This window comes from Pongo abelii, chromosome 23, assembly GCF_028885655.2.
Source record: "Pongo abelii isolate AG06213 chromosome 23, NHGRI_mPonAbe1-v2.0_pri, whole genome shotgun sequence".
Taxonomy (NCBI): Eukaryota; Metazoa; Chordata; class Mammalia; order Primates; family Hominidae; genus Pongo; species Pongo abelii.
This window is the reverse complement of record NC_085929.1, coordinates 27,751,401-27,820,781: the sequence shown is the minus strand read 5'-3', so window position 1 is coordinate 27,820,781 and position 69,381 is coordinate 27,751,401. Positions and strand designations below refer to the sequence as shown.

Here is a 69,381-nt window from a genome sequence, read left to right as displayed (position 1 = left end):
ACTCCAGGCCTGCCCACAGAAGCCAGCTTGAGATGAGGGGACCTTTCGTGGTGGCCCATCTTGGACTGACAGGGACACGGTTCAGCCTCCTTGGAAGGCCACTGCTTCCCAGGGCTTCGGGAGCTCATCTCCCGCCTGGAGAGATAGGCGTGCCACGGCTTTCCTTGGCATGCCTGTGCGGTACCCACGGACATTCAGGCCCTCGGTGTCTCCTGAGGAGGGATGGGGCAGCAAGGAAACTGGGTCTTTGCTCCACACATTCTGGGCCACTCCAGGCCAATGCAAGGAGACACCAAGAAGGAAGCTAGAAGGTCATGCGGCAAGCACATGCCTGCTGCCCAAGCGTGTCAATGTGACCGACCCTTCCCTGCACTCTGAGTGGGTGGCTGGGGATGTGGTCCCGGTGCCAGGGAGCTGGGGGGCGCCAGCCTACCATCTGCTCTCACCATGGAGGGCGGCTGCATGCCCAAGGCCTGAAAGGACTCTGTGCCAGGCCTGCTGAGTGAGTCATCCCATTCAGTCCTACAGTGTAGACACTACTACCACCACCCATTTTCCAGACCAGAGAAGGAGGTCTGGGGAGCTTAGGTGGACCCACATCTTGGCAGCCCCTCTCTGCTCTCTCTTTGTCCACAGCCTCTGCCTCCTCCAGGAGCCTCTCACCATCCCCCATCCCCGGGGCTGCAGAGGGTGTCCTGGCCTTCCCCCATCAGCTCTGCACCCCTGAGGACTCCCATCCCTAGGAGTCCCTCTGCCCAACTTTGGTGCATGTTAAGCCATAATCAATCTGCTTCCTCATCTCTTATTCATCAAAGCCACAGCAGCAGCAAAGGGGGCTGGCACAAGGAAGGGACCGACAACCAAACCCTGGCAGTGGCCCCAAGAATCCCACTGGGCCTGCCCATCTCTAAATGCCTCTGACCCTTCACTAGCGAGGGCCTCCTCCCACAGAATGGCGTCCTGGATTGTGCCACACTGGGCAGGCCCCCTGACGGGCCATGCGCACCTCCCACCACCTGGAGGCTGCTGGGGACCGTCAATGGGGCGTGTGCATTGCACAGTGATGGCCCTTACCTCTGCCTCCCCCAGCCCTGGACTGGATCCCTTGTGGCCCATCTCTAGGATGGGAGCCTGAAAGGAGATGAAAGGACACTCGGCCAAGTGGGACATGCCGGGCTGGCACCTGGACCCCTGGTCCGCCACTCTTCCTGGTGCCTAGAGGAAAGGGTGAGTCCCCAGGGCTCCTGGACCTTGAGATGAGCTTGGGCCACTTGTGTTTGCCAGCAGATGGGCTCAGGGTCTTCTCTCAGTGGGCACAACCGAGTTGGTGGCCTCTCTCTGGGGAGGCCGGCCGGGTGGGGCTCGGGAGTAGGAGGCTTCTGGTCCCTGAAGGCCCAAATCTGGTGCAGGGGCAGAGCTCCGGAAGGCGGGGGTCCCTGGGCTGTGCCCAAGGCATCCGCTGTGGCTTCACGCCCCTCCCCCGCCCCTGCAGGGAGTGTGGATCCTTCTAGAGCCACCCACCTGGCAGTGACAGCTAAATTGGGAGCCGCTGTTCACACCAGGAGCCCAGCGGGCAGTCAAAACCGGGTCGGGGGGGAGGGGCACCCGCTGAAAACACCCACAAGCTCCCAGTGGGGCAGAGAAGGCAGGGAAGGCATGGCGATAGCTGTCAGCAGGAGTGGACGGGAGTGGAAGGCAGAGTGGACCGTCAGACCCATCTTGGGGCCACAGTGAGATGGCCCCTGGGATGCCTCGGCTGGCCAGTGCTGAGCCTTGCTCTTGTAGGAGCTCCCTGGGCCCCTGGGTTCCCCACTCTGGGCCACCACAATCCATGCAGCATGCAGGTTTGTTCTGTTTCCCAGATAGGCTGAGGGCTTGCCACAGGGTTCCGTCAAGGACGCAAAAGGGCCAGCCTCACTCTGAGCTCAGTAGCCCCACCCTCCACAGCCTCCCTTGCTGCCTTCATCTGCTCACTTCCTCAGTCACTCAACAAACACTCTTGGGGGCAGGCTGTAACACCCTGCATACCTCTGCTGGACCCCCATTCTGCATATCCCCACTGGGTACAGGTGGGGAAACTGAGCGCCAGGGAGGTGGGCCTTGGCCTGAGTCCCCCCAGTCAGTGATTCCAGGATAAAAGGCATAGCCATGCCGTGTGGTCACTTGAAGCCCACAGGGGTGACTGGGAAGAGCCCACCTAGCACACCACATTCTGTCAGGGTGACTCAGACCAAGTCTTTGGGGCTCTGCCCCCCAGCCAGTGGCTCTGCCTCTGAGAGCCATGGGACAGGGAGCTGTGCAGGGTGGGGCCAGCAGATCCTGTGCCCCTGCCAGAGCTGGTCCTGATGGGGCCTGCCCTGACCCCTTCCCAGGCTCAAGGGTGCGGAGCAGGGCGGGGCCAGCCCTGGCCTTGCAGTGAGATGGGGGCCTCTGTGGGCAGTCCTGGAGGCCAGGCCCTGGGGCTGGGACTCGCTGGCACGGGGCCTGAGTTTCCTCCTGTGTCCGCAGGCCTTGTTGCCTGCAAAGGAGGTGGAGGGGCACATGGGCGGTGCCCAGTGTGAGGAGGGGGCTCTGAGGAGGCTGCAGCAGCCAGCGGGCCTCTGAGACTGGGGTATTTTTAGCCAGGATTCCTGCTGACGGTCCAGGCTGGCCGGGGTTTGCTGCCAGCCTTAGAGGCGCTTCTCCTAGCCTGTGTCCGGACATCTGGGGTCTGCTGGCCCCACCCACCCTCTGCTCAATGCCCCCGCCTCACTGGCCCATCCAGCCAGGCGAGGGGCTCCCAGGAGGCCAGCCACGGTGGGAGCAGAGCACCGGGCCCTGGGGGTGTGGCTGAGAACAGGCCACATGGGCTGCTGGGGACTGCCTGAGTCCTGGGTCTCCAGCTCCCAGCTGCCACTCTTAGCTGGCCTGCTTAAGGGGCAGGTTTCTGGAGGCTCCGGTTCATGCCCAGGCTCGAGTTCTGAGCTGAGCATTCTCAGTCCGCTGCCTGCTGCCTGCTGGAATGGATGGCTCAGCAGAGTGGCCACAGCTTGGCTCCCTCCTGGACACTCCTGCCTGCCCTTGCCGCTTAGGTGCTCTGGTCATCAGGCCTCTCTGGCTGGCTCTGCCAAGGTGCATGTGTGCAGGGCCTGGGCCTGCAGGGCCCTGTGGCTCAGCCAGGACCACCTCCCTTCCCACGGGCAAGTGAGGACATCCAGAAAGAGGGTCCTCTGCCTCGGCCACTCCCTTGGGACACCCCTCCACCCCAAGGCTTCACATGGAAACAGAGTCCAGCACTCAGCGTCACACCTGCACACTCCACCGGCAGGACTGGCTGAGTCCCGAGGAGCCCGGCCCCGGGGCACAGGCCAATGGGATGGAACCCAGATGAAAGCCCAGTGCTGGGACCCACGGCCCATTCTCTGGCCTGACCAAAGCCTGACTGCTTGTTCCTTGAATGAATCACGAGGCCCATCCAGAGCAATTGCGAAGTTCACATGAAAGAATGAGCATACGGAGCGAGACGGGCCATGGCGCATCTTGAAACGCCTTATATTCTAAGACCGTGATAATTAACACAGACCCTGGAAGTCACACGATGGGAAAGAGTCCAGAAAGAGGCTCAAATGCAAATATGAGAAGAGGCAGGTCAAATCCAAGAGGAGAGATGGAATATTCAACAAATAATCCCACATACACAATCAACACTTGGCCTTAAGACAACGGAATTGACATATGGAGGAAACATTTGGATTCCTACCTCACTCCTTGACGCTAAAACAAGTTCCAAGTGGAACTAAGATTTAAAAAGTAAAAATGAAACCATAAAACTCCTAGAAGAAAGCATGGAATGCAAAAAACCAATCTTGAGTCACTCTAAGAATTATACAAAATCCAGAAGCCATAAAGTAAAAGATGGGTATATTCAACCTCGTGAAAATAAAAGGCAGATGCACGGAGAGAAAAAACCGCCATAAAATGATAACCAACAAACGGTAAAAATATCGGCAACTCAGTTCACAAAGGGCCATTTTTGGTTCTCAATACAAATCAGTAAGAAAAAGAGCAAGAGCCCAAGAGAAAAATGGGCAAAGGCATGAAAGGAACCTCCCATCACCCCCTGCTGACCTTCACTCAGAATGAGAAACATGCAGATATAAGCTGCAGTGAGAAGCTGCCCCTCACCCACAGGGATGGCAGCCGCATCAGGCTGGGGGTTCCCTAGGGGGGCTGCTTAGGGGCTCCCACAGGTCTGGCTGTTGGAGGGCAGGGAGAGGCCTGCAGGTGTGGTGGGGCTGGGGTGAGGCACTCACAGATATGTCTAGTGGGGGTGAGGAGAGGGACCACCTGCAGGTACAGCTGGGGGTGTCAGGTCACTGGAGATGGGGTGGAAGGAGAGGATACCCGTTCAAAACAGGAAATATATATATTTTAAAATAAAACAGACTAAGTGTAGTGACTCACACCTGTGATCCCAGCATTTTGGAAGGCAGAGCGGGAGAATCCCTTGAGGCTAGGAGTTCGGGACTAGCCTGGGGAACATAGTGAGTCCCAGTCTCTACAAAAATTAAAAAAAAATTATCTGGCTGTTACAGTGCACGCCTGTAGTCTCAGCTACTTGGGAGCTGAGGCGGGAGGATCACGTTAGCCCAGGAGTTTGAGGCTGCAGTGAGCCATGATTGTGCCACTGCACTTCAGCCTGGGCAACACAGCAAGAGCCTCTAGAAAAATAATAAAATAAAATAAAATAATAAAGTATAAAATAAAATAAAAATCAGCTGACATCTGTCCTCTCCTTGCCACCACTGACATGGCCGTGGGCCGACTTCTCATGGCCGTCCCACTGCGAGTCCCCAAGCGATCCTGATGCCTGCTCCCGCTTCTTGTCTTTGTTAGCGCCCCGTTAGCAGAGGCCTACTTAACTTGTCTCTGGTCTTGCTTCTCAGGAGCAGTGTCACATTCAACAGTGGCAGCACAGAGGCCCTGCTCGGCCCCAGTCCCTCGCCCTAGGCCTCCACTGCCAGGTGTGGTCCTGGTGGTCCTGGGGACTCCAGCCGTCCCCTCCTGCCCAACCATCACAGGCCACCAGCAAGTCCCAGGCCTCCCATAGGCATGGCTCTGGGCAGTATCTTTACCTTCCCAGCCTCAGTTTCCCTGATGGTGAAACGGGGTGAGATCTACTTCCTAGCAGAGAATCCGCGGGAATGGAGGCCGTGGATGGTGAAACGGGGTGAGATCTACTTCCTAGCAGAGAATCCGCGGGAATGGAGGCCGTGGATGGTGAAACGGGGTGAGATCTACTTCCTAGCAGAGAATCCGCGGGAATGGAGGCCGTGGATGGTGAAACGGGGTGAGATCTACTTCCTAGCAGAGAATCCGCGGGAATGGAGGCCGTGGATGGTGAAACGGGGTGAGATCTACTTCCTAGCAGAGAATCCGTGGGAATGGAGCCCGTGGGAGGAAGAGGACTCGAGGAAAGGAGCATTCCTGAGGGGTCCCAGAGCGGGCTGGGGGCTGACAGGACTGAGTTTGCAGGGCCTGGGGACATTCCCTGGGGAGGTGCTGAGACGCCAGTCGGCTACAGCAGCGCAGAATGATCCAGGATGGCTGCCTGGAGGAGGGGCTGAATCGCTGGTCCCTAAGTGCCAAGGTGGGCTGTCCATGTCTGCAGGAACACACCCACCCTGCTGCCTCCAGGAGGGGTGCTGGACAGGCCTGAGCTCCAGGATCATAGGAGGCAAGAGCCACTCTCACCAAAGAAGAGCAAGTGTGCCTCCCCTGGCAGCAATCTGTCCGGTGCAGCCCCTGCCCAGCTATCTGAGGAAAAGGCCACCTTTTCAGTGGAGGCTGAGCTCAGGGCAGGAAGAGGTTGACAGGGGAGAAATGGAGTGACAGCTGGAAGGTGAGAGGTGTGGGTGAGAGGTAGGGGTGTGAATTGGGGGTGAGAAGTGGTAGGTGAGAGCGGTAGGTAAGAGGGGGTGAGAGGTGTGGGAGAGGTAAGGGTGTGAATTGGGGGTGAGAAGTGGTAGGTGAGAGGTGTGGGTGAGAGGTAGGGGTGAGAGGTGGGGGTGAGAGGTGTGGGTGAGAGGTAGGGGTGAGAGGTAGGGGTGTGAATTGGGGGTGAGAAGTGGTAGGTGAGAGGTAGGGGTGAGAGGTGGGGGTGAGACATAGGGGTGAGAAGTGGGGGTGAGAAGTGGAGGTGGGCAGTCATGATGATAGCTTGTGGGGTGAGAAGTGGAGGGTGAGAATTGGGGTGGGAGTTGGGGTGTCACCTCCCAAACCCTCTCACCCTCAGATTAAGAAGCCCCTCCTATGGCCCCTGGAGGAACAGGCCTTTGACCCATCCCAACCCCACTGGTGTCTTGGGCAGGGAGATCTCGAGGTGGGGGCCTCAGCTCCCCGTAGGACCGTCCAGCCCTGGACCACCTGACCACAGCTACAGTGGGACAAGGTCCCGGTTGCCTGTCTGCTGGGGGCCGAGCGTGGTGTGGAGGAGCCAGCAGCCCCGGCCTTCATCACAGAGGAGGAATCTGAGGCCCAGGAGGGTGTCTCTGGCACCCAACACGTGAGACCCTTTGAAAAGTCCCCCGAGTATGTGGGGGGCTGGGATGAACATCTGGGGGCGGCAGCAGCAGGTGGCCCACCTGGCCAAACACACTCCTGTGTCCCCTTGTTTCTGGCAATTTCAATGACCAAAGTCAGATCCTGGTATGGAGAAAAGGACATTGGTAAGGACGAAGGAAATGTGAACACTGCATGGACGATGTCAGCAACTCTAACCTACCAATGTGAGATGCTCACAACGGTGAAACTGGTGAGTGGTAGATGCGATCTCTCTGTACTGTCTTCTCAATTTTTCAGCAAAAATAAAACTGTTCTAAAGTTAAAAAGTTTGTTTTTTTTAAAAAAAAGAAAAAAGACAGGCTTATTAGCAAAAATCCAAGACAGACAGAACAAAGCACCTTAGTAGCCCACCCCCTGCTCAGGGTGCACCTGCAGCACCCCTCTCTCAGGGACATGGCCAGGCCTGGGCCACTCTGAAGAGCTCTTCCTGGTGCTGGAGGGCCTGGTGGGTTTATTCCACCTGTCAGTCTCACTGCAAAGTGTGGCAGTGGAGTCTGAGTTAGGCTGACTCTTACCCTGCCAAGGACATCCCTGCACTCAGGACCCGGCCCTGGCCCCCTTGCCCTGTGGGCTGGAGGTGACCCCGTGTGCAGACGGCAGATGGAGGGGCATGGTGCCGTTGCTCTCAGGTCAGGGGCGGCAGCCTCAGCCCTGACCAGCCCTCTCCTGCGTGGCTGTTGCTGGGTCTCCTGGTCTCTGGCCTCCTTTCCATTCCACCCTGTAGAAAACAGTGTGGTGGAGGATGCTCGGCCAGCAGATCAGAAAGGGCAGGGTCAAAGCCCCGAACTACCAGCTGAACAAGTCCTGGCCGAGTGGTGCTGATGCTCTAGGCCGATGGCCCCCTTGACAGAACAGCCATCATCTAGCTCCGCTGCAGGGCAGGGGAGGTGGCAGCATGGGCCGCAGCCCTCGGCTGAAGCAGGGGCCAAGCAGGGCTCTGCCTGGTGCAGGGGGTTTCCTCTACAGGGCAGGGGCTGCCAAATTACCCCTGGTGACATCTGGAGCTCACCTCTAGAGGCTCTGGGGGCTGAGAGAGCAGGCAGGGCCCAGTTCTATCAATCATCTGCCTTGTTCCTGGGGGATCGTGGTCAGTCCCAGCCTCCCCACAAGTCCTGGGGCAGGGCAGGCCTGCTGGAAACCCAAGATGCAGAGAAGAGCGCCAAGCACCTGAGACAGGGCTCCAAGCATGGAAGGCAAGGACGCCTCCCTCAGCTGGGGAGCCGGTGGCCCTGCATGCACTTTCTCCCATCTGGGGAGCCTGTGCCCTGACCCAGTCCCCAGGCCCATGTGTGCACAAAAGCCTCCTGCTTTCTGACCCAGGACACTGGTGATCAGCACGTAGGCGAGCCGGGGCCCAGCTGCTGCGCTCCCTTCCCTGCTGGGGCCGGGCCAGCTGCATCCTCATGCCTGGGTTTCAGGGCTTCTCAGGGGATGTGATGGCACTGCCTGAGGACGTGGGATCCTTCCACTGAAAAGGGCCACATGACTGTCCCTTCCAGAAGGGACAACCAACTCCTGGGAGGTCTTAATGTAGACATCGAGGTTCTCCGAGCTTCCTCCATGGCCTGGCCACTTCACAACCATATTTCTTTGTGTCCCAGACGCCTTGCCTGCTCCACGGCCAGGACAAGGGCCACTGTCTGTGCAACCTGTGAGGGGACAGCTGCCATGGGCTGGACTGCTGAGGCAGGACAGGGGTCCGGGCCAGGGAGGGGTGGATGGAGGCCAAAGGTGGGCCCCTTGGAGACAGCCTTGGGGTGCAGCCAGCTCTGCCACCTCTCCCTGGCTTCCTTCCCTCCAACCTGTGACTCCTGGGATGTCCCTGATGGGCCAGCCACTTGGGACCGGGAAGTAACTGTGGTGTGTGGTGGTCACCCTCACCAGAGTTCATGGGGTGGAGCAAGGGGGACAGAATCTCCCCCAAAATCAGGTGTCTTGTTCCCAGGCCCAGCACAGAGACCTGGCCCCCAGACATCTCTGGACATTTGTTAAGAGTGGACGACTGCTTCCTTTACACAGGAGAGGAAATCGAGGCTCTAAGGGGTCTCAGACTTGCCTGGCTGCTACAGTGAGCAGGCAACAAATGCCAAGTGGCTGCCACAATGGGGTAGGTGGGAGGCAGTGGCTGAACCAGAAAGTGCTGCTGTCGATTCTGCTAGTTGCGTGAGTCTTAGGAGATGATTAAAGGGCAGATTGTGGGGAGATAAAAAGTATGAGTGGGGAACAGGACTAGGGGGAGCGGAAGAGCCTCAAAGACCCTGCGACATTCTCAACGTCTCGACGGTGACTCAGAGATAGCTCCAACCCGCATGGCGTGCAGAGTGCGGAGGGGATGGCTTTGTGTCTGGATTAGTCATCCCCGTGCAACTCACCCCAAATCCCGGCTTCCAGCCCTGGGCCATCCATGCCGGGACAGAGGAAGGGCAGCCTCTCCCCAGGGCCACATCCTGGAGCCTGATGACCCTGGCCAGCACACAGCTGAAAGCAGCCCACTGTGCAAATGGTGCATGAGACAGGGAGTCGGCTCTGTGTTCCCCACGGTGGCCAAAGGACCAGCTGTGCCTCAGTTTCCCTTATTCTATCATACTTTGAAGAAGGTCCCTGTAAAAGCGCATCTATTTTCAGGGTAGGGGCCAGAGTCAGCCACCCACACCAGAGTGGGAATTGGTGGGTGCCCTAGCCCTGGCAGGATCTGGCATTTTGCTGGACGGAGAGAGGAGGCGGCACCCACTGGGGCTCGGGCAACCATCCCGGCTACCCCCGCCCCAGCCCGCCAGGAGAGGAGGGAAGCCTTGAAGTGCCAGGCCTTTGAATCGCGCATCTCCATGGCAACGCGTGGGCACAAAGGGCCGGGCCGGCAAGCAGGCGGCGGCTGCGCAAGCTGGAAGGAGGAAGGGAATCTTTTATTTATGGGGAGGGAGAGTCGGGGAGCCAGGCTGTGCCCACGCTCAGGGCCAGGCCGCAGTCTTGAGGCTGGGCCCCCTGCCCCATAGCCAGGGCCTCTGAGCAGCACCCACCCACACACCCCTGACCCTCCGGGCCCAGCTGGGTGGACGGAGCATGGGCAAATGGAGGGCAGAATGGAGTGAGCGTCCAGCATGCACTCAACCTGGAGAGCGGCCCAGAGGGTCCCTGGGAGCCTGCCATCCTCCATACCCCAGTCTCTGTGATGCGGGCACCCGGGCAGATACCATGCTGAGAGCCAGCTGGGCCTGCAATGAGGAAACACGGCCCAAAGCAGACTCTGCAGAGCTGGAACTCAGGTGGGGCTGCTGCCATAGGCTCTGAAGACAGGGCAGGAGACTGGGAGGGGCCACCATGCCAAGGCCCTGAGGCAAGCCGGAGCTGGGAGCATCTGAGGATGGGCATTAGCGCGGGGCTCCAGGGTACAGCCGGTCCACTGCAGGCAGCCTGGCCTCCCCAGAGACCCAGCCACGGCTCCTCACCTTGGACAGGGGGCCCTGGGCCTTGGGCATCAAATGACCCGCCTACCGTGGGAGAGGCTGCCACACCAGGATGCCGGCCCACGGCCTCCAGCGGCCCATCCCCACCTTCCCAAGCCCCTCCCCTCATGGCTCACACCCCGTTCCCTGAGCCCCCAAACATGGGAAATGGCACCTATTGTGCCCCAGCGGGGGAATTCTGACCCCAGACCCTGGGGGCAGTGCAGAAACCACCACTGAGTCAGATTTTATTTCATCTAAAAAATATCTGAGCCAGATTGAAAGGAGTGGGGAAAGGATCCCATGGCTGCTTCTCCCAGCCCCACCCTCCACAGGGGCCCTGGCCCCTCCCAGCCCCATTTCTTTCCTTGAGAATGTCTAAAGTAGGGCAATATTTTGTGAAATTGGAGGCACCGCGTTGGAAATTCCAAACCTGTGTGTACGATGAGCTGCACGCACATTTCGAACCTGCCCTGGTTTTGAGCTGAGGGAAGTGGAACATGCAGGAGTTGCCCACTCCAGAGGCCCTGGGTGTGTGTGAGGAGCCCTGAGGCTGGGCCGAGAGCAGCTTGTGGGAGGCACTGTGCCCCCTGCCCCCGAGATCAGGGCCTGGGTGCCCAGGACACTACAGGGCAGCCTGGGGGGAGCCTGGGGGTTGGGAAGCCTAGAGCTGGGACCCACAGGCCAGAGTCTGAGCTTTCATCCCCCAGCCCCGAAGACGCTCCCCCAGCCACTGTCTGCGCATCAGGGGAGACAGACTCCCCCCACGCCCACCTTGCCTCCAGCAGGGCTGTTCCTCCCCTCATCTGCTGGAATCAGTTTTTTCTTTAACTGAGCCCCATGGTGGGGAAGGGAGAGCTCCAGGGGACCAGGCAGCAGAGAGGGGAGGGGAGAAGCCATCAAACAGGCCGGGGGCTGGGGGGCCGTGCACTCAGCACAGAGCCCCACACAGCAGGAGGGGGCTGGGTGGCCAGCTTAGAGCCCATCCTCTCCTGGACACTGTTCTGGAATGGCCCCTGGCCCCTCCGTTCCAAAGACGGGACCCTCTGGCCCAGGACCCCGGATGATGTCCCCAAATCACCTCTCTTCCCAGACCTCCTCAATGGCAATGAATGGTGCATCCTGGCTGTGGCCGCCGCCCCTCACTGTGAGACTTCAGCCCAGACGAGCGCCCAGCCCCTCCTGGGGTCTCAGATACTCCGAATGAAAGGCTCACAGCTGCCATGCACTTCCACAGGACTTTATGGTTCCTCCTCCACCTCCAGTGACACTTTCATCTCTCCCCAGCTCCATTCCAGAGGCCAGAAAACCATGATGTTTGGGGTCAAACAGCTGGGAGAGGCAGTTGGAACTCAGGTCAGGCCTGTCTGACTGGACTGTGCTGAGACTGGGACCCTGCTCCCCTACAAGTGCTGTCAGGGCACCCTCGATGCCCCCCAGAGCTTGCTGTGCCCCGACAGTCCATTCATGGCCAAAGTGTCCCCTGGCACAGGATACCCTGGGGTGCCATGTCTGCAAGAGCTCACACCCTTCTCTCCCCAGATTCTGCTAACTGCTGCCAGGGGTGGGAGTGTGGAGGGCTCAGGGCCTCTTCACCCTTCCTGCACCAACTCAGCTCCAGAACACTCCCAGCAGTGAGAAGAGGGTGGCCACTGTGCTGCAGCCCCAAGGGATGGGCAAGGCCATGCCAGCTGGAGTCATCCATGTCCCCTCGGACATAGTGGCCTCATTCAGAGGGCAGCATGGACAAGGGTGCAATGAGGGCGGCTACCAGGGACAGTGGAGATGAGGCGGTCAGGAAGCCCAGGGACGGGCCTGGAGGGGACACATGGCCAGCCTGGGACAGGGCATGAGGCCTTTGTTCTGCGTGCTGTGGCATACGGTGTTGGCTCTGGCCCTGGCCCATCTTTTGTTAGTGGTAGGAGGGTGCTCCTTTAATCAGCCAACTCTTTTGTTTCAAATTGCCCCTGTCCTTGAAAACACTGCTTCAGGGAAGAGTGAGACGAAGCCATTTCAGTGGGATGCCTACCTGGCCAGCAGCCCTCATCCACAGGGGCTGCTCCTGGGGCACGTGCCAGAATCAGACAGCCCCACCCTCATGCGGGTGCTGGGGCCTTCAGTCAGCAGGACCAGGCAGCCCATGTCCTGGGGACCCTCGGGGAGGTGTGGGCATTTGATGAATTGTGCTCTCATTTGCTAGACAGGCGCTTAGCAAAAGGGCCCTTTTGTGCATGGATGCCCTGGGCAGGTGTCAGTCCTGAGCCCTGGAGAGGAAGGCAAGCTTTGGAATTGATGCTGGGTCCTAGGAGGGAGCTTGTGGTTTCAGCAGCTTCTCAAAAGTCACATGAGACCCTGCCAAGGGACCTGCAGACATTCAGTGAAGGCTTCTGGAGGCTGGACAGAGGGCACCAAGGGGCGATGGGCTGCGAGGACAGAGGTGTGCAGCCAGGTGGGGCCATGGCCAGGCTGGGACCTGCTGGAGCTCTTGTGTGTGAGCCTGGAGGAGCTGCCAGGCTGGGGGAGATCCGGGCTGGGGGCGGGGCTGGGCATCAGCAGGGTCTGCAGCTCCCATCTTCCCAGCGTATAGACCTGAATATCCAGGTTGAGAATAAACCATTCTCCTGGGGCACCATAGCCTCCAGGAAGCACCTCCTCCTCCCACCATCTGCCTTTCAGGAGGGGCCTCCCTGGGGGGCTGTCACTGAGACTGCAGGGGCTGCTTGGTGTATCTGGGGCTCTGACATGAGTGAGATTGTTCTGGGGCTTGCGCTGCCCGGCCTGTTCCCCAATAGCTTCCTCTGGAGGCAAGGGGCCTGGCAGGAGCTGCAGGGAGCCAATTATCCCTGAGGCAAGCTGGCTGCAGATAATTGGGAAGACAGGCTTTTCACCGGCAGCCAAGCTCTGGGGCGCACTTGCCACACCAGGACTTGGGACTTGAGGACCCAGAGGTCTGCCAAACCCCATGCCTGATTGGGAGCCCCATGTGCTGCCATCTACCAGGGGAGGTGGCATTTTCTTGGCAACTGAGGGGGAAGCCAGGTGCTGAGGTGTGGCCCAGGGGACGCCTTGCCTGGGGACCTCCCAGCCCTCCTCCTCTGCCTCCCAGGGGCCTCCTCCCTTTACACATGGAAGCCTCCAATGTCTAGCCCAGGGCTCCAGGTTAGGGGTCAGTGCCACCCCCAGCCCAACTTCCTCTGGGAAGTGTGGGGTTCTCCCCGGGGCACTCGGGCCTCTTTCTCACAGGGCTTCCCAAGGGGAGGCATCCAGAAGAAGGCAAAGGCTGCGATCAAGTAGAACCCGCTGGGCGCCCCCACCATCTCCCTCCATCAACATCAAAAGACAAGCTGACCATCCCCAGTGCAAGGTGGACATTATGGTTAAACCCTGAGTGACCAGCACTCAGCATCCAGCCTGGCCGGGATGCAGCAGGGTGGGGTGTGCTGGGCTCGTGGGCTGGTGAGAGCCTGGTGAGGTGGGTTTCAGGTGCTGCTTGCCCAGGGCTCAGCTCTGTTCCTTGGGGCTCCCTCGGCCCAGGGGCCCACCTCCCCTCTGGGCAGTCCCGATCAACGCGTTCTGCCTCAGCCAGCTGTCAGCCACCTGCAGCTCCTCCCTCATTGCACCACCCTGGAGCATCACGGTGCCCGGGGCAGGCCGTGGAGACCTGGCTAGCCCATGGTCTGCTCAGTCCTCACCAGCTGTTGTGACAGAAACAAGTCTGTGCCGATGAGCTGAGCCGACCAGGCTGCAGCCCTCACTTCGGGAGAGGGTCAGGCCCAGCCAGGCCTGGTGAGCAGGTGTGGGGAAGGATGGGTGCTCATGTGCGGGAGGTTTCTCAAGAGTGGTGGAAGGAGGATGGACAATGGGGCCCAGCAGATAGGGCAGGGAGGCAGGAAGAAGGGATGGAGAGGGGACCAGTGAAGGAGAGTGGAGGGCACTGCCCCCGTGGGGCAGGACGGGGTGGGGCTGGTGTTAGCTGGGTTGGGTGTGTGGGTCTGGCAGGGAGCCGGGCATGGGAGTGGGTCCCGAGGAGTGCGAGGTTGGAGCCAGGACCATGGGCCTCACCAATCATAGAAGCCTCACCTCAGGGCAGAGGGGGCTGACAGACTGGGCTGACGAGAAGGGGGGCTTCCTGTCACCAGAGAACACAAAGGGACCACTAGTGGCCTGGGCCATGAGGCTCTGTGGCCCTCAAGGTGCTGAGCTCGAGGTGGGCCCAGCCCATGGCTGCCTTTGTGGGGACCCCACAGGGAGAGGCTGGCCTCTGAGGATGCTCACACCTGGTTCAGCGTGGCCAGGCCCTGGCCCAGCCCAAGGTCAGCACCGGCCACTACCCTGGTGCTGAGTCTCCGTCTCACCCTGTGCCATGGTGCCCACACTATGAGCCAGTGTCAACCCTTTGCCCATACCCCGGGAACCTTGTGTGTCCATACTCATGGCTGAGTGCCTGGGGTGGGGGTCTCTGCATTGGGGGAGGTGGGTCCAGGGTGTGTGGCCCCTGAGATTGTCCATCATGAGTGCCACCTGGAAGGTGCTGGAGCCTCACCCTGTCCTCCAGGGCCTGGAGTGTTTTGGGGAGATCCTGTGCTGGCATCTTGGCTGGGCCAGGATGGTGTCTAGGAGGGATCCTTGGGAGGGAAGCAGGGGCATCAGGGGGCCTGGTGCTGGGGTGGGTGGCAGGAGAGGCCTGGAGGGCAGTGGCCCAGGCCAGTGGCTGGGCAGGTGTCAGGAGGGAGAGGGATGAGGTCTGGCCTCCCTGTGGCAGCTGAGCCAGGGCCTGGGATGTCCTGGGGTGGGACAAGGCCCAGGGTGGAGGCAGAGCCGCTCGCATGCAGGGTGGACACATCCCCGCCTGGTGAGCGCCGGCCGCTCAGTTCTGCGGCCCTCTGCTGCCCTCCACCGGCCATCTCTGTCCCTGCAGGCCCAGCCATCTACCTGCAGGTCTGGACAGACCCTCAGAGCCCAGGCTGGGAGGTCTCAGGAGCCAAGACGGGGTTGAATCCCATTTGAGGGCATCTGAAGGAGTGAGAGCCCATGTCAACCCCCTGCCCAGCCTTGCCTCGGCTAGCAGCTCCTGGGGGACTCTGGTGGGCAGTGGCTAAAGATGACAGAGGGGCTCAGAGAGGCTGAGCTGCTGTGTAAGGTCGCACAGTGAGCAGGGGCCAAATGGCCTTGGGAAAGGCAGCAGCAAGAGGGTCCTCGGCATGGCCACAGCCTGGGGACAGGAAACCCCTGCTGGGTTCCCCCAACAAGTAGCTCCCATTCCCAGCCCTTAGGGTGTCTCAGGAGAGGTTCCGGGGAGGGTCCCATCTGCCTCCTGCCTTCTCCCCCAAACACACCCTAAATGGGTCCCTGCTCCCCAGCCCCTCCCACCAAGAGCTCACCCACCAGAGCTGGGGGAGAGGCCCTGCAGGGCAGCTGTTTCTCCATGTGCTGCAGTCCTCTGGACACTGAAAGCCAGTCGCATCCATCTTAATGGCATTTAATATGCACAGTGAAAGTCAGCAGCCACAGCCACGGGCGTGTGCTCAGAGCAAGGTTTACACGCAGATGCCACCAGGCTTGGCCCATGAGTGGCCTCCTGGGTCCCAGGAGGAGTGTGGGGTGGGTGTGCAGCTGGGTGGGCTATGGTAGCAGGGACATGGGGAGGGGAAGTGGGAGGTAGGAACTGGGCTAGGCAGGGACTCGGGGGCGCTGAGGCCTGGAATAGGGAGGCTGAGACCTCAAGGAGGCTGGGACATTGGGAGTCAAGACTTGGGGAAGCTGGGACATGGGCAGGCCGAGACGCAGGGGTTTAAGAATGAGGGTCTGGTGCGGACCTGAGTTGGAACCCAGCTGCTGCTGGCCCCACGTAGCTGGAGAGTGTGCTGACCCCACGGTGGCTGGAGAATGTGCTGTTGATATGGAAGGCAAGTGCTGGGAAGGGAAAAGTGTGGTCCATTTAAATGATACGGAAGCGGGGAAGGGAAGTGTTGGGTAGAGGAGGGCGTGGTCCCTGACTAGGGCTCCAACCTCACGGACCTAGGTGAGGACAGGCACTTCCTGCCTAAATGTTGCATTTCTCAGGACCACCCTGGCCTGCCACGCCCCCATCCTGTGCTTATAAACACCCCCCCACCCCCACCCCGATACCTTAGCAGGCAGACACTGGCAGCTGGACGTGGAGAGGAGCACATCAGCGGACACACACATGGGCAGCTGGATGTCGGATGAATGCACTGATAGGCACCGCTATGCTGGCAGGCCACTGACTGGCAGAACCACACGGAGTTTGGCTGGGGCAGTTGGAGGAGAGCCCGGGTGCATAGCGGCCCCACTCCAGGGGAAAACCTTCCCAATCCACCCCTTTCTGGCTTCCCCTATCTGCTGGGAGCCACCTCCACTCAGTAAAACCTTGCACTCATTCTCCAAGTCCACATGTGATCTGACTCTTCTGGTACACAAAGGCAAGAACCCCGGGATCCAGAAAGCCCTCTGACTAACACAAGCCACCCTACAGATGACAAACTAAAAGAGCCCCCGTAACACATCCCCACTGGGGCTTCAGTTGTAAACATTCACCCCTAGACACTGCTGTGGGGTCGGAGCCCCACAGCCTGCCCGTCTGTAAGCAGCCCTAGAGGTTTGGGCAGCGGAGCACTGAAGAAGCGAGCCACTCCCCTTCTCACACACCCTGCTAGGGCAACAAGGGAGCTTTTTCCATTTCACTGGCCCAAGGTAGCTGCACAGTGTGCTGGCCCCACGGTAGCTGGAGAGTGTGCCATGCTCCCTGGCTTTCCTCCTGATGTATAAAATGGGTTAGCAGATCCTGGGGGCTGTTCCCACAGTGATGTGGTGGAGGCTGACCCTGACACCCACCCCTGCTGAATGCTCAGTGAATGGTGGTCACTGTCAGGAAACGCCATTGCTGTCCTCCATCAGTGTCTGTGGGGCTGGGTGACTCTTGGAGGATGCCTCCAGCAACGTTGCACTGCCAGGACAGAGGCCGTCCACCCGCCTCTGGGCTTCCTGGTGTGAACAGATAGATGGATGGGTGGGCCTGCTGCATGCAGGGAGCTGAGGCTGGGTCTTCACCTATGGGCAAGAGGCTATGCAGGGCTCAGGGAAAGACAGCACTGTGGCTAGGACAGAGCCCATGTAATGAGACACCCTTGGTGCCCCAGGCCTCCCTCCTCGCTCCTGCCCCTCCAGGACATCACCCAGAGCCCCCCTTGCTCTTTTGGGGGGATGTCTGGCTGTCTGTGGTTGCTGTGATCCCACCCACCCCTGCAGGTTGCTGGCAGGACAAGTACAGGAGTCATCTCATGGCTTTCCCTGGGATCTCTGTATCCGCTGAGAACTGGGAGCTGCACACAGCCTGTCCAGCATCCTGGGAACTCACCCTGTTGCTGCCGCTTGTCCTGGGTCATCCTGGGGCTCACTCCTTGCCATTCAGATCCCCTGTGAGGAGAGCACTGGCGGTGAGTTGCTCTGTGGCTAGTGATGGCGAGGCAGGGCCTGGAATAGATCCATTACGAATAGTTCTTTTTTTTTTTTTGAGATGGAGTCTTGCTCTGTCACCAGGCTAGAGTGTGCGATCTTGGCTCACTGCAACCTCTGACTCCCTGGTTCAAGCAATTCTCCTGCCTCAGCCTCCTGAGTAGCTGGGATTAAAGGCACATGTCCCCACGCCCAGCTAATTTTTGTATTTTTAGTAGAGATGCGGTTTCACCATGTTGGCCAGGATGATCTCGATCTCCTGACCTCGTGATCCACCTGCCTCAGCCTCCCAAAGTGCTGGGATTACAGGTGTGAGCCACCATTCCAGGCTGAGAATTCTTAATGAAATGGGAACATGCCTCCCAGGAAATGCACGGGGGCCTGCAGTGACAGAGCGGCCTTAGGTATGTGCACAGGTGTGAACACGCCTTCCACAGAGAGCAGTGGATGTGCACATGCCTCACACACACTGCGGGGCAGGGCAAGTGTCCCACATGTGTTCATGCTTGTGCACACGTCAGTGGGCTGGATGTGTGTGTGCACACCTGTGTCATGCCTGCAGAGAAGACAGTGGAGAGAAATACACCCAAATCTCACCTCTGGGTCCCTGCCCTGGGTGCTGGGATGTCAGAACAGGTTGAGGTCCTTTTTATCCTTCCCCATATCCACCACACTGTCTACCAAAGCATGCCTTAGTGTTATAATCAGAAATGAAATGCACCATTTCAAGAAAGCCATCGGCCAGCCCCTCTGTGCCCTGGTGTTGGTGGGGGCAGAGGGGCGGGATGTGTAGGGGGAGATTAGCCTCATGCGGCCGTGGGGCCAGGGAGGCCAAGGTCAGCTTGCTCAGCACCTGGAGGTACAGCGAGTACCAACAACACAGCCTAGCTTGACCGCGGAAGGAAAATCAATGCTGGGCACAAGCGCTGACGGCAGACTCACTGGGAACACTGTCCACCGACGTCAGAGCTGCTCACAGGGCACCTGGGAGCTTGCCAGGGAGCCCGGCTGCCTGTGTTTGGAACAACCCTGGTGGGTGAGCACGGGCCCCTCACCTGACTCCACTCAGTGCCCTTCCCAGAGGGGAGACAAAGGCCGTGAACAGCTCTGGAGGCGCTCCCTGCCAGTGTCCCCCAGGCCTGGCTAAAGAAATCTCAAATACCCCGAAGGGCCTGGCTCCAGCGGCCCCTGCTATGGGTCAGCCTCAGGGGGATGCTCATCTTCAATTGGCCTTGACTGTTCCACATTACAAGATAAACTGTGGGGTTAACTCAAGGCGTTATTACTTTGTAAAAGTAATACAAAGTATTACTTTGTAAAAGTAATACAAAGTATTACTTTGTAAAGACCACTCTTTATACAAGAGCAGTCGATGCAAAAACATTGCCACATAAGACTGGAGTCCTCCGAGTCCTGTCTTCCTCCGTTCTGTGTCCTTGCCCCCCATCCACGTGTGGCCTGCGTGGACAGACAGCTTCACACACTCAGACTCTTCCCTCCCCGCACATCAGAGATGTGTGTCCCTGTTACTGACATGCAGGGAGGGGCTCATCATCTTGGGCAAACCCCATGGTGCTCTGAGCCCATCATCACCTATGGTGGACATTGAAGGAATTTCCAAGTTTTCCTTTTCAGAAGCCATGGGTCAGGCCAGTGCCTAGGAGGTCAGAGGTTGGGGGCTCAGGGAGGGGTCACTGCCCAACTGTGCCACCTTGGACTCAGAGTGCCGGCCCAGGGAACCAGGCAGGCCCAGCTCTGACCATGCCGATGGGCGACCGCTGGCTGAGACCTGGGGCTGAAACACATCCCACACCAGCCAAGGAAACAGGCTCTGCATGAGGCCTGAAGCCCCTGAAGGGCTCTGAGACAGGAGGAGAGCCTGACCCTTCAGCTGTGATGTGCACAGCACCGTCTGTCCCTGTCCTCCACCCAAGGGAACTCACCTTGGCGACCCTGCTGGAAGGCACAGGTTGCTGATATTCTGACACCTGGGAGGGGGCTGGTGGGAGCCCCTGATGCCCCCCATGCCCGGACCTCCAGCAGAGCCTGCAGTTTGAGACCTCTGGTTCAGGAGCTGGGACTGATGGGGCCCTCAGGGATTCCCGTGCTGCTGGAGGAAGACAGGGGCATGGGGGTGTCCATGGCAAAGAAGTGAGAAGTGGAGGCCGCCAGCCCCCGGCCCTGACCCTGCCCTGGCTAGAGTGGGGCAGGCTTGGGGGTGAGTCTGGGGTGCTGATTTCACCCTCCTGGGCCAAAGTCTCCCTGTGACTTTATGGACTGTCTCCCTGTGCTCCCTGAGACCCTGGTTCTCCCTCACCAGCCTGGGTCCTTCTTGTCTCAGCTCAGCTGTCACCTCCTCCGGGAAGCCCCCAAGCCCTTGAGTGGGTGCCCAGGAGGCATAGTCAGTGCTGAGGCTACAAGCCCTGCTGGCACCCAGCAGGGAACACAAGGCCAGATCAGGCTCTGGGGACAGTAGACAAGCTTATCCCTGCACACTGGGGACTGCCTATGTGGGGGAAAGAGCTAGGTCAGGCTGGGGGGACCTCAGGGGATGGCCAAGCACCCCTCCCTGAGGAAAGCTCCACCTGAGCAAGAGTGTCACCAGGCCCACTCCAGACACATGCACTGCCTCTCGGACGGGCTGGAGAGAGGGTGTGGCTGGGCCATGGGGTGAACCATCCTGGGCAGTTGTCCTGGCATCACCAGATGTGGCTCCATTAAGCATCTCGACTCCACAGGAGCCCGTGTGGCACGTCCTCTGACCTCCTGTTCACCTCCAAAAGGGGCGGCCCTCCGAGATTCTGCCTGGAACCTGTCAGCCCTCCTGACAAGGTCCCTGGTGCCCAGCCATCACAGGCACCCAGCCACCCTACAGGAAGGCTCTGGGAGGCTCAGTCTTGTCTGGGGCCCCAAGACTGATGCCAGCTGGGGCATCTCACAGGGAGCACCCCTACCTGTAAACCGCCCATCTCAAGCTCTGCCTTGACCTCTCCAAGTCAGCAGCCGACCTCCCCCAGGGCCCCTCCCAGCCTGCAGGGAGTCTGAGGCTCTGAGGCTTTTCTGCAGCCTCTCAGTCCCCCACCCCGCTACCTGCTCAGGCAGAGAGATCACAGCTCTGGGTTATTGTGCTTAGTGGGTGCTGGAGCTTGTGCTAAACAACTTGGGTGCCCCCTGAATCTTGACAATAATCTGAGGGGGCATTATTATTACTATTCTCACTTCCCCAAGGAAGAAGTCCCAAACCCCGTATGGCACAAAGCCAGCACCTGGAGTCTCCCTCTGCAGTCCGTGCGCTCCCACGTGGGGCATGCCTGGGACATCACAACATCTGGGGTCAATGCGGCTGCTGTTGTCACTGTGGCATTCAGCTTTCCCAAGGCTCACGTCTGCTCCATCCAGCAAAGGGGTCTTGCACCCCAAGCCTGCTTCCCTCTTCACACACAGAATCCCACTTCAACAACCACAAAGATGCACGGGTTTACCCAGCCTCAACCCCATCGGCACCCCCCCTTCCAATTGCTGGAGGGCTCAGGTCCCTTCAGCTGGGCTACCACATTCCTGACCCCTGGCCTGCAGGCCCTCAGGACAATGCCAGCCCGGACTCACCTGGTGCCAGACACCTGCATCTCCCTGGGGTGGGGGTTGGGGGCAGTGGGCTCCGTGGATCTGGCACACATATGACTCTTGGAAAATGTAAATGTCTCTGAGGAGAGCGACCTCAGCTTCAAATATTGCTGTGGGCTCTTGGGCAAGTCCCTCCTCCTCTCTGAGCTTTAGTTTCCCCCTCATAAAATGGAGCGGTGATCATAGCTCCTGCATGGGAAGGTTGTGAACACCATGCTTGTCAGCAGAATATACCCTAATTTTGCAAGGAAACAATATGGCAGGGGTGGGGGGATCTAAATACCTTTTCTCATACATGCATTGAAAATGATTATATAAAGTGGTGAAGTGTGATTGCATTCACATAAATAGTGGCGTGTTCTGGGATCTAGCAGACAATCTTAACTTCAGGAAATGCAATCACATTTTACTAGCTTTGAGAAAAATGAATAAAATGACATAGCTAAATAGAACTCAAGTAGGATCTGTGAATGGCAGCATGGAGTGGATAAGGGGATAACGTACCAATGAGGGAATTTATATACCCAGCAGCCCAGGTTTGGTGCAGGCTGATAACGGAAAGACAAGCCCCAAATTAAACGAATGTGAATGAATTCCTTTGCCTGCAGACAGAGCAAATATATCGGTCAAAGTGGCTACAGGGCAAGCAGAAAAATGCAACAAATCAGAATGAATACAGGGAACCACGTTTCTGGCAGAGAAACAAATATTTCAGAGTACAGGTAAGAGGCACATGGCAAAAAAACAAACAAACAAAAAAAAAACAAAAAAAGCAAAACTGACTTTGCCAGAGCTCCAATGTCATGCTCACCGCTGAGGAGAAACAATTATCTCGCTGGGAATGAGTGCAAGTGGGAGAACGGAAGGAGTCCTGAGCCCGGCTGACTGCATGTCCCCAGGGACCCAGACAGGCAGCACAGCGGCCTCTCTACCCTTGAAGGTCCGTTTCTTGTCTGCTTCCTCCTTGGGAGTGGCAGGCCCTGGTGACCGGCCCAACCTCGGGGGCGCCCAGCAGCTGGGTCCCCACCACATGCCCAAGTCTGGCCCTCTCAGATCTGCCTGTCTCCTGAGCTGGAGAACAGAGCCCACCCCTCTGTCCCTGGCACTCACCTCCCATCCAGTCGATCTCCCTGAGGACCCCCCACCCCCAACTCCCACCTGAATCCTCTGGCCCTGGCAGGGCATCATTCTTTCAAAATAATCCACAACTGGGCGCAGTGGCTCATGCCTGAATCCCAGCACTTTGAGAGGCCAAGGTGGGAGGACTGCTTGAGCCCAGGAGTTTCAGATCAGCCTGGGTAACACAGCCAGACCCTGTCTCCACAAAAACTATTGTTTAAAAATTAGCTGGGTGCAGTCCAGCCTATAGTTCCAGCTACTTGGGAGGCTGAGGCAGTGGGATCACGAGCCCAGGAGTTCAAGGCTACAGTGAGCTGTGATCACAACACTGCACTCCAGCCTGGGCAACAGAGAGAGACCCTGTCTCTTAAAAAAAAAAAAAAAGCCATCAGCTGGCTCAGGGTAGCCACCTGCCAAGGGTCCCCAGCTGAGCGTAAGACCTGCTTCCTAGGATTTACGGAGCTCCTGTGAAACTCAGTTGTTTCATTGATGGTCACACAGAGCCAGTGACTTTCAGGCCAGCCTTGCTCCCACAGGTGCTCTGACAGGTGGCTTCTCCCGTGGGCCTGGGCACCCGGCGCTCGGCCTGCCCCGCTGTGGTCTGGACGTGAGTGGTGATCTCTGTGATCCCTGCACCCCTCGCTTCTCCCCCTGCCCCCTCTGCAGCCCTGCCCCTGGCAGCCCCTGCCCACCTTCGCCTCTGTGCAGGGCCACAGGCTTCCTTGAAGCAAATGCTAGAACTTCGAGCTCTTTGCTTTTTTAAAAAAATATAACAGCTTTATTGAGATACAATTCATTATATTATTCATTTATTACCTTTTGCATTATACCATGCAATTTTTTCCATTTCAAGGGCACAATCGAATGGTTTTTTAGTCTATACACAAGGTTGAGCAGACATCACCACTCTCTAGCCCCAGAGTATTTCCAGACCCCAAAGAAACTCCATGGGCCTTGGCAGCCCCTCCCACTCCTTCTGTCCTCCACCTCCAGGCCCTCACCAGTGCCACAGTCACCAGGCTACACTATGGGCTTGTCTTCGTGTGACTTCTGTCTCTATAGGTTTGTCTATTCTGAACTCTTCATATAAACTGAACCATACAACTTGTGGCCATCTGTGTCTGGCATCTTTCTTTCTTTTTTTAAAAAAATTTCACTTTTATTTTATTTTTGAGACAGGGTCTCCTTCCATTGCCCAGGCTGCAGTGCAGTGGCACAATCATAGCTCACTGCAGCCTCAACCTCCTGGGCTCAAGCAATCCCCTCACCTCAGCCTCCTGAGTAGCTGGGATAACAGACATAGACCACCATGCCTGGTTAATTCTGTATTTTTTTATAGAGATGAGGTCTTATTGTGTTGCTCAGACTGGTATAGAACTCTTGGGCTCAAGTGCTCCTCCTGCCTTGACCTCCCAAATTGCTGGGATTACAGGTGTGAGCCACCACACCTGGCTATTTTTATTTTTCAGTTGACACATAATAATTGTACATATTCGTGGGGTACGTAGTGATGTTTCTATACATGCAATGTATGGTGATCAGATGAGGGTAATTAGCATACCTATCATCTCAAACAATTATCATTTCTTTGCATTACAAACACTCAATATTCTCCTTCTAGCTAGCTGAAAATACATAATTTTTGTTTTGGTTTGGATTTTGTTTTTTGTTTTTTGTTTTTGTTTTTTTTTGAGACAGGGCCTCACTCTGTTGCCCAGGCTGGAGTGCAGTAGCACCATCACGACTCACTGCAGCCTCTACCTCCCAAGGCTCAGGTGGTCCTCCTGACTCAGCAACCCCTGAGTAGCTGGGACTACAGGCATGTACCACTACACCTGGCTAACTTTTGTATGTTCTGTAGTGATGGGATTTAACCATGTTGCCTAGGCTGGTCTTGAACTCCTGGGCTCAAGCGATTCTACTCCTCTAGGCCTCCCAAAGTGCTGGGATTACAGGCGTGAGCCACGACACCTGACCCATAATATGTTATTGTTAACTAGAGTCATCCTACATTGGTATAGAACACTAGAACTTATTCCTCCAATGTAGCTATAATTTTGTATCCTTCAACACATCTCTCCGTCTCCCTCCCTTCTTTCCACCCTTCCCAGCCTCTACTATCCTCTGTTCTACTTTTGACTTCTATGAGGCCAGCTTTTTTTAGCTTCCACATATGAGCAAGAACATGCGGTGTTTAACTTTCTGTTCTGTCTCATTTCACTTAACATAAGTTTCTCCAGTTCCACGCATGTGACTGGCTTCTTTGATTTTGCATATTTTCAAAGTTCATCCATGTCATAGCATGCATTAGTACTTCATTCCTTTTTCTAGCTTAATGGTATTCCACCGTATGGAAGGATCACGTTTTGTTTGCACCATTTTGCTGCTGTGAATAGTGCTACTGTGCACCAGGGCTGTATTCCTCTGTGTGCCACTGGATTGAGGGTTGGGGGATGGTAGGTGTTCCCATAAAGGTGGAAATTGACTGATACTGGCTGAAATGGACCAGGCTTTTCATTAAGCTGGCCCGCGAATGTTGCAAAGTGTTCTGCTGGTTTCCAGGATCACTGCTTAAGACCGTTCCTTTCAGTACCATTGTTGTCCAGGGGAGGGATGGGTTCCCGGAGCTTCCTGATCTGCCAGTTTCTCTGATGTCACCCTCAGACCCTCTGCTTTTGGGCTCCAGGCTACAGAGTAAAAGTTTGATGGTAGGATGTGAGGTGAGGGACCTTCCTTGACCCTGGCACCCACATGAGGCAGGACTGAGAACACCCTGAGGACTGCCGGGGGTAGCTGGGGTACTGAAGCCAGGCTTGTCCCCTCCACAGGCCATGCATGACAAAGGCCACCCTGTCTCTGAGCTTTGCCTTGGCCTTGCCGTGACCTTTTCAGGTGTGTTTCGGCTTAGATTCTGCTCTGGGGTTTCCCATGTAAGAACAGGGATGAAGTCTAAGCCCTTGTCTGGCATTTGTCAGGAATATTGGGAGAGGCAATGTGGCAGTGTGAGAAACAAGCTCACCCATCCAAACCTGAAGAATGGACTCAGAGGCACGAACAGTGAAAGTGAGACTTTTTTTTTTTTTTTGAGACGGAGTCTTGCTCTGTCGCCCAGGCTGGAGTGCAGTGGTGCGATCTCAGCTCACTGCAAGCTCCGCCTCCTGGGTTCACGCCATTCTCCTGCCTCAGCCTCCCTAGTAGCTGGGACTACAGGTGCCCGCCACCACGCCTGGCTAATTTTTTATATTTTTAGTAGAGACGGGGTTTCACCGTGTTAGCCAGGATGGTCTGGATCTCCTGACCTTGTGATCCGCCCACCTCTGCCTCCCAAAGTGCTGGGATTACAGGCGTGAGCCACCGTGCCGGGGAAAGTGAGACTTTTAATAGTGGTCTTGCGAGATCGGTGTCTGGTGGATAGGCGCACTCAGGGCAGTCACAACAAGTAGCTTATGCCCTAGCACACAAGTCCCTCCTCCTCACTGGTCGAGTACTATGGGGTTACAATCTTCCAGGACATTGCCTAAGTTTCATTATCCACCTTATAAGGTTATAACCCGTCGCCTTCCCCGCTTAAGTTTCAATTTTCCAATAACGAAACTTTCTTCCCTTTTATGGGCTGACCCCTCTTCTACATTCTGTTTGCTTATTGTGATCTTCCAGGTGCATGAGCCGTGTGGTTTGTTACATTCGCAGGCTGGCTGCCAGTACTTAGATTTATCATGTCTTGAAAATGTGCCATTTAAAATGTTTTCTCATGGTGGTAAGTCGGTGAGCTGACTGTCGCACACTCAGTCATTTTGCCCAAAGTGTGTGTGATGTGGAGGGCTCATAGCCTTCTCCATTACCAGTGCAGTGAGAGGCGGCACATCTGGTGGGACCCCCTCTCTCTCATGGATATGAGTGCGTTAGAGGGGAGGTCTTGGGCCAGGAGCAGATCAGATCAACAGGATTATCCAGAAAATGGCAGTCATGGTGAGTATTGGCTCCAGATGGGGAGGGTTAGGGTCAGGGTGGGCTCTTCTCACCTTCCTGAGCAAGTCACCAACATCGACAAGTTACTCCCGACACACAGGGCCTGGGTGGAGGCTGAGGGCTAGGAACCCGGGCTCCAATTCTGATAACCAGGTGCAGATACTCAGGAGAAGAATGCAGCCCAGACCAGCGTGGTGTGCCCTCCAGAGGAGAGGACGTGGCATCAAAAGGCTGTCTTCATGGAGAGCAGGAACAGAGACTTTGGGAAGCCAGGGGGCCTTGGCCTCAGCCCTGCTGGCAGAGGGTCCCCACCATGTAGCTGAAGTGCCAGGGTGCTTGTGAGGACTGGGTGTGGTCCAGGGTGACTCAGGGCAAGGCCTGGGGGATGCATCTCAAATCCACAGTCACAAGGCTAGAAACTGGGGTCACACTTCCCACATGGGTTCCCACATGTGGGAATTTCATTCACTAAATAACGATACATCAAGGCAGCAGTATGGATAGGGCACAGCTGTCAAAGTCACTAGCAACAAGTGCAAGAAGAGAAGAGGGAGTTGCAGCCACATAGGTGCCCAGGTGGGCCCTGGGGGTCAGAGAGGGCCTGCCAGGAGTAGCACCCACCATGCTGACCCTGATGAGGAGAGGAAGGAGGGTGTGGGGTGCAGGGGAGGGATAGGTGCCTGAGAGCAGCATGCAAACAGCCTGGGCTCAGAAGGAGCCGACAGCATGACAGGCGCTGGGGAGAAAGGCATGATAAGGTGTGGACAGGGGCCACAGGAGGAGGGATGGTCCTCAGGAAGGGGAGACTGGTGGCCATGGCCGGCTGCCGAGGCTAGCCTCTCTCCAGCAAAATGAGCCTGGATTCATCCACTCCTTTCGTCTCTCCCCTTTGCTCTGTGGTGCCAGCAGGAGGAAGAGGAGCAGAAAAACTGTTGCTTTATTCATCAGGAAACCTCTCTCTCTCTAGAGTGGTGGTGATGGTGTCCCCCAGGGGCACCTGGCAATGTCTGGAGACATTTACGGCTGTCCCGACTGTGTGTGTCTGTGTGTGTGTGTGTACTACAGGCCTCTGGTTCCTGGAGGCCAGGGATGCTGATACACAACCTGCAATGCACAGGGCAGCTCCCACAAGGAAATTATTCAGCCTCAAATTTCAACATTGCAGAACAGGTCAGGGAGTGCAAAGTACCTCCTGTTCTTTCTAGCAGATGCAAGGAGCACAGGGAGAAGCAGGTGGGTGAGGTGGGAGGAGGCTGGAGCCAGACCCCAGCGTCTGTGGGGTGCGAGAATGTCGTGAGGTGATGAGGCGCCCAGCGGTGAGCGATGGGGAGGGGTGCACTATGGCAGGCCGTCAGGGGCGGTTCCACCAAGAAAGTGACATCTGGGAGGGGCATTCAGGCAAAGGGGCCGCGAGAGAGTAGGTGCTCTAGAGGCGGCCCACGGGCGGGCGGCACTTCGGCCGGGCCTGCAGGGGAGGCGGTGCGGCCAGCGGACTCTTGTGGGGCGGCAGGGAAGGGAAGAACCACAGGGCTGCACAGGTTCCGAGGGGGCCTAGTGGTCCGCGCTTGCCCTTGGGTGGGCGGTGGGACTGGGAGGACAGGAGAGGAGCGCGGGGCAAGCCCCTAAGAGGCCTGAGGGGTGGGAGGCAGAGGACGGCTTCCCATACGCCCATTTAGACCAGAGGAGAAGCGGACCCACTTTGAGGGCTGGATTCTCGGCCGATCCGGCCTCAGCTGTGGGTCCACGCGGCTCAAGGACCAGGGAGGAACCCACGTGTGCGGCTGCGCTGATCGGCGGGATCCGGACCCACCTGGCTGGCCTGGGGACCCGGGAAACCTGGTGTGGTGGGGAGACCGCAAGCCTGGTCAGGGGTCCCGCTCCCAACGGGGCGGGTCTCCTGTGAGGAAGGCGGAGCTCGGGGTGGGTAGCCCCAGGGACCGGGTCCCTCGCGGGGGTGTGGCCACGGCCTGCCAAGGCCCCGCTGCGGCGCGCGGGGCGCGGCCCGGTGGGCGGGGCCTGCTGTGGGCGCACAGAGGTCTGCTGCGCGCGGGGCGGAACCTCCCGAGGAGAGGGCGCGGCTGGGAGCGCGGGGCGGGGCCTTCCGAGGAGAGGGAGAGGCTGGGAGTGTGAGGCAGGGCTTCCCACGGAGCGGAGGAGCGGAGGAGCGGAGCCGGTCCTCCCGAGGAGGGGGCGCGGCTGGGAAGGCGGGTCGGGTCCTCCCGAGGAGCGCGCGCGGCCTCAAGAGGAGAAAGGGCGGTGGGTCCTGGGGCGTGCCGGAACCCTTGAGGAAGAAGCGCTGGTCTTCTGGAGTCTGACCACCGGAGCCGGCCGGGGCTTGGGTTGGGGCGGGGCCTCAGGGGTGGGGTTGGGACTTCGGGATGGGTTCTCCAGAGGTGAGAGCTGGGGTCGTAGGGTGGACCGGCGTCTGCTGAGGAAAGGGCGCTGCTTGGAGCGCGGGGCGAGGGACTCACGTGGAGAAGGCGTGGGCCCTACGGCGGGGCGGGGCCTCAGGAGGAGCGGGTGCAGATGCTAGGGAGGGGCGGGGCCCCTGGGATGGGGCGGTGTCTCCCGAGGAGTGGGCGCGGCTCGGAGCGTGGGACTCCTGAGGAGAGAGCGCAGCTAGGGGGCATCCGGGGCGGGGCGGGACGGGACCAACAGCGCATACTTAAGCAGCCCGGGCGGGTACCCGCGTCTCGCCGTGGCTCTGAGGCGCGTCTTTCCCGCGCTGCGCCTGTACATTCCCCGCTTCGCCCCGCTGTCCATGGCGCCGGCCGCCCGCGAGCACCCCGCCGCGGGCCCAGGGGCCGTGCCAGGATGTGGGTCGGCCAGGGCAGTGCGGCCGCTGGTGCCCGCCGTGGACTTCGGCAACGCGCAGGAGGCGTACCGGAGCCGGCGAACCTGGGAGCTGGCGCGCAGCCTGCTGGTGCTGCGCTTGTGTGCCTGGCCAGCGCTGCTGGCTCGCCACGAGCAGGTGCGCGGGGTGCAGGCAGGGGCGCGGGGCTTCTGCCTGTCCCGGGAGCCTTTACGGAGCTTCCTGGCGTGAAACGGTTGCCTCCCAAGCATCTCTGCAGCAAGGGAAGCCAGGAAGGGAGGCGTTTCCTGCAGTCCCTTTCCCATATCGCGAATTTTCCTACTTGTCGATGTCTACCAACTAAAAACAATGGTCGTTTTAATATTTACGATACATACCACTTGTGGGAATACAGAGTTATCACTTGGAATTTAAAATGGAGTATTCTTCATGTTGACACAAGAGAAGCCTGGTGTAGGGCTCATAGTCTGGGACCCCAGAGTTCAAACCCCGGGACCCAGCCGCTTCCCAGACACGGCCACTCTGAGCACACTGTTGGGGAAAAATGGGAAGCCCCCTCAAACGCCCAGCTTTGAACTCACCCCTGGTAGCTTTAAAAAGTGTCAGGGCTTTTGGTGGTGGTGGTGGAGGGCAACAAGCAGAACACTGTTTTAGCCGCATCAGCCTAGGGGTACTAGAGATGACGGTTATCTCCAGGTGACCCTGGGAAGAGTTTGCAAGGTTCCGTTTGTTGGCGCCGGGGGGTCTGGTGGTGTTGATTTCTCAGGTGAGACTGTACAGGGGCTGCGCCCCTGACCTCACCAGGAGGCGGGGGAAGGCAGGGGACGGTGTGAGATGAGAAGCACCGAGCCACACTTGAGGTTAGGTGAGGCCTCGGCGGGTGCGAAGTGAAGGCAGAGGTCCGCGAAATCAGAGTCAGATGCTGTTGGCCCGAATCCCATGGGGAGCGCCAAGGTCAGCCTAGGACCAGTGGTGGTGGGAGTGCAGAGGATGGTGGAGGAAGAAGGAGCTGAACTGGACAGATGTTCCCGAGGGCTCTGGGAGGCCATTTCTGTGCTTGTGCACACAAGGATGCCTTAAGGTCAAGTTGTGGCCATAGAGAGCCCAGACCAAGGAGACAGGAGGGCGAGAAGGGACATCCCAGGTAGAGGAAGTGGCAAGGGGAGGGACAGTGATCTGGAGGCTTTGGGGAGTGCCCACATCTAAGGGGCATCCCAAAAGAGCAGCCAGTGCTGGTGGTGCTGCAATAGGAGGAGGAGGAGGCAGCAGGGCAGGAATGCCAGGGGAGGGAGTGGCCAGCCACAGGGCAAGGACGGGCATCCTAGGTGGCAGCTGAGTGGGGCAGAGACTAGCCATGCAGAAGCCACGCCCACCTTGTGGCCGGGATGGAGTGGGGGCTAGGAAGGCACCAGGTCAGCTTTCTTTTTTCTTTTTTTCTTTTCTTTCCTTCCTTCCGTCTTTCTTTTTCTTTTACTTTTACTTTTTTTTTTTTTTTTTTTTATGGAATCTCGCTCTGTCACCAGGCTGGAGTGCAGTGGTGTGATCTCTGCTCACTGCGACCTCCACCTCCCTGGTTCAAGCGATTCTCCTGCCTCAGCCTCCCGAGTAGCTGGGATTACAGGCATGCGCCACCACACCCAGCTAATTTTAGTATTTTTAGTAGAGGCAGGGTTTCATCATGTTGGCCAGGATGGTCTCAATCTCTTGACCTCGTGATCTGCCCACCTTGGCCTCCCAAAGTGCTGGGATTGCAGGCGTGAGCCACTGTGCCCAGGGAGCTGGTGCCGCATCTTCTGCCTGGGAATCCCTCCCTGACACAGCCTCTGGGGGCCGGGGGCCAGAGATAGGGGGAGTAGGGCTCTGGGGCTAGAGAAGCCAGAGGTCACTAAGGCCCAGTGTCCTTCAGTGTTAGAAACACCCGACCCTGCACAGCCCAGTGCTGGCCCCAGCAGCCCTCCGTCGGGGCAGCGGGTCCCAGGCCTATTTATGTTTTTGTTTGTTTCAAATGAGACTGGGTCTTGCTCTGTTACCCATGCTGGAGTGCAGTGGTGTGATCATAGCTTACTGCAGCCTAGACCTCCTGAGCTCAAGCCATCCTCCCACCTCAGCCTCTTGAGTAGCTGGGTCTACAGGTGCACGCTGCCACACCTGGCCAAGTTTTTTTTTTTTTTTTTAATTTTTGTAAAGAGGAGGTCTCACGGTTGGGCGTGGTGGCTTGTGCCTGTAATTCCAGGACTTTGGGAGGCTGAGGCTGGTGGATTGTCTGAACTCAGGAGTTCAAGACCAGCCCAGGCAACACGGTGAAATCCCATCTCTACTAAAATATAAAACATTAGCAGGCATGGTGCCAGGTGCCTGTAATCCCAGCTACTCGGGAGGCTGAGACAGGAGAATTGCTTGAACCCGGGAGGCGGAGGTTGCAGTGAGCTGAGATCATTCCACTGCACTCCGGCCTGGGTGACAGAGTGAGACTCCGTCTCAAAAAAAAAAAAAAAAAAAGATGAGGTCTCACTATGTTGCCCTGGTTGGCCTGGAACTCCTGGGCTCAAGTGATCCCTCCACCTTGGCCTCCCAAAGTGCTGGGATTACAGGCGCACACTACCATACCCAGCTAATTTTCATATTTTTTGTAGAGATGGTGTTTCACCATGTTGCCCAGGCTGGTCTCAAACTCCTGACCTCAAGCGAACCTTCCACTTTGGCCTCCCAAAGTGCTGGGATTATAGGCGCATACCACTGCACCTGGCCCTTCTGAGCAGTGCTTGGAAGCCGCCTCCTGACGGGGGCTGGGGGTCAGAGTGGCCAGCTGAATGCTGGGCCATCAGGGTGAGGGGCATCTTCTCACCCATTGCGTGTTCTCCTAGGGCAGATGGAAGGGGAAGACCCTGCATTGGGGTGGCGTTAAACAAGATGAGATGGTAAGATCTGCTTTCACTTTAAAGTAACATTTCTGGTTGTTGCTTGGAAAGAAGTGTCAGGGGCAAGAATGCTGCAGGAGGGCTGGCCTGGAGGACAGGGTGGGACTGCGGGCTGCCTGTGCAGGGGCAGGAGCCTGCGCTTGCATCAGAGGTTCCTGAGAGACCCTGGCTCTGGGGCAGAGGCCTGAGCAAGGGGGCCTCGCTGAGGTGTCTCTGTCTTAGCCACGCTTGGTGTTTCTGGGTCCTGTGACCCACGTGTGATCAGCCTATGGTGCTGGTGGCACAGGGGAGGAAACCGAGGCAGGGCCTCCAGAGCGCCATGTGTGAGGACTTCATGGGCGGGTGGGGTGGGGTCAGGAGCCTGCTGTGGGCTGGCCAGGCATGGACACCAAGCTGGAGGTGGCAGTGCTGCAGGTGGGGCAACCTTCCCCTTCCCCACTCCCGTGGCTTGTGAGGGGGTGGGCACCGTGGGGGCGCACAGGGGGCATGGTGGGCAGTGGCCTGAGGTGGTTTTGGGAACTCATCCAGGGCATGTGGCTCACTCCGCAGCTGCTGGGGTTGGCCTGGCGGGGAGGAGGAGGTCGGAGGGACTCTGAACAGAGAGGGGAGATGCTGGCGGGAGATGCTGGTGGGAGGGCTGGGGACCCAGCCCTGCAGGGTGTGGGCGCGCATCAGCAGCGGGGTGGGAATAGACCTGTCTATGCAGTAGAAACAAACCAGAAATGGATCCTGTTCTTACTAACGACGTAATAAAGCCAGAAACAGCACCAGAGGCCAGTGGATGGGGGGAAGGATAAAATGTGAGTGAATGGGGCTGATCCAGGCCTTCTCACTTCTCAAAGAAAATGTTGCAAAGATGGGCATCACATTCAGGGCTGAGATTGAGGACTGGTTCACGGCGGAGACCCTGGGAGTGTCTGGGTGAGAGCAGCCCCCAGGCTGAGAGAACACAAGCATCAGCCATGGTTCCAGCCAAGCCCCAGCGGCGTCTCCCAGTCCTGGCTGCCCTGCCTGAGAGGGTGGGCCTTGGGATGACAGTGCTGAAGGAACTGCTTTTCACACAGCAGGACTTGATGGCCTCAGGAGTCCCTGAGGCTGGGGCTGGGCTGGGCAGGGTAGACATAGGGCTAGCACAGACCCCATAGAGGGCTCTTTATAGAATTATCTGGGTCCAGAGTAAAGGTGGCACTCTCAGCCCTCCCTGGAGTCCGTGCTGGCAGGTGAAGGATCAGAGCCCCATGCCCCATCCTTGGAGCCAGGGGCTGGGACCAAGGTCATCAGCAGCCTCCAGTTGAAGTGGGGAGGTAGCTGGGGTGGTGCAGTAGTGAACCATCCCCTTGCCCACTGTGTCCTCCCTGGCCCCCCGGAGCTGTGTCCGCCTCCTGCCTGGCTGCCTGTGCTCGGCCCCTCCACAAGCCCAAAACAGCCCTAGGGTACTCAGTGTTTTCAGAGCCGCCTAGATACAGGACTGTTTGCGTTCTGGTTTTAAATTTTTTAAATTAATTTATCTTGTATAGAGACCAGGTCTCACCATGTTGCCCAGGCTGGTTTCAAACCCCTGGGCTCAAGTTACCCGCCCACCTTAGCCTCCCAAAGTGCTGGGATTACAAGTTTGAGCCACTGCGCGCCACTGGTTTTAAATTTTTAAACAGAGAACAATATTTACATTTCCTCTGTCTTTTTTTTTTTCTGAGATGGAGTCTCGCTCTGTCGCCCAGGCTGGAGTGCAGTGGCGTGATCTCTGCTCACTGCAAGCTCCGCCTCCTGGGTTCACGCCATTCTCCTGCCTCAGCCTTCTCTGTCTTTTAAAACTGAACACCTAGGTGGGTTTTGTGGTGGTTGGTGAACAGACAGGTTTGGGCCTGGATCCCCCACCCGACCCTAGCACCCACAGGTGGGGTCACCCCCTCTGCTGATGCGCCTCCTCCCTCAGCACCGTGGACCTGCTGGACTGGAGCAGCCTCATCGACAGCAGGACCAAGCTCTCCAAGCACCTGGTGGTCCCCAATGCACAGGTAACACCCCCGCTCCTCAGTGAGGCCCAGCTCAGCGGGGCGCTGGGCTAAGAAGGGAATTCAGCCTGCCACGTGTGTCTCTTGTTGCCCACCCTGGGAACTTAACATGACCAAGATCACTGCACACTATGGCCCCACAGACCCCCTGTGGTCCAGGGGGAAGAAGACAAACCCACTAGTGTCCACAGCGTGCTTGGTGGGACAGAGACCCACGCGGAGCCTTAAGACGCCACAAGGAGAGGGGGTCTGGGGGCCTTCCCCAAGTCATCTGTCTTGTGCATCAGGCCACCCCAAACTTCAGAGGCCTGAAACGGCAGCAGCCACTCTGCTTCTGCCTCATGGTTCTGAGGTTGACAGGGCTCCGCTGGGCAGTCCTCCCTTGGGGTCTCCTGGGTACTCACAGAGTGGTGGCACTGGGACCTGGGGGAGGCTCACTTGTCTGGGAGTTGGTGCTGGCTGTGGCTTGGGCTTTTTCCCAACATGGCAGCTGGGCTCTAAGGGCCAGTGTCCCCTGAGACGTGAGAGCCAGGCAGAAGCTGGGTGACCTTTTCCTGCCTCGCCTCAGAAGTCACACGGTGTCTTTTCTGCTAAGTTCTGTTAGAAGCATGTCACCAGGCCAGCCTGTATACAGCGGGCAGAGGAATGAGACTCATCTGCCTGTGGGAGGGGGGCCCAGGACCTGGCAGACTGCTTGAAACCACAACCTAAACTGGGATTCGAAGAAAGAACAGAAGCACCTTCAGAAAACATCCTGCAGAGGCAGCTTTCCATGACACATCTAGCCCCAGTTCACTAAGGGCCCAGCCTCAAACTTAGAGCCCCCGACCCAGAGCCTCGGGGCGCAGTGTGTACAGTGTGGCTGTGCACCAAGGTCACCAGCTGTTGGAGACTTTAGCACGGTGTAGCAAGGGATAGAGCGGTACTGTTTGTGCCCAGTGAGGCAAGGCTGCTGGGGCCAGCAAAGGGGTGAGTGGAAGGCCCTGCGGGATGGGTCCCCATGGCCTCTGAGCACCAGCTCCTTGAAGGCCTCATCCTGGCGGTTGCCCTGGTCCCTGGCTACATGTCAGCATGTGCTGCAGGACCACCCTGTCTGCCTGTAGCCAGGGGTTCTTCCTCCTGGGCCCTCTTCCTGCTCTGTTTGACGATTGGGTGGTCAGTGTTCATTTCCTCAGTGTCACGTGGGAGCTGCAGGGGGCCCTCCCACAACAGTGGGGCCTCTGTGAGAACTGGGGAGGCTGTTAGAGTACACACTTTGGGGTGCAGGCCTGGACTAAGCCTGGGGCCTACTGACATGGGCACTGAGCTCCTTCATGGTACCCCCAGGCCCCACATAGGACAGTGCACTGGCTGCGTTGGAGGTTCCGGGGCACTGTGCTGCTGTGTCCAGGTGGCCCTCCCTCCCGGCCCTGCATGAGAGGATTCCTGTGGGCTGGGAACACTGAGAGAGATTTAGCCTGGGCCTCAGGGTGGCACTTTCCAGCCCTCACTGTGGCCTGACCACGTGCTGCACCCCCAGACAGGACAGCTGGAGCCCCTGCTGTCCCGGTTCACCGAGGAGGAGGAGCTACAGATGACGAGGATGCTACAGCGGATGGATGTCCTGGCCAAGGTGAGCTGTCCCGCTTGGGCAGAGGGCTGGGGCCTTGGGGACCTGGGACTCGTGCAGAAGAGGGCACCTGCCTCACTTGAGCAATAGTTGCTCCCACTCCCCCACCCCCTGCGCCTCTCAGAAAGCCACAGAGATGGGCGTGCGGCTGATGGTGGATGCCGAGCAGACCTACTTCCAGCCGGCCATCAGCCGCCTGACGCTGGAGATGCAGCGGAAGTTCAATGTGGAGAAGCCGCTCATCTTCAACACATACCAGTGCTACCTCAAGGCAAGCTCCCCGCTCAGCCCCTCCCTGCCTGCCTTGGGGCTTGGAGACCCCACAGGAGGGGCTCCTCTCATCTGAGCTTCCTGGCATTTGCCTGGTTTTATACTCAGCACCCACCAGGGAGCTCACGGGATGGAGGAGGGAGTGGGCCGTGCCCCCAAGGGGTTGTTGGGGTCTTCTACAGCACAGCTCACCCAGGGTAGGCCCCAGGGTCCAGGAAAGAGCCCCTTAGGTGGTGGCCACAGCCAGGCCTGCAGAGGAGGCCGAGGCCAGGGTTACTGCCTCAGAGTAGCAAGAAAGGCCTGCTGCCCGCAGCCTCTCCTCTGGTTCTCGGAACTAGCCAAGAGTGTCTAAGGAGCAGGAGGAAGACAACGATCTTTATGAGGGTCCACTAGATGTACCCGACACCCCAAACTTGGAAGGCGTCACATGACCATTTCCTCCAGCGTGTTTTCAGTTCAGTGCCCCTAAGAACCTCATGAAAGCTTTGGGCCCTCCCCAGAAAGACATGTATTCAGGGAGCCCACCCTAGCCTGTGGCCCCAAACTGCTCAGGGATGTTAGCAGGTCCAGAGCTCTCAGGGGTGAGCCGGGTGCCCAGAAGACACAGGGTGGCATGGGGAGGGGTCCAGGCAGGAGCATGCAGTACGCACCCCTCCCCGTCGGCCTGGGAGTCTGGAGCACATGATGGCTGCTGGCTGCTGGCGCTGCCCCCATAGGGCTGTCCACAGGCCACAGAGGAAGCTGCAGACGTCCCCACTGCCATTGCTCCTTGGAGACAAAGGTCGGAGAACCATCCTCACCCACACCTGCTCCAGGTGCTCTGAGCTGCACCTCCCCAGGCAGCTGCTGCCCAGCCCTGGTGACGGCACCTGGGCCCAGGAAGGCCCCATCCTGCTGTCACTTGTGCTTGCCCAGGCTCCCTGTGACTTTTGGCCCTGGCTCCACAGGATGCCTATGACAATGTGACCCTGGATGTGGAGCTGGCTCACTGTGAGGGCTGGTGTTTTGGGGCCAAGCTGGTGCGGGGTGCATACCTGGCCCAGGAGCGAGCCCGTGCAGCAGAGATCGGCTATGAGGACCTCATCAACCCCACGTACGAGGCCACCAACGCCATGTACCACAGGTGCGCAGCTCTCCCACCCCTCCATCTTCCCAGGGCAGGGCGCCAAGAAACCAGGCCTGAGGGAGAGGCTTGGAGACTGACCCTGTCAGCCATGTGTGTCCCCAGGTCAGAACTGGTATTTCCTCAGCTTTTGTGTCATGTATTACTTTTTCAAAAACACTAAGGTTATTCTTTTATAAATATAGAAAAGCCTGTTGAACAAAGCAAAATTGGCCACAGTTCCCTGAGCCGGCTCCTGCAGACACTTAGATCCAGAGATGTGCACGAGCACCCGGTCCTCCCCACCCTGCAGGGTCAGCCTGTTTGCTCTTCACTTCACACAGTGGGATCGCCCATCAGCTGTTCTGCACCTGCTTTTACTGCTCTAGTTTCTTAGTGATCTTTTCATGTAGCACAGGCTGGCCAACCATGGCTTTTCCTCTTGGAGGCGTGTGTGCATGCTGCAAATTCAGAGAGACCCCAAGTGTCTCCTGGTTGGCTCCAGCTCCCCTCCTGCAGCTGCTGTGCATGTCGTGCCACTGCGCACACGTCTCCGCTGTTGTTTGCGTTGTAGCGTGTCCTCTGCCCAATGTGTTTTTCATCTCGCGTTCCATCTGGGTCCCCTTGTGTGGGCTTGCAGAGTGGTGCTGTTAACAGCCAGCATGGGGTGCCCGGGGCTATGTGTCCAGCATCTTTGATCTTATTGGTTTTCAGTCTGGTTCTTGTAACAGGGACTCGCTGGACATACTGTCACCCTCTGTGGTACACACGGGCCGTCAGGGGTTTTGTTATGTGAGGATGCAGCTGTCCTAGGTTGCTGGAAATGGAATTGCTGGGTCAGAGAGAATGTGCGCATGGTCAAGCCTGCCGAGTGTCCTCGCTGCAGGAGGGCCGTACTGCTCGGGCTTCCTGGTGCACTGGGATGCCCACTCCCACTGTGCCCTACAGGGACCTGCTTCCCTTTTATTTCCTTGCAAGGCCAGGGGTGCACTGTACGATCCCTCCCCAGAAGGAAAGCTGTGTCTGTCATGAGGCTCATGGGCATGTTTGGGCTGGTCCCCAGAGTCACGGCACGTTTGATGCAGGGACGCTGCGCCCCAGCTGGTTCTGCGTGAATTGTCTGGTCCCAGACATCGCTTTTTCTTGGTTGTTGGTCTTTCTTTTTCATGAGGTGCTGGGAGGGGCAGATGCTGCTCCTGTTCCTCCTGATCCTGTGGATACTCTTGGAAAGAACCAGCTCACTGGATGGCTCTGGGTCTGCCCTCAGCCTCCTCTCTGTGCAGCTGGTAATGAGAGGTGCAGGCGGCCACAGGCCTGGAACTGGGCTCACGTGGCACTCTCCACAGGTGCCTGGACTACGTGCTGGAGGAGCTGAAGCACAACGCCAAGGCCAAGGTGATGGTGGCCTCCCACAACGAGGACACAGTGCGCTTCGCACTGCACAGGTAGGTGTGCCCCACCCCGCACCGAAACCCCACCCCGAGCCGTTGTCTCCTCCGGTTGGGGAGAGGTGGCAGCAGCACAGAGCTCAGGGTGGGCAGAGCGACCTGCTGGGTAGTCGGGCATTTGTGGGGAAAGGTTGGTGAAATGAGCTGGAGGGCGGCTTCAGTGCCGCAGGCCCAGGCCCGGTGGCGCTCTGGACATCGGACTGTGAGAGCACAACGGCTCTTTGCAGTTACGTTGGTTTTTAAAATTGACTTTTTTTTTTTTAGATAGAATCTCGCTCTGTCACCTATGCTGGAGTGCAGTGGCGTGGTCTCGGCTCACTGCAACCTCTGCTTCCCAAGTTCAAGCAATTCTTCATGCCTCAGCCTCCCAAGTAGCTGGGATTACAGGCATGTGCCACCACGCCTGGCTAATGTTTTGTATTTTTAGCAGAGACAGGGTTTCACCATGCTGGCCAGGCTGGTCTCAAACTCCTGGCCTCAAATGATCCTCCCTTCTTGCCCTCTCAAAGTGCTGGGATTACAAGCATCAGCCACTGTACCCAGCCTTTTAAAAATTAACATCTGACTTATTAAACTTCACAATTAAAAAACTAAATTTCATTAGAGTATTCAGATGGCTCCTGAAAGGTACAAAGGCAGTGTTGGAGCCCAGTCCCTCAGGAGGCCTCCACAGCGCTGCCTCATTAATACGCCCTTAACATTTTAACTACATCTGGAATGTAACAGTTTGTTTTCTCTTTAAACATTTGCCCCATGGAGCACAACTTCGGTAGAATTCTAACAAGTCAAATGCAGAAGTTAGGTGAAGTCAGTTCTTGGATACTCCTGTACTGTCACCCTGGTCTTATCTCATGCCTTAGCCCAAGCTATGCACACAATGGGGTCCTAGGTCCCCCTCCCCTCCCAGATTCCGCCTTCCCAGGGATGGGACCCCCTAGAACCCTCGGGGGCCTGGGCAGTGGCCTCGCTGGCTCTTGCCTTCCTAGGAGCTGAGCAGGGGCTCCACTCAGCAGGGCAGGGTGCCCCAGATCCAGGACTTGTGGCATGATGGGGGTCCCCAAGGAGCTGTGAAGCCACAGGGCCAGGCTTGGGGCCGGGGCTGCAGCCAACAGGACACGTCCTGGTGCTGCTCGGGGAGCTGACTCACGGCTCTGAAATCATTCAGTGATGTCCACATTCGGCCTTTGTTCATGATGCTGCTGCTTTTTCATGCCTGAAATCGCAGCACACCCGGTTTTGTGCCCTGACCCTCTGCTAATTGTCATAGATGTGTCGGTGATGAGACAGACTCACTTTCTCCACACACAGGCCTGGTGGTCAGCAGTGCCCAGCACTCGGGAGCTGGTGGGGGGTCCTCTCAGCTTGTAATCAGGACTCTCAGCCTCTGGGTGGACTCTCAATGCTGGTGGACTCACAGCCTGACTAGACACATCACCATCCAACTCCAAAAGGACAGCCTGCCCTCAGCAGGGCTTCCTCTCTCCAGCTTCCCCCCCAACACCTGTCTGTCCCTACTATCTTGCTGTGGCAGTGGCTTCCCCACTGGACACAGCTTCCCCCTCCCCTGAGTGGCAGCCGGGCTCTCTCCTCATGGCCCCAAGGGCCCTGTGCCAGGCTCCCCCAATACCATGCTCACATCCCTGCCTGGGAGGCTGGACCCCTGCAGGCTTCAGCTCTGTGCCCCTGCTGTGGGTGGCTGGGGAGCTCTGGGGAGCTGGGGTCCCCTCCCCTGGGTAAGTGGTTCTAGACTATGGCAGCTGCTGTGTCCTATGCTGGGCCCAGACTGCCACACCACCCACCCTCAAACAACCCGAGTTGGCTTTGGCCAAGGAACAAACCAGCCCCAAACTTAGAGGCTGGAACAGTGGCATGTTCTGTAGGCCAGGGGTGGGCTGGCTCAGCTGATGCTTCTGCCGCTGGCTGTGCCTGTGTCCCTCTTGCGTCTGTCATCTGGGGCTGGTGGGGCCTAATGAGCTCATTCACAGCTGGGGCAGTAAAGGAGACTGCATCCCGGGTCCAGCATCCCACAGGCCAGCCCAGGTTTGGGCACGTGGTGGGCTCAGGCTTCCAGAAGGCCTGGAGAGGGCAAGCCTCTGCTTGTGTCACCTTTGGTACCTCCCTGCTGGCCAAAGTGCCTCACGAGGCCAAGCCCAGATGCCGGGTGGAGTGAGCCACTGTCCTGCGCTGGGAGGAGCCGCAGTCACTTGGCAGAGGCTGTGCACACCATCAGGGGAGGGGGCAGCCAGCAGTGGCAGCCCGGCTCTCGGGTTCATGTCCTGGGGTTGAGGAAGACACAAGATGGAGACCAGGGAGATGTGGCAGAGATGGGTGCCTGCTTTAGACTGGGTGGTCCCAACACTGGAGCCCAGCCCAGGGATGGAGGGAAAGGGCCTGTGGCCGATGGGTACTCTGGGAGCCAGGGCTGGGGCACGTGGAGAACGAGGGAGGTGAGGCCCTCGGGGAGGGAGTGGGAAGCACAGCACAGGCCCTGCCAGTCACCCGGGTGATGCGTGAGCAGCAGGCAGAACTCGCCCCAGGGTGGGGGCCCCAGTGCTGTGCAGACCAGCTAAGTCAGGATACCTGGATATAGGAAGCTGGAGATGAAACTTGAGAACTCTCACTGCATGGATATTTCAAACCCTAAGAATCTTTGTAAGACCCTATAAGGGGTGGTGTGAAGACAGGACAGAGTTGAGGGCCCCACCCCAATGTCTGAGCAGTGCTAATAGATATATAATGCAAGCCACATCTGTAATTAAAATTTTTTTGGTAGCTACGTTAAAAGATAAGACGAATTTCAAGAATACATTTTAATTAACCCAAAATATACAAAATATTACTTCAAATTGTATTCAAGTTGATTTTAGAAAAGCAACGTGGCATTGTGCATTATTTTTCTAGAAAGTCTCCTAAATCCCGTGTGTATTTGACATTTGCAACACACCTCGATTCAGAGCAGCTGCCTTCCGAGGACTCAGGGGCTGGTGGCAGCTGTGTGGGACACAGCAGCTGTGGGAATGGGGCAGAGGAGCAGCCCACAGAGGACGAGGGCAGGGGCCGGAGACCAGTCATACTACAGAACCCTGAAGGGGCTTGAGGAAGGGATGGCAGGAGAGCCGAGGAGCTTCTCTGCCCTGTAGGGCAGGCTGCTGGGTGGGTCAGGGCCCCAGGAAGGGCTGCACCTCCAAGAAGGGAGGTGGGGGAAGGCAGGAGGGGGGCCTTGTTGGCTAAGGGCTGAGGCCTCCCCAGGGAGAAGAGTAGGGCAGCCCAGCAGAGTCCTGCTGGGAAGAGGCTTCACTGGGAGAGGGCTGGGCAGAGCCCATACCCCAGCCCCACCTCAAAGGGGATAAAGTCTGGAGAGTGTAGATGGGGGACCTGGGGTGACAGGACAGGGTCAGAGCTGGGACAGTGTCCTGGAACTAGCCCTCAGCTCCTGGCTTTACCTGCACAAGATGGAGGAGCTGCGCCTGCATCCTACTGTACTTTGGACAGCTGCTAGGCATGTGTGACCAGATCAGCTTCCTGCTGGGTGAATGGGGCCCTCCCTGGTGCGATGGGGTGCGGTGCTGGGCCCGGGCCTCATGGCGTATCTGCCCCCATGCAGGCCAGGCCAGCTACCCTGTGTACAAGTACGGGGCTGTAGGTGCTGCCCTACTTGTCCCGCCATGCCCTGGAGAATAGCAGCCTCATGAAGGGCGCCCATCGGGAGTGGCAGCTGCTGTGGCTGGAGCTCTTGAGGCGGCTCCGAACTGGCAGCCTCTTCTATCGCCCCACCTAGCACCCGCCAGCCCACCCTCAGCCTCCAGCACCCCCCGCCCCCATCCAGGCCATCACCACAGCTGCAACCAACCCCATCCTCACACAGATTCACCTTTTTTCACCCCACACTTGCAGAGCTGCTGGAGGTAGGGTCAGGTGCCTCCCAGCCCTGCCAGTGGTAGGGGCACTCAGGTGTGGGCTGAACCTGATACCTGCCTGGGACAGCTGCTGGGAACTGTTGGGAACTCTCCTCGGATGTGTGGGCCCAAGGCCCCCACCTCTGTGACCCCCACGTCCTTGGACCTAGAGGATTGTCCACCTTCTGCCAAGGCCAGCCCACACAGCCCGAGACCCTCAGGGAGCAGTGGCCGGGCTGGGGAGGCCTGCCTGTCAATAAACCACTGTTCCTGCAGCTGAGAGCCCTTCGCCCTCACACAGGGTCAGCTCTGGCCAACAAAGAGGGAGTGGCTCAGACAGGGTCAGAGAAGTCTCACCCCAGACTCTGGCTTCCAGGATCATCTGTTCCTGGAGGCCAGGCCCTGCGCAGACCTGGCCACCCAGGGTGCTGGACACCCCCAACCCTGACTCCACAAGGACCCAGCAGGGCCCATGGGCCCAGGCCAGCACGGAGGAGACTCATGCAGATGCAGAGGCCAAGCTCCCCAGGTGGGCCTGGCATGCCTCCCCGCAGGGCTCCTCCTCAGGCCATTCCTGCCGCCCTGAGTCCTCTACCCCAGTGACCTGCATCAGGCTCCTCCTAGTGGTTCCCATAGGACACTGAGCAGGCTGCAGCAGGTGCATACTTGCACCCCAGGCCTTCTCCCATGCTCTCCAGCCCCCAGCCCCACAAAGCAGGCTGGATGTGGTCCTCATGCCCTGGGACTTGAATGGGGGCCCCGTGCAGATGGCAGTGACAGCATCCTGGGACCAGGGCTGGGGCAGGAAAGGCTGGAGGGTCCCAGTCTCCATGCAGGGGGAGGGGTGGTGGGCTGGGCACACAGGCCAGGAAGGGACCCCCAGGCACAGGCCTCTGCTGCAACAGAGGTGGGGGCCCTACCAGGGCCCTGGTTATGGCAGAACCTGCAGCTATCACACAAACCACATGCAGGCCACACTGAGGCATCTTTATTTCTCTGGGTCACACAGAGCTTGGGCCTCGGAGCCTCTTCTGCGTGGGGGCTGCAGCTGCCAAGGGAGCGGCTGAGACCAGAACAAGCACTCGGGTGGGTCCCAGTGCAGGTTGGGATGTGCCCGGTGGAGTGAGAAGATGTGAGAACCCCCAGCCTCTCTCTCTGCCTGGCCCTGAAGCAGACAGCAGCAGGCTGGGCCGGCCTCCCCTTTATGAGACTATCCTAGCGTTTGACAGCAAGTCCCAGACGAAAGATGACAGGCAGCCGGGGTCTATCCGGCCTCTCCTCAGCAGGGGGAACCACCTGTGGGCAGCTGGGAAGGCAGTGACCAAAGGTCAAGAAGATGAACTCTGCCCAGACTTCTGCTGCCTGTGGCTATGGTGGGACAGGGCTGCCTTCCTGGTCACACTGGGCAGCAGGCGACTGCCAGGGACCTCCCAGTCCCAGGGCTGCCTTCCCTGCCTGGCAGCCCCTCTGCTGCAGCTTCCGGATGAGTTCTAGCAGGTTCATCTGCAGCATCAGCTCCTGGGATACAGAGGGGCCCCATGAAGGCCAGAGTGACTCCCGGGCCCCTTTCACCCCGGCCCAAGCGTGCCAGGCAGTGAGCCCACAGGGCGACCATCCTGTGAAGCCTCGCCGTGGCCTGCCAGGACAGGGTGGAATCTGAGCCTCTGCCTGCAGCAGGGCCACTCGGAATGGCATGCGGGAGGGGAGCAGAAGAGGGCCCTGTGGGGCACAGCAGGCCTGGGGAGGGTGGGCAGTGCCCATGGCTGGCTGGCTGGTTCACCATCCTGTAGGGAATGGGCCTGGCCTCCGTGCTGGGAATGGCACAGAAATCCTTTCCAGAGCCTCAATCCTTCCACTTCACCCCCTATACCCTGAGCCTGGCTCCCCAGGGACCAGCAGTTAAAACGCCAGATGGAGTGGGGCCCAGGGGCCCAGGGGCACTCGGGCTAGGGCAGAGCAGGCCCAGGCACTGACCTGTGGGTTGGTGGTCACGTAGAAGCCAGCCACCCCTGCCTTCTCCAGTGTGCTCTGCTGGTCAGCCACCTTCCGGTCCAGCTCCAGGACGATCTTCCGGTCCATCGCCTGCTGCTCCTCATGGATCCGGTGCTCCACCGCCTGCCATGGGGCCGGGGATGGCGTTGGGGGAGGTGAGGGCAGCTCTGCCATCGGGGGGCGGGGAGGTGAGGGCAGCTCAAACACATGTTCCTGCTGCCGTCCCCAACAACACCAGCTCTGACACCACCGATGCATCCTCACCACACCCAGGCCTCTCCTCAGCCATGCGAACCCCTGAAGGGGGCCCCAGGGGGCTTCCACAAATGCCCTGACTTGGGGTTGCCTTGGGACCACACACACATCTCCACAGGCACACCCTGCCCCACGGCTTGTTGGTTACATGCCAGTCTCTGGTTGTCCCTGTGCTCCCAGGGAGAAGGATGGGCCCCTTCCTGGCTCGCCCCATCACCCCATCATTGCCTTTGTACCCCCCCCGAGGCCACCTGCTCTGTGGAGACCCAAACCCATGAGGAGCTGCTATCCAGGGGAGCACTGGTGGGTTCTCACCCTCCACCCAACCCCAGCACACTTGGCATCCGCAAGGAGGAGCCACCTGGTGGGACTCACTAGGCCTCCAGTGTCCCACTCAGGCCCAGGGTAGCCACCCACACCTGAGCCCCCCACACCCCTTCAGCTCAGCCCAGTCAGCAGAGCCAGGTGGTGGCCACAGGAGAGCTGGGCCGGCCACCCTGCCTGCGCCCCCAGTACCTCTAGTTCTCGCTGCTGAGCCACCTGAAGCACAGGCAGGTTGTGGGGCCGGCAGGCCTGCTGGGCTTCCTGGTGCTTCTGCCGCAGCGCCTGCCTGAGCACTGGGAGGGATGAGAGCCCGTCAGCAGGCGGTGGGACTCGGCAGCAGCCCTCACCCATGGGCACCTGCCTTGCCAGCCCAGCAGAGCAGCCAGGCCAAAGGGGTGTCTGCACTGGGGAGGACGCCAGCCTCCTCCATCCTCCCAGCCCACTGTCACCCAGGGCCGGGCCCTCCTCCGGTGGCAAGTCTCCAGGGGACTCCAGGGTGCGGGGCACTGAAAGAAGGTGGGATGGGGGAGACTGGCCAGGTGGGGCCAAAGCTGCAGCCCAGACCCAGGACACCTGGAGGAGGTGGGTGGGAGACTGCGGTCTGAGGGCTTCAGGGCCCCCATGGCCACAGGCCATGGGACATCTACTCAAGTGTCGGAGACCACCTCAGGCAAAGGAATGGGAAAGGAGCAGGAGGAGCGGGGTCGCTGAGCCTGAGCATGGGGCCCCTGCCTACCAGGGGTGTGGTTGGCCCCTCCACCCTCGGTGCTGCCCTTCAGGGTGGGTAGCCCCCTCCCCCATTTGCAGCTCCCAGCCCCCACACAGCGCCAGAGGAAGAAGGGTGGGCAGACCTGGGAGGCCCAAGTTTGGGATGAGCTTGGGGCACCATAAGCCTGTGCGGCTCTGAGGGGCTCACCCTCAGCCACCAAGTAAAGCACCACCGTCCTTGCTAAACTGCACACACACAGATGTGTGCAAACTGTCTAGTCTGAAGGGAATGTACAGAGGAAGGGATCATGGGACATAAACCACCATGAAACAGAACATGCAGCACCCGCAGCTGGCGCCAGTGACCAGTAAGTGCCAAATGGCTACAGCTCCCTAGGAGGGAGGGGTCCCTGGCCAAAAGAAAAGGCGAAATCCAACACTCTGTTCCTGGGAAGAGCCCTGATGTTGCAGCTGTTCTTTGGTGGCCAGTCTCCAGGGAACTCCAGGACCTCTGAGGCTCCCCTGCAGGTAGGCTTCCCAATCTCCTGTTTCTTGGCATTCTGTACACACCTCAATGATGGCATTTATCACATGAAATATGCTTCAAATCAAGGGCACCCTTGAGACAGCTCCATAACACAGGGAAGCAGGGAAATGTCATCTCCTTCACTCTACTGATCAAATATTGCTACAAGTGCCAGGTCCACTACCAGATTCCACTAGGTAGGCAACCAAAAGGCAAGAAGAGAGCCACGCCGGCTGCCTGGGCAGAAGAGGCCTGGCCTTAGACATGACCAGGGAACACAAAGGAGGCAGGAGCAGCCAGTCACCCCTGCCAAATCAGCAGGAGAAGCAGAAAGTCAATGCAGGCATGCCTGCTGCTGGTGGAACCAGGGCCTGGCCCAAACCTTCTGAAGGACAAACAGCACTGGGCCCAGGCAGTTGCTGAAACTCCCCATCCTGCTAGAAGGAACTACGGCTCTGTGGAAAAATGGGCGATTCCAGGACTGAGACACGGAGAAAACAAGGAAAGATGAGCCTGAACACACAGGTGAACCAGAAAGCAAGAAAGTGCTCACAGAATGATGGGGCGGCATCTAAAGGAGCCTGGAGCGCCCCCACTGGCCACACGTGGCACAGTCTGAGCATTAAGGAATAATGAGCCATGCGCCTGGGATTAGTAAACTGCATGCATCTTACAGCTCAATAAAATGTTTAAAAAGACAATCGCTCAGACATTTAGGGGAAGAAGTAATGCCAATTCTAGGAGAGAACACTTCGAAACTCATCCTATAAGGCTGGCAAAAACCCTGATACCCAAACCAGATGATATTACATGAAAACTATAGACCACAGTTTATCATGAACATAGACCAAAAAATGCTTAAGATTTTAGCAAATCAAATCCAGCATACATAAAAAGGATACTACAGCACGACCAAGTAGGATGGAATTCAAGTAATTGTAATTCACTGTAGTAATAGAAAATGATTCACCATGTGATCATCTCAAGAGCTGCCAAAAAGGGATCTGCCAAAATCCAACATCCATTCTTGATAGAAACACACCAATCCTGGAGCAGATGGACACTGCCTGCCTTCTGGGGAACGGGGCCTTGCACCGCTAGGAGGAATTTTTGCCACATTAAACCTGCCTCTAATCAGGCTTCTACCAGCAGTCCAGTGTACACGAAACCCAGAGAGTGGAGAAACAGGTTAAATGCAAGAGGAAGCATTTCCTCTGATAGATCAAGAGCAGGGCATTCTATAAAATTAGAATGCCCTGGACTCTACAAAAAGTCAATGCCACAATAAATGTTGGGGACTGTTTCAGAAGCAAAGAGACCAAAGTAACCAATTGTAGTACATGAACTTGCACTGGATCCTTACTTATAAAGCAACAATTTGCCATTAGTTAGGTACCATGATGTGGCCGTGCACTGAAAGTCCGGAGACACCAGAACAGTTAATTTCTCAGGCGGCTACCTTCTGCAGCTGTGTAGGAGACCGCTCTTGTTCTAGAGAACTTGCTCCCAATCCAAGGCCAAGACTGACCCCACCCCCCAGGTTGTCTGGAGGCATTCTTGGTTTTCAGGACTAGGGAGGGTACCCCTGCCATCCTGCAATGCGCAAGACAGCATCTCACCACAAAGGCTTACCCAGCCACAAATGTCAACATGGCTGGGTTGAAAATCCTGGTCTCCAGGAATGCTGAAGACTCTTGGTGAATGCTATGCTGTCACATGTATGTATTTTGGGATATCAAGAACGAGAGCAAAACGTTAACTATTGAACTTTAGGTGAAGAGCACAAGCGTATGCACTATACTATCTTTTCAGCTTTTCTAAATGTTTTAACTTCTAAAATAAGAAGTTTGGGAAAAATAACAAAGGTGGAAACTGATGGTGCAGGGGGACCTGCCGTATATAATTTGCAGGAAAGGGCTCCCAAGCCCACCAGGCAGGCCTGGCTCAAGTGGGAAACTCTTCGGGTTTGGGAGGGCGCCACATGAGACAGTGCTTAGGAATTTGATGTGCAACTGGAATGAGGCCCTGCGAGGCCTGAGAGGGAACTGACCCTGAAGGACGCTTGCTGCACAACTGTCAACAGACCTCCAACTACTGAGGGGCAATGCTGCTGCAGTCAGCGCCACCACCAGAGTCTGCCTGCAGGCCAATCAGGCACCGAGGCCTAGGGCCATCCTGTCTGGAAGCGGGTGGGGCACAGAGAAGCCCGAACAGGGAGTTTCTGCTAAGAAGGGGAGTGCAGCGCAACTGAAAACAAAACTGGTTGGACCCATTGATCACCAAAAAGGCGCTGTCTCAGTCTCTGCGCTCGTTGATTTTGTCAATCTTACAGACCTCTTCCGAACACTCCCAAGGAAGGAGCTGATCTGCACAGATACCAAGAGCTGCCGGGAGGCGCCAACCCGGGGGAGGTGGCACCTCATCCCGCTGCCCCTGCGCACCTCGATGCTCGTTCTGTAGGCGCAGGCGCTGGTTGTACAAGCTCTTTTCGGTGAGGTGCTGGATCTCCAGTAGCCCCTGCACGATTTCGAACACGGTGCCGTCGAGAAGCGCCAGAGCCAGGTCGCTGAGCGTGGTGTAGGACAGGCGCTGCTGGAAAGAGCTGCGGGTAGGGGGGCGCGGTGAGCCGCGACGGGACCCGACGCCGCCTCCGCAGGCCTCCGCCCGCCCCGCCCGCGTACCTGGGCAACTCCTTCACCAGGCTCTGTAGCGCCGACAGCAACTGGTAGTGTCGCTCCTGCTGCCGGGCACCGTCCCCCACCTCCTCCAAGGCCCCTACATAGCGCTCCATGGCGCGGACGCCCGCTAGCCGCCGGCGGCAGCGACGCGCTCCCTCAACTTCACGACATCCCGAGCGCGGCGCGTCCCGCCCCTTTTACGATAGTCCCGCGCGCGGAGCGCCCCGCCCCCTTTTACGACAGTCCCGAGAGTGCCCGGCCGCCTGCCCCGCCCTGCCCCGGGCCCCGCCGCTTGCTCATTCCGGAGGCGCGCCCCGCCCCTCTGCGGAGACTCCAAGGAGGGTTTTGCTCAGCCTAGGCTCGCACCTGCCTGCTCCCCGCGCGACATTAAAGGCGAGACTCGGCCGCCTGGATATCGCAGGACCATGGAGAATCCCATCGGCCCTTGCTGAGTCATTGCGGGCTGAGGTCCAGGCTCCGCGCCGGCGCGCCTGCGAGGTGGACTGTCCCGGTCACCGGCCTTCCCAGAGGCAGGGGTCTCGGGCCAGAGCCCACAGGACCTGGGTCAAAGGCACCATCCGCGGGCGCTGGGGTCTGTCTGCGTCCTCCCCGCCCCCCGGGTGAGACAGACAGGACCGCCCTAGAGCCTCTGGGCCAGGACAGTCGGAGCGAGTCCCCATCTGGGCCTCCGTGGCCCCCAGCCCGTGAGCCCAGACTGCGCTCTCTCCGCTCCCCAGGCCAGCTGCTGGGCCGGGGCTGGGGGGCTTCTGGTGGCTGGGGCTGAACCGTCTAGGAACAGGTTTTAATAGGAGGGGTTGGGGTGGAGGAATGGCTCCTGCAAAGGCCCTGCCAGAGTCGGGTCAGGTGAATGGGCTAGAGGACCGGTGTGGCCAGGCTGCGGAAGCCAGCACAGGAGACAAGGGCGGGGGCTGTGCATTACAGAGGCTGCTGGGGGCTTGTCCAAAGAGCAGCAGGGGGCACGGAAGGGCTTGGGGACACAGACACGATCAGATTTGCATTTCACCAGGCACTCTTTAGCTGCCTGCGGGGTGGCTGGGCTGTGTGAGATGACCCTGCTTTGACCAGGTTAGGAATTATGACTGGTTTCCAGACAGAACATTGGTTAGTAATTGGCTATGGGGAAGAGGGGGCATTGAGCCAACTGGGGTCCCCCTGAAGTGCCAGCAAAGTCTCTGGTTTTCTCCAGGATCTGTTTCCTCAGTCCCTGGCAGGATTGGCTCCCCTGCACGCCATGTCTTTGTGATCCCTTCCAGACAGAAACCAGGAGTGAATAAAGTGAATAATGACAAGCGCTCAGGTCACTGCCGTGGAGGGCGGTCCACAACCCAGAGCTGGTCATGCGCCGGGCACCCTGGCCTCCAGGTCCCTCGGAATGGCAGGAGCTGGAGGTGGGACTCGAGATTGTGGGAGCTGAGCCTGCAGCGAGTGACCAGGAGCCAGCTGGGGCTGGGCTTGGTCACTGTCACCTCCCCCGGAGGTCGTGAGTGGGATGGGCAGCTGGGTGAAGACGCCTGCCTATTTCACCAGTGTCCCTGCCCTCAGTCCCCCAGTCCATGAAGGGTGTCTGTGTGGAGACTGGGAGGATAAAGGGCAGCCCCACGTGACAATGATATGTGCTGTGGCCAGCTGGGCAACCCTGTCGCCAGCTCCGGGGTCTGCCAGGTGGGGTGGGGGCTGTGAGCCACAGCAGGAGCAGGCCAGGCCTGGGTTTGGACACCTGCTTCTCTGCCTTGTCCGGGTGTTGATGCAGGAAGGCCCCTTCTCCAACCCTTGGTGCAACGTCTGACCTGAACCAGCTTCCCCAGCCCAGCAACACTGCTCCCCTAATGTGGATGTCAACCTAAAGAAACAAACTGAACCACAGTTCATATAGAGAGTTTGTGTGGACCAAGGCTGACAGAGCTGCCGAGGACACACCAAGTTGCCCTGGGAGTGCTTCATTTAGCCTTATTGCAAGCAAGTTTTTAAAGACTGAAGGGAACAAGGAGTGGGCTGATACAAAGTCAGCAGGAATTCTGACTGCTTTCCAGAGAGAACCTTAGTGACTGGCCATAAGGTGCTGGACTACAGGGTAAGAGTTATGGTGTCCAGCGTCTGGCTTTTTATGTCTACTTGGCATCAGTCTGGAACCCACAGAGCAATTGGCTTCAAGAGGTCATTAGCTCAAGTAGGAGTGGGATGTGACTGCGGTTTCATTCCAGTGCCTCTCTGGGCCTAATAATTAAAGGGAGCTCACATTCCTCAGATAAAAAAGTTCCTTTCGCATTAGGCGAAATACCTAACGTAGGTGATAGGTTCATGGGTGCAGCAGACCACCATGGCACGGGTATACCTATGTAACAAACCTGCACATTCTGCACATGTATCCCAGAACTTAAAGAATATATATATATACTTTATACATATATATATAAACTTCCATTGTGCGCGCGCACACACACACACACACACACACACACACACACACACACACACACACAAAGTTCCTTTTCTTTTTCACGAACATGAGCAGTATGTTACTCAGGCATGGGGACTCCTGGGCCACCTCTGGGTCTTCAGGGAGGGCCTGGTCTGGAAGGAGGGGTCTCATCCTCCAGAGCCCCAGGGATGGGTGATGTATGTATAGGAATGGGGGAGCTGGTGCGCAGACGTGCGTGTCCCCTGTGTGTGTGGACACGGTGGGCCCCATGGCTCTTCCCGTTGGGTGGTATCCACCGAAGGCCTTTGCTCTGCAGCCACTGTCGACCTCCACTTGGCCTCCCAAGTCCACCAGGCTGGCTGGTGACACCTTGGGTTAGTGTGGGGTGACTGGTGTGTGTTGGGGAGCTGCAGGTCCCCTGTCTCTGACACAGGTGTGTCTGGGTGAACACCAAGGTTTGAAGGGATGGGTGCGTGTGTGTGTGTGTGGCAAAAGGCTTTGCTGCATGGCTTTTGTCTGGCTCTTTGTCACATGTGCCTTTCTGTGTTTCTCTGTGAGTTTTTGTGTGTCAGGCTGTGTGTCCATTGTGTGGGTGGAGAAACAGCTCTGCCGCGGGGCCCTGAGCCATTGCAGGATCCCCATAGCCACGCAGAGGTGCACACAGCAGCTGACCTAAGCCTGTTCCTCCCAGAACATCAGGCTGCACCCAGGACACCACTCACTCCCTCTGTCTCCCGAGACTGTTCCTCACTGCCTGCCTCACTGGCCCTGGTGAGGGTGAGGCTCCCTGCCCCCCGCCCTCACAACAGAGCTGCAGATGAGGACGCCCCCCAGCTGCAGTCTCAAGGGGCTACTCCACTGTGGGTGTCCCGCAACGCATGCCCTCTGACCCCTTTTGTTTCAGTGCTGTCCATTTTAGTGTGTGGCACCAGGATGGCAGGGAGCTGCCACCTCAGGCTTCTCTTATTTTCACTCTGAGTAATAAGCTCTGAATGAGAGGGGCTCATTGTGTCTTTATTGTCAAATCAGTCAGGCCTTGGCCTTGGCGTGTCTTGCGTGTGCTTGACAAATGTATTGCCCATGGGGTCTGGTGGAGGCACAGCACCCTTTTAGAAGACAGGGTCTGTGCGGACCAGTTACGGGTGACATTTCCTGGGCATAGCTCTTGCCTAAGTGGTGTGGGATGGGAGGAGGGCAGGGCCTCCCACTGTCCCACCAGCAAAATGGGCTGTGTGGCCAGCTCCTCAGGACCCGAGAGCATTTGCTCCAGGTTGATAAAATGTTGCGGTGTTGGGTGGCAAGAGTAGGATTGAAACCAGCCACCCAGTTGGTGCTTTGTTACCATCAGAAGTGTTTGCTGAGTCAAAGCAAATGGCCACTCAAAACTGAGTGGGCTGAGTGCGGTGACTCACACCTGTAATCCCAGCACTTGGGGAGGCCAAAGTGGGCAGATGGCTTGAGGCCAGGAGTTCAAGACCACCCTGGGCAACAGGGCGAGAGCCTATCTCTACAAAAAGTTTTAGAAATTTGCTGGTGTAGTGGCATGTGCCTGAAGTCCCAGCTACTTGGGAGACTGAGGTGGGATTACTTGAGCCCAGGAGGTCCGGGCTGCAGTGAGCTGAGATCACAACTGCACTGCAGCCTGGGCGACAGAACAAGAACCAAATAATAAATAAGTAAGTAAGTAACTAAATCCATCCATCCACCCCAGAGTGAGTCAGCCGGGGCTGCTGCGTTGCTCCTTCCTCACCCACAGGATTCCCTGGTTCCAGCCAGGAGACGATGGTCAACAGCCACTGCTATAGTGGTGCCTAGTTAAAACTCTTCGGTTTATTTTTCTGTAAAAAAAAAAAAAAGTGTCTAATTGCATTTGGGCAAAAAAACTTGCAGTGAAGAGAGAAAAAGAGATGAAAGCAACCTGTGAGGGAGGCTCGGGTTGACGTGCGGCAATGTGCTGTTGTGTGAGTGTGATGGGTGTGTTGGTTTACACTGTAGATGCTCAGGAAGTGAGGATGTGTGGAGTGCTGACTGTATACATGACACCTCCACTGGCCAGCCGAGTAGAGTTTCATGAAACAATGTTGGTGGACTCAGCCCTGAATCCCTCAGGCATTCAGAGAGCAACCTCTGTTTTTTTATTTTTTATTTTTTTGAGATGGAGGCTCATTCTGTTGCCCAGGCTGGACTGCAGTGGCATGATCTTGGCTCACTGCAACCTCTGCCTTCCAGGTTCAAGTGATTCTCCTGCCTCAGCCTCCCGAGTAGCTGGGATTACAGGCGCACGCCACCATGCCTGGCCTTCTCTGTCTATTACAAAGTAAAGAACTTGAGGTTCCTCATGCCAAAGCTGCAACTCCTGTAAAAGCAGGTGTGTTTGTTTTGCAGAAAAGAGGCCACATGCCACGGGGCTTTGCCCTGCGTGCTCCAGAGAGATCCATGCTGTTGGACCTTTCATCTCCTCTCCTGGAGATTGACCCAGTTATAGTGCTCTTTGGAAAAACGACAGGTGAGACCCTGCAGGCCAACCAGCTAGGTTGGAAGCAGAGCCCTGGTGGCGGCATGGCCTGCTTGCTGAAATGTTTGGTGATGAGGGGCCAAGGGATCTTTGTTGTGCCAGACACACCCTCAATGAGTCACACTGATGGCTAGTTAGAGATAATGCAGAGAAGACCCAGAAAGCTCAGGAAAGCAGTCCACAGTTGCTGCTCATCCTCTGCGCCACTGGGAAAGTGAGATTGCTTCCTTCTGACTGGGGGGTGTGAACGTGGATAGAATTCTCCTTAGACCCCACGGGCAGTCAGTAATACATGCATGTTCTGAGGTCTGCACTTAGAGCCAATGAGAGGAGGAATGTTGCTGATGGGCTTGGGCAAAAGCCCAGTGAGACTCCAGGGGGCTGGTCCTCTGCTGGCACATGCAGAATGAGAAGGAGTGAATGTCACTCAGGTGCCCAATGGTCACCCCATGTCCCAAGCCGGCCAGGCCATGACCACTGTGCCGGTGATGTGAGCCTGAGGAAAAACTTGCAAAGACCCACCAGGACTTGTGCAAAGGGTCTTCACCTCCACAAGGGAACCCTGGCCTGCCCAGATTTGTTTCTTCATCTGCTTAGCGCCATGGACAATACAAGGGGCAGCTGTATCTTCCCAGGCCACTATAACCCCACCCTGGGTTTAGAATGGAAAACAGTCCTGCCCAGATGATGAGATGTCACTGTGTGTGTGTGTCTTTGGGCCACCATAACAAAGGACCACAGACGGAGGCCAACAACAGGAATGTGTTTTCTTACAGTTCTGATGGCCAGAGGGCTGAGATCAAGTTGTTGGTAGGGTTGGTTCTGTAAACCAAAAATAAAATTCTAAGACCCCTTCTCTTGGCCAAGGGCATTCCAGAGTTAGCCTGAAAAGCTAGTTCAGGCAGTGATGAGAAGCAGAGGTTGGACATGTCTAATTTTACCCTCCTCCCTTTTGGAATTCAGGAAAAGCTGACCAGCATTAACATCAATATAGACCTTAAGTCTGATCAGAAACATTTACAATCTACTCTCTCTGAAGCCTGCTACCTAGAGGCTTCATCTGCATAAAATTTTGCTCTCCATAATCCTTTATCATCGTAACCCAGACATTCCTTTCTATTGATTCCAGGTCTTTAGATAATAACTTCACTCTTTCAACCAATTGCCAATCAGAAAAACTTTAAATCTATGTATGACCCAAAAGCCCCCTGCTTTGAATTGCTCCGCCCTTCCAGACCAAGCCAATTGTAAATCTGATCTGTACTGATTGATGTCTCATGTCTCCCTAAAAAGTATAAAAGCAAGCTGTACCCTGACCACCTTGGCCATGTGTCATCAGGACCTCCTGAGGCTGTGTCATAGGTGTATCCTTAACCTTGGCAAAATGGACTTTCTAACTGGATTGAGACCTGTCTCAGATACTTCTGGGCTCACAGTTCCTTCTGAGGGCTGTAAGGGAAAGATCTGTTCTAGGACTCTCCTTGGCTTGTTGATGGCTGACATCTCCCTGTGTCTTCACAATGTCTTCCCTCTGTGTGTCTTGTTAAAAGAAAAAATTCAGCCAAATTACATTTAAAAGAGTTTAACTGAGCAAAGAACAGTTTGTGAGTTGGCAGCCTCCTGAGCCAGAGTAGGCTGACAGACTCCAGCGCAGGCACGTAGTGAAAGATTTATGCACAGAAAAAGGAGAGTGACCTACAGAAAACAGAAGTGAGGGACAGAAACAACCAGCTTGGTTGCAGCTTGGCGTTTGCCTCATTTCAACACAGTTTGAACAGCTGGCCACATTTAATTGGCCAAAACTCAGTGATTGGCACAAAGGTAGGCTAGAGTCTGTTTACGGTTCCATTTAGGTTATAGTTTACAATGTGCAGAGAAACCTTTAGGCTGAACTTAAAATATGTAAGGAGGTAGTTTTAGACTAAACTTGATTTAACAGTCTGTTTCCAAATTTCTTCTGATAAAGACACCAGTTATAGAGTGGGATTAGGGTTCGCCCCAGTGACCATGAGGTCATTTAACTTAATTACTTCTGTAAAGGGCCTGTCTCCAACTACAGTCACCTCCTGAGATAACTGGAGGTCAGGACTTCAACACATGAATTGGAAGGGAGACAAAATTGAACCCATCACAGTCATGAGGGTCAGATTGATGAGTTTGTTCCATCAGCACCTCCAGGCTGTTGGGGAACATGCAATCTTCTCTTGGCCCCACAGTCAGCCTTTGGGAAACACTTCAGTTCCTGGCAATAAGCTCCTGGAGTGGAAGAGTAGACCCAGGCCAAGGGAAATGCCCTGCTTGTAAGGCAGAGAAAAGGACCACAATAGAAGATCCAGACTAGGCTGGAGGACCGTGTGGGCCTGGCTGTGACACCAGGGTATTCCCAAAGAGATCGGTGATCTGCCCACAAGGGAGGTTCTCTCCCTCCCAGGTCATGGAAGAACCACACATTTAAAGATCCCCATCTTGGCCAGGCGCAGAGGCTCACGCCTGTAATCCCAACACTTTGGGAGGCCAAGGCGGGTGGATCCCCTGAGGTTAGGAGTTTGAGACCAGCCTGGCCAACGCCTAGACAATAAAGGTGCCAGCATCAGCTGAGAGCACAGGCAGACATCAGTCACATTTGTTACTGTGTAACTAAAAATACAAAATTAGCTGGGTGAGGTGGTGCACGCCTGTGGTCCCCGCTACTCAGGAGCCTGAGACAGGAAAATTGCTTGAACCCAGGAGACAGAGGTTGAAATGAGCTGAGATTGCATCACTGCTCTCCAGCCTGGGGGACAGAGTGAGACTGTATCTCAAAAAATAAAATAAAATAATCTAGGACAACCAAGAGAGGGACTCAGGCTCACCTTACTCTGTGTCACATATGATATATAACACTTGAGGGGGACACACACTTGTCACTTTGTATCACTATGTCCTATATGATAGCCAATGATAACTCAAGAGGGGGAGGCAGCCCTGTTCACACCATGTCACCATGCCACTTATTATATGACATCAAGGAGCCCAGATCTCAGTTGCATTATGTCACTATGGCACATACAGTATCATACAACAACTGACAGAAGGGTTGCAGGCCTGATTCACAGTGTATGTGAGTCACAAATGTCACTTATGACATCATACAGCAGGTGAGAGGGGATAGTCATTACTCACCTCGGGTCACATTGTCACACATGATACCATATGATAGCAGAGGGGGATGCAGAACTGAGTTGTATTATGTCACTATGTAACCTGTGATAGATGATAGCTGATGGGGGTAAAGACCAAAGTCACATTTTGTACCTACATTATATGAAATATACAACATGCACGAGGGAGATGCAGACACAAATCACACTGTGTGCTGTGTCCCATGTATGTGTTTAATTTCTGTGTTTAAGAGAGCTGGGTTCATGAATGAACTTAATCACTGCACCTTTTATGATATAATACAACAGCTGAGAGAGTGGGACACATTCCTCATTCCCATTCTGTCAGTGAATGACCACACCCTGTGTTAACTGTATGAGCCACTGTGTTTGGCCGTGTATAGTGCATGTGGCACATTGTTCACTGATACATATTTGCTCAGTATTGAAGTGAGGCAGATGCATGAGTGATTGAGAATAATGCTACCTTGGTGAAGCATTGCCTTAGAAGCATGAGGTTCAGGTACTACCATCTTCTGTGATGCATATTTAAATGTTAAGTTTAACAGTTAGGTCTGCCATGAGTGAATGAGCCTCGCATTATCTTTGAGAATCGATGTGTTTAGCAGGGTGTGGTTCATCTAATATAGCCTTCTTTAATACATGTTCACTATCTGTGTTTATTAGAAATAGGTTTGTGAGTGACTTAGCATAGTGTTTTCCCTATGAAACCTTATTTTTTGTTGTTGTTTGTTTGTTTGTTTGTTTTTGAGATGGAGTTTTGCTCTTGTCGCCCAGGCTGGAGTGCAATGGTGTAGTCTTGGATCACTGCAACCTCTGCCTCCCAGGTTCAAGCAATTCTCCTGCCTCAGCCTCCTGAGTAGCTGGGATTACAGGTGTCTGCCACCACACCCAGCTAATTTTTGTATTTTTAGTAGAGATGGGGTTTCACCATGTTGGCCAGGCTGGTCTCGAGCTCCTGACCTCAGGTGATCCGCCCGCTTCAGCCTCCCAAAGTGCTGGAATTACAGGCATGAGCCACCATACCCAGCCGAAACCTTGTTTTAAGAAGTGTGTGGTGCAGGTCCTACCTTCTTTGTTGTTCCAAGTTCAAACCCTGTGTTTAACAGAGACAGGTACAAGATTGCCTAGGTGTAGCATAGACTCTTGGAAATACTGTGGTTAGCATTCTGTGTTTTCTGTAGTATAGTTTCAGTGATGCCTGTTTAGATAGTTTATCAGATCTAGGTACTAGTGTTATCTCAGTGAAACACTGTTTAGCTGCATGTGGTGCATGTAATACTTCGTTCATTGATATTTGTTTAAATCAATCAGTGTTTACCAGAACTAGATATATGAGTTACTGAGAATAGCCTAATCTCTGAAAATGTTTTCCAGCGTATGGTGCATGTAATACACTCTTCTATGGTACCTCTTTCCAATTTTTTTATTGTGGCAAAATATACATAACAGATTATACCATTTTTAAGTGTAGAATTTAGTGGTAGTAAGTATAGAGAGAATCTTGAAAGCAGCAAGAGAAAAGTGACTTCTCATGTGCAAGGGAGCATCTAGAAGATTATCAGTGGATATTTCAGCAGAAACCCTGCAGGCCAGAAGGTGGTGGGATAATACATTGAAAGTACTGAAAGAGTAAAGCCTGCCAACTGAGAATACTATATTTGACAAAACTGTCCTTCAGAAGTGAAGGAGAAATTAAGACATTCCCAGATAAATAAAAGCTGAAGGAATTTATTATCACTAGGTATAACAAATAAGAAATAATAAAGGGGCCAGGCACGGTGGCTCATGCCTATAATCCCAGCACTTTGGGAGGCTGAGGCAGGTGGATCACCTGAGGTCAGGGGTTCAAGACCAGCCTGACCAACATGGTGAAACCCCGTCTCTACTAAAAATGCAAAAATTATCCAGGTGAGGTGGCACATGCCTGTAATCCCAGCTACTCAGGAGGCTGAGGCAAGAGAATTGCTTGAACCCAGGAGGTGGAGGTTGAAGTGAGCTGAGATTGTGCCACTGCACTCCAGTCTAGGTGACAGAGCGAGACTCCATCTCAAAAAAAAAAAAAAAAAAAGAAAAGAAAAGAAATAAAGGGAGTCTTTCAAGTTGATATGAAGGGATGCTAGACAGTTGCTCACCCTGATGAAAATATAAAGGTAAATACATAAAGATTAAAACCTGTATTATTGTAATTTTGGCTCATAACTCAACTTTTAATACTTTAATGGAATTTCAAAGACAAAAGCATAACAATAACTATAAATCTATTTTAATGGATACAAAGTATATAAAGTTTAATTTGTGACATCCGTAACTTAATAGTGGGGCAAAGATGTAAAGAGTAGAGTTTTTGTATGTGATTGAAGTTATCTGTTTAAAATAATAAGATAACTTTTAGATGTTCCATGCAATTCCCATAGTAACCACAAAGAAAATATCTACAGAATATATGCAAAAGGAAATGAGAAGGAAATCAAAGCATAGCACTACAAAAAATCAACTATAACACAAAGGAAGACAATAAGGGAGGAAAGAAGGACAAAAAGGCTCTAAGACATACAGAAAACAATCAAAATGGTGGTAGTAAGTCCTTCCTAATTAATAATTTCATTAAATGTATATAGGTTAAACTCCCAATAAAAAAGATATAAATTGGCTGATTGGATTTAAAAAAAAACAGAACCCAACTATATATGCTGTCTACAAGAGACTCATTTGAAATCTAGGACAAATAGGTTGGAAAGTGAGAGAATGGAGGATATTCCATGCAAATAGCAATGAAAACAGATCAGGAATGGCTGTACAAGTATAGACAAAATAGATTTTAAGTAAAAAAACTATTACAAGAGAGGGTTCTGGGAAGAAAGTGGAGTAGGAGGCAAAGGAATTCATCTTCCCACCTAGAAAATAATCACACTGGCAGAATCCATCTGATATAACTATTTCAGAACTCTAGGCTCTATCAAAGGAGGCTTGCAACCTCCAAAGGAAGGCTTAAATGATAATTTTTGTTTAATTTTGGTCAATTTCAGCTCTTAGCTCAGCAGTGGCTACCCAATCCCCATGCCCCAGCTTCATGGCAAGAAGCTTTGCATGTGTTCCTGAGGCAGCTTGTACCAAGCTTGTGGGAACAATCGTGGGCAATAAGCACTCTGTTCTCCAAATGTTAGGATTTGTGTTCTGGTTGTTGATTGCTACTTTTGATTATGGAAGTGCAAACACAGAGGCAGGGAGCCATTATTGCTCACAAATCCCCACTCCATTGTTGCAAGCCCTTAACAGACTGAAGCAACTTCTAGGAAATAGAAAAGGCCAGAACCCCATTTCCCTTCCCCTTCATTGTTCTTTTCCCCTTTTGGGAACCAAACATTAAAGACTAGGACACTCAAAAGCAATGGCATACACAGAGGAAATTAAAGTTACCACACATCCTTGGAGAGAGGAGTGTGTGCCCAGGGAAAGGAGCAGCTTCAGACCTAAGAAGACCTTAAGTTTACAACTCAGGTTGATCCTCAGCATGGAGACAACCTACAACAATGTAAAACATAACAAAACCCCAAAACAGCAAACCCTGAGGAAGAGGAGAGTCTCATCTCCAGAGTTACTGCATTATTAGATTCAAATGTCCAGTTTTCAATAAAAAACACAAGGCATGGTGGGAGTGTAAATTAGTTCAACCATTATAGAAGACAATCTGGTGATTCCTCAAGGATCTAGAACTAGAAATACCATTTGACCCAGCAATCCCATTACTGGGCATATACCCAAAGGATTATAAATCATTCTACGATAAAGAGACATGCACACGTATGTTTATTGTGGCATTATTCACAATAGCAAAGACTTGGAACCAAGCCAAATGTCCATCAATGATAGACTGGATTAAGAAAATGTGGCACATATATACCATGGAATACTATGCAGCCATGAAAAACGATGAGTTCATGTCCTTTGCAGTGTCATGGATGAAGCTGGAAACCATCATTCTATGCAAACTATCACAAGGACAGAAAATCAAACACTGCATGTTCTCACTCATAAGTGGGAGTTGAACGAGAACACATGGACACAGGGTGGGGAACATCACACACAGTGGCCTGTCGGGGGGTGGGGGCCTGGGGGAAATTAGGATTAGGAGAAATACCCAATGTAAATGATGAGTTGATGGGTGCAGCAAACCAACATGGCACATGTATACCTCTGTAACAAACCTGCACATTGTGCACATGTACCCTAGAACTTAAAGTATAATTAAAACACACACACACACACACACACACACACACACACACACAGAGCATAGAAAAAAACTAGAAAATATGGTTCTTTCAAAGGAAAAACAACAACAGAAACTGTCCCAGAGAAAGACCAGATGGTAACCTACTACACAAATACTTTAAAACAACTTTCTTTTCTTTTCTTTCTTTTTTTTTGAGACAGAGTCTCACTCTGTCTCCCAGGCTGGAGTGAAGTGGCATGATCTCAGCTCACTGCAAGCTCTGCCTTCTCCTGCCTCAGCCTCCTGAGTAGCTGGGACTACAGGCGCCCGCCACCATGTCTGGCTAATTTTTTTTGTATTTTTTTAGTAGAGACAGGGTTTCACTGTGTTAGCCAGGATTGTCTCAATCTCCTGAGCTCGTGATCCACCCACCTTGGCCTCCCAAAGTGCTGAGATTACAGGCATGAGCCACCACACCCAGCCTAAAACAACTTTCTTAAAGATGTTCAAAGAACTAAAAGAAGATGTGGAGAAAGTCAATAAAATGATATGTAAACAAAATGGGCATATCAATAAAGAGATAGAAAACCTAAAAAGAGGAAAAAATAAATTCTGGAGTTAAAAGTGTAGTGATTGAAATAAAAGTTCACCAGAGGGATTCAAAGGCAGATCTGAGCAACAGAAGATTGAGAGAACTTGAAGATGGGACATGTGGGCGGCAAGCCATCCAGGTGCTGAGGCAAGAGACCAAGGGCACGAGCTGTTCCAGTATAATAAAATATATAAAACAACAAGAGTTATAGTAGATCTAGATCATAGACATGATTATATATGAATATCATTAATCAGTTACCGGAGGCCTAACCGTCTCCCTGTGATGCTGTGCTTCAGTGGTCACGCTCCTAGTCCGCCTTCATGTTCCATCCTGTACACCTGGCTCTGCCTTCTAGATAGCAGTAGTAAATTAGTGAAAGTACTAATAGTCCCTAATATGCGGAAATAATGGCATAAGCTGTCTTTCTCTCTGTCTCCTCTCCCTCTCTGCCTCGGCTGCCAGGCAGGGAAGGGCCCCCTGTCCAGTGGACACGTGACCCAGGTGACCTTACCTATCATTAGAGGTGACTCACACTCTTTACCCTGCCCCTTTTGCCTTGTATCCAATAAATAACAGTGCAGCCAGACATTCGGGGCCTCTACCGGTCTCCGCGTCTTGCTGGTAGTGGTCCCCCGGGCCCAGCTGCCTTTTCTTTTATCTCTTTGTCTTGTGTCTTTCTTTCTACACTCTCTCATCGCCGCACATGGGGAGAGACCCACCGACCCTGTGGGGCGGGACCCTACATCTGGCGCTCGGACGTGGGGCTCTCCCTCGCTGTGTGAAGTTGCACCCTGAGTGCGGCATTCAGCGGAGGATTTCAATGAGAGATTCCTGAGGACTGTGATCAGTAAGCTTGGTGGTAAGCTAGAGCACTCAGAGTATTCCGGGGACACCATGGGACAAGCCAGTACTAAGTACTCAGACTCGGCTAGAGTCACAGGCTCCCTTGAAGCCTGGTTCTTTTCCTCCTGATCGGACTCGGTTAGAGTCACAGGCTCCCTTGAGGCCTGGCTCCTTTCCTCCCGATCAGACTCAGAGTCACAGCCTCCCTTGAAGCCTAGCTCCTTTCCTCCTGATCGGACTCGGTTAGAGTCACAGGCTCCCTTGAGGCCTGGCTCCTTTCCTCCCGATCAGACTCAGAGTCACAGGCTCCCTTGAAGCCTGGCTCCTTTCCTCCTGATCGGACTCGGTTAGAGTCACAGGCTCCCTTGAAGCCTGGCTCCTTTCCTCCCAATCGGAGTTGGTTAGAGTCACAGGCTCCCTTGAAGCCTGGTTCTTTTCCTCCTGATCAGACTCAGTTAGAGTCACAGGCTCCCTTGAAGCCTGGCTCCTTTCCTCCCGATCAGACTCAGAGTCACAGGCTCCCTTGAAGCCTGGTTCTTTTCCTCCCGATCGGACTCAGTTAGAGTCACAGGCTCCTTTGAAGCCTGGTTCTTTTCCTCCCGATCGGACTCAGTTAGAGTCACAGGCTCCTTTGAAGCCTGGTTCTTTTCCTCCCGATCGGACTCAGTTAGAGTCACAGGCTCCCTTGAAGCCTGGTTCTTTTCCTCCCGATCGGACTCAGTTAGAGTCACAGGCTCCCTTGAAGCCTGGTTCTTTTCCTCCTGATCGGACTCGGATAGAGTCACAGGCTCCCTTGAAGCCTGGTTCTTTTCCTCCTAATCGGACTCAGTTAGAGTCACAGGCTCCCTTGGAGCCTGGTTCCTTTCCTCCTACTCAGACTCAGCTAGAGTCACAGGCTCCTTTGAAGCCTGGTCCGCAGTTGCCGTGGCAGCCTGAATTTCAGACCCATGAAAGACCTGCTCAGCAGGTAATCTCATCTACCCTTGCCACTCACAAGCAACAAATTACATACATCCCTGAAAATGACACTCCTCTTATGGGGGCTACAGCTCAGGCAAGGAAATACGGGGATCCCAAAGCCTGGCAATTTCCTGTAATTTTACAACCTCCAGTACCTGCCACCCCAGCAGCACAAAATCACCCACAGCCCATTGTTGATCTTGCTCAGCAGGCGGCTGATCTCATGGCACCTTCATGCTCTGTATTAATATCTTGTTTTTCTGCAGTACAACAAGCAGTTGCAGTAGCCAGTTTGGTTATTGCCCCAGAAAAAATCCAGACTTCTTCTCCTTATCACTATTTAGGAATGCAGCTAAAAGACAAGGTTATTAAGCCCCCCCACAAAAAAATCATTCTTCCCCTCACCTGATTACAAGTCTGACAGGCTTTTGCAACCTACATCAGTTGGCAAGTACATTTGGCACGTTTCCTGGGTAAAATTGATAATCACTATCCTAATGTAAAATTATTTCAGTTCCTTAAACTCACTTCTTGGATTTTACCTAACATTACTAGAAACATCCCATTAGCTGAAGCTGTCACTGTTTTTACTGATGCTTCCTGTAATGGCTGAACAGCATATACAGGACCAAGAGAACATGTTCTTAGCACAGGAGCTATTTCAGCACAATGAGCTGAACTGCTTGCCGTTATGGCTGTCCTTGAAGATTTTCCTGAGCCAGTTAACATTGTCTCTGACTCAGCATATGTAGTACATGTTGCTCACAACATTGAAACTGTCTTAATCAAATTTCTGCCTGATGATAACCTATTCTTTCTTTTTCAAAAGTTTCAGTCTGTGCTCAGAGCAAGGTCTTCTCCTTTCTACATTACTCACATTCGGGCCCACACACCCCTCCCTGGACCCCTCTCGGCAGCAAATGCCAGAGCTGGTACACTAGTTACTCCCGTTTTTACAGATGCAGAAAAATTTCATGCTTTAACTCATGTCAATGCTGCGGGACTCCAAAACAAGTTCCCCTTACATGGAAACAAGCTAAAACCATTGTGTGTCACTGTCCTACTTGTCAGGTGTTAATTTTACAGCCACTTTCTTCAGGAGTTAACCCTAGAGGACTTTCACAGAATGCTCTCTGGCAAATGGACGTGACTCATTATCCTCCTTTTGGCAAGCTTTCTTTTATACATGTAACTATTGATACCTTTTCTCATTTTATTTGGGCCACTTGTCAAACAGGAGAAAGTACAGCTCATGTTAAACAACCTATGCTTTCCTGTTTCTTGGTTATGGGCTGTCCCGAGAAACTAAAAACTGATAACAGCCCAGGCTACACTAGTGCTGCTTTTAAAAAGTTTACTCAGACATGGGCAATTACTCACACAACTGGCACCCCCTATAACTCTCAAGGACAGGACTTGGTTGAACAAGCCTATAAAACACTCAAAGATCAACTTCAAAAACAGGATACTAAATCAAAGAGAGATGCTGCTACTCCTCATGTTCAATTAAATCTGGCTCTTTTTACACTAAATTTCTTAAATCTAACAAGAAATCAACCTTTTGCAGCAGGAGAACAACATTTCACTGGAAATAAATTTGATCCACAAAAAGGAATGTGGGTATGGTGTAAGGTTGCAAAAACTAACATATGGGAATTAGGCACGGTCATAACTTGCGGTAGATGTTTTGCTTGTGTTTCCCCAGGAAAAGGACTACAGCCTGTGTGGGTCCCCTCCCGACAATTAAAATTACACCATAACTCCAAAGATGAAACGCTCCCAGAAACAAAAGGTAAAGACCCATAGGAAACAAAAGAGCAACCTTCACCGCCTGACACATACACTTCATGACCTCCATGTTGAGACAAAATCTTGCCATGTGACCTGCAACACCGCTCGTGCAACTCCACCAACATGGGGTCAAATAAAGGTTTTATCTCATCAAACAGAAAATTTATTAAAAGAAAAAGGAATCCCCAAAATGACTGGCAATATAATTCTGGCTGCCTTTATGGTAGTCAGTGCAGCAGTAAGTATACCCCCGGTTGGGGCAATTCATAATTATACTTACTGGGCATATGTTCCTTTTCCCCCTCTAATTCAGTCTGTCTCCCGGATGGACTCCCCAGTAGAAGTTTACACTAATAATAGTGCATTCATGCCCGTACCTAATGATGATCGGTTTCCAACTCAACTGGAAGAAAAAGGTATAAACTTTAATCTGTCAATTGGCTATAAATATCCACCACTATGCATTGGGATGTCACCTGGCTGTTTAGCTTATTCTTACCAGAATTGGATGTGGACTGTACCACCCTTTACAAATGATTCTTATCAAGTACATAATGTGTTCAGTACTAACTCTTTTCAACTTCTAACTGTCAAACTTACTACATATGAGGAATGGAGAGTTCCTCTCACTACCAAAACTAATAAAACAAAAGGACTGCCAGACTGCCCAAAGAAACTTACAAAGGGACCTTTATAGTGACTTCAATTTTATGGAATAATTGTAATGCTCCTAAGGCTGTTGTGCTCCAAAGTCTAGCCACGGGTATTGTTATTGATTGGGCTCCAAAAGGGCATTATTGGCAAGATTGCTCTGGCAAAAATACCTCATGCTCAGAGTTTAATTATTTGTTAGATTATATAGAGGATGGATGGCAGTCATACAGGCTGAGACAATGGGTGTCTCCTTACCCATTTAAATGGATGGACGCTGGCATTGCTCCTCCTAGACCAAAAGTGATTCATCCCTTTGTTACCCCAGAACATCCTCAACTATGAAAATTAGCTGCAGCTATGACAGGAATAAGGATATGGAACACTACCTATCAACTCCTTCACACTAATACCAAAACACTCACATTCAACATCACCTTCATATCTGAACAGGTGACACCCATCAGGAGCTGTGTCAAACCCCCTTACATGCTGTTGGTTGGAAATATAATTAGCATTCCCAATACACAAACTATAGAATGTGATAACTGTAAGCTGTTCACGTGCATTGATGCTCCTTTTAATCCCACTACAAGTATTCTCTTGGTAAGGGCTAGGGAGCGGGGAGGAATACCAGTTTCTTTACACCATCCATGGGAGTCTTCCGCCTCTATCCACATAGTCAATAAAGTTCTTAAAGGCATCCTCAAAAGAACAAAGAGATTTATTTTTACTCTTATTGCAGTCCTTGCAGGACTAATTGCAGTTACTGCAGCAGCAGCAGCTGCTGGAGTTGCCATCCACAATTCTGTCCAAACCGCTCAATATGCAGAAGCATGGCAGAAAAACTCCTCCAGACTTTGGAATTCTCAGGCCCAAATTGATCAAAAATTAGCTAATCAAATTAATGATCTCCGCCAAAGTGTAATCTGGCTGGGAGATAGAGTTATGAATTTGGAACACCGTATGCAATTACAGTGTGATTGGAATACTTCTGATTATTGCATAATGCCTTATGCTTATAATAAAGATCAACATAGCTGGGAAAAGGTTTCAAGACATTTAAAAGCCTGGGATGATAACTTAACCTTGGATATTTCACAACTTAAAGAGCAAATCTTTGAGGCTTCACAAGCTCATTTATCCACTGTTCCTGGCTCAGACTTTTTGAAAGCATAACTAAACAATTATCTGACTTTAATCCCTTCAAATAGATCAAACCCCTCGGAGGATCATTGTTGTCACTGGCATTATTTATATTGGTATGCTTATGTAGTCTCCTTTTAGTCTGCAGATGCCTCCAAGGAGTCCGAAACCAAGTCCGAAGTCAACGACAAGCAATGATGGCGATGGCGATCCTAGTTAATAAAAAGGGAGAAGATGTGGGCGGCAAGCCATCCAGGTGCTGAGGCAAGAGACCGAGGGCATGAGCTGTTCCAGTATAATAAAATATATAAAACAACAAGAGTTATAGTAGATCTGGATCACAGACATGATTATATATGAATATCATTAATCATTAGTTATCCGGAGGCCTAACCATCTCCCTGTGATGCTGTGCTTCAGCGGTCACACTCCTAGTCTGCCTTCATGTTCCATCCTGTACACCTGGCTCTGCCTTCTAGATAGCAGTAGTAAATTAGTGAAAGTACTAATAGTCCCTAATATGCAGAAATAATGGCATAAGCTGTCTTTCTCTCTGTCTCCTCTCCCTCTCTGCCTTGGGTGCCAGGCAGGGAAGGGCCCCCTGTCCAGTGGACATGTGACCCAGGTGACCTTACCTATCATTGGAGGTAGAGGAGTCAGGAGTCTGAGATCAGCCTGGCCAACATGGAGAAACCCCGTCTCTACTAAAAATACAAAATTAGCCAGGCATGGTGGTGCGTGCCTGTAATCCCAGCTACTTGGGAGGCTGAGGCAGGAGAATCGCTTGAACCCAGGAGGCAGAGGTTGTGGTGAGCTGAGATCGCACCATTGTGCTCTAGCCTGGGCAACAAAAGTGAAACGCCATCTCAAAAAAAGAAAAAAAAGAAAAAAATTAGCCAAGTGTGGTGGCACATGCCTGTAGTCCCAGCTACTCAGGAGGCTGAGGCAGAAGAATTGCTTGAATGTGGGAGACAGAGGTTGCAGTGAGCCGAGATCACACCACTGCACTCCAGCCTGGGCAACAGAGTGAGACTCCACCTCAAAAAAAAAAAAAAAAAAAAAGGCTGAACACTTCCCAAATTTGATGAAAGACATGAAAATAAACATTCAGAAAACTCAATGAACTCCAAGTAGGATGAACTAAAAACGACTCATATAATTAGCCAGTAGGGCCTCTTGAAAGCACCAAGAGAGAAGCAACTAGTCACATGCTAGGAATATATAATAGGATTATAAGTAGATTTCTCATCAGAAACTTTGGAGAACAGACGACAATGGGATGACATATGCAAAGGGCTAAAAGAAAAACAACCACTACCTCTCAACCAAGAATCCTATATCCAGCAAAACTGTCCTTCAAAAGTGAGGAAGAAATTGGGAAATCCCCAAATAAACAAAAGTTGAGAAGTTTGCTACCATTAGACCTGTCCTGCAAGAAATCTTAAAGAGAATCATGCAGGTTGAAAAGAAAGAACACTAGATAGTAACTCAAAGCCATATGAAGAAATAAAGATGTCAGTAAAAGTAAATATAAGGCTGGGCACAGTGGCTCACATCTGTAATCCCAGCACTTTGGGAGGCCGAGGCAGGCAGATCATGAGGTCAGGAGATCGAGACCATCCTGGCTAACATGGTGAAACCCCGTCTCTACTAAAATACAAAAAATTAGTCAGGCGTGGTGGTGGGCGCCTGTAGTTCCAGCTACTTGGGAGGCTGAGGCAGGAAAATGGCATGAACCCAAGAGGTGGAGCTTGCAGCAAGCCGAGATCGCACCACTGCACTCCAGCCTAGGTGACAGAGTGAGACTCCATCTCTAAAAAAAAAAGTAAATATATGGGAAAATATTAAATCTAGTATTATCATAAATTTGGTTTAAAACTCCATGTTTTGCTTTCTATATAATTTAATAGACTAATGCATTAAAAACAATTATTAATTTATGTTTATGGACACACAATGTACAAAAGTATAATTTTGTGACATCAATAACTGGCAGAGAGGAGGGACAAAACTAAGTGAGGAGAGTTTTTGCATATTATTGAAATATAGCTGGTATAAATTCAAATTAGAGTGCTATAACTTTAGAATGTTAAGTGTAATCCCTATGGTAACCACAAATAAAACAGTTATATAACATAAAAAAGCAAATGAGAAGGGAACTAAAACACTTTGCTACAAAAAATCAACTAAATATAAATGAGATCATGCAGGAAATGGACAAAAATGCTGTAAGGCATATAGAAAATGAATAGCAAAATGCCAGAAGTCAGTCCCCCCTT

General features: G+C 54.6%; 2 protein-coding genes and 1 long non-coding RNA gene across 5 annotated transcripts; 2 read left to right on the top strand and 1 right to left on the bottom strand.

Moving 5' to 3' along the window:
* The first annotated feature begins 27,574 nt into the window (after positions 1-27,574).
* On the top strand, positions 27,575-41,907 carry LOC134761186 (proline dehydrogenase 1, mitochondrial-like). Its single transcript, XM_063722938.1, has 10 exons — positions 27,575-27,651; positions 27,911-28,360; positions 28,908-29,273; positions 31,911-31,964; positions 33,898-33,979; positions 35,496-35,588; positions 35,710-35,856; positions 36,803-36,978; positions 38,304-38,402; positions 39,714-41,907. The coding sequence occupies exons 1-10, from the start codon at positions 27,575-27,577 to the stop codon at positions 39,829-39,831; spliced, it is 1,662 nt and encodes a 553-aa protein (XP_063579008.1). The 3' UTR covers positions 39,832-41,907.
* A 1,360-nt stretch (positions 41,908-43,267) lies between these two features.
* DGCR6L (DiGeorge syndrome critical region gene 6 like) lies at positions 43,268-49,044 on the bottom strand. Of its 3 annotated transcripts, none has more exons than XM_024239947.2 (5): positions 48,788-49,044; positions 48,548-48,708; positions 45,065-45,165; positions 44,276-44,416; positions 43,268-43,607 (listed from the first exon to the last, which is right to left on the bottom strand). In XM_024239947.2, the coding sequence occupies exons 1-5, from the start codon at positions 48,895-48,897 to the stop codon at positions 43,581-43,583; spliced, it is 540 nt and encodes a 179-aa protein (XP_024095715.2). In that variant the 5' UTR covers positions 48,898-49,044; the 3' UTR covers positions 43,268-43,580. The 3 variants fall into 3 exon arrangements, with proteins under 3 accessions (XP_024095715.2, XP_024095713.2, XP_024095714.2); XM_024239945.2 differs by having other exon boundaries at positions 43,268-43,819; positions 48,788-49,031; XM_024239946.2 differs by lacking the exon at positions 43,268-43,607 and having other exon boundaries at positions 44,276-44,460; positions 48,788-48,995.
* A 2,223-nt stretch (positions 49,045-51,267) lies between these two features.
* LOC129052710 (uncharacterized) lies at positions 51,268-67,390 on the top strand. Its single transcript, XR_008517840.2, has 3 exons — positions 51,268-57,007; positions 65,220-65,306; positions 67,244-67,390. It is a non-coding gene; the product is annotated as an uncharacterized LOC129052710 (long non-coding RNA).
* Positions 67,391-69,381: the final 1,991 nt, after the last annotated feature.

Coding starts and splice junctions, on each gene's coding strand:
- LOC134761186 (XM_063722938.1), top strand. CDS start 27,575: ATGGCAGGCCGTCAGGGGCGGTTCCACCAAGAAAGTGACATCTGGGAG. Junction 31,965..33,897: donor GCGTTAAACAAGATGAGATG/GTAAGATCTGCT, acceptor CTCCTCCCTCAG/CACCGTGGACCTGCTGGACT. Junction 33,980..35,495: donor TGGTGGTCCCCAATGCACAG/GTAACACCCCCG, acceptor CTGCACCCCCAG/ACAGGACAGCTGGAGCCCCT.
- DGCR6L (XM_024239945.2), bottom strand. CDS start 48,897: ATGGAGCGCTATGTAGGGGCCTTGGAGGAGGTGGGGGACGGTGCCCGG. Junction 45,166..48,547: donor CCTACAGAACGAGCATCGAG/GTGCGCAGGGGC, acceptor CATCCCTCCCAG/TGCTCAGGCAGGCGCTGCGG. Junction 43,820..44,275: donor ACGTGACCACCAACCCACAG/GTCAGTGCCTGG, acceptor TCTGTATCCCAG/GAGCTGATGCTGCAGATGAA.